Source organism: Glycine soja, chromosome 18 (genome assembly GCF_004193775.1).
Source record: "Glycine soja cultivar W05 chromosome 18, ASM419377v2, whole genome shotgun sequence".
Taxonomy (NCBI): Eukaryota; Viridiplantae; Streptophyta; class Magnoliopsida; order Fabales; family Fabaceae; genus Glycine; species Glycine soja.
Window position 1 is genome coordinate 50,359,431 of NC_041019.1, and position 72,089 is coordinate 50,431,519.

General features: G+C 29.5%; 6 protein-coding genes, 1 long non-coding RNA gene and 1 other non-coding gene across 16 annotated transcripts in view; 3 read left to right on the forward strand and 5 right to left on the reverse strand.

Annotated features, from left to right (window-relative positions):
- Positions 1–1,388, forward strand: part of LOC114394465 (vestitone reductase-like) — a 2,756-nt gene extending 1,368 nt beyond the window's left edge. The window contains exons 3-4 of the mRNA XM_028356047.1: positions 414–606; positions 1,039–1,388. Coding sequence (XP_028211848.1) covers positions 414–606; positions 1,039–1,180 — 335 coding nt within the window. The 3' untranslated portion in view covers positions 1,181–1,388. The remainder of the gene's footprint in view (positions 1–413; positions 607–1,038) is intronic.
- A 5,408-nt stretch (positions 1,389–6,796) lies between these two features.
- Positions 6,797–17,079, forward strand: LOC114396791 (transducin beta-like protein 2). The gene is made up of 10 exons (XM_028358958.1): positions 6,797–7,118; positions 7,235–7,340; positions 7,576–7,636; positions 7,753–8,045; positions 13,614–13,753; positions 14,900–14,974; positions 15,451–15,541; positions 15,901–16,104; positions 16,213–16,257; positions 16,527–17,079. Exons 1-10 carry the CDS (start codon positions 6,930–6,932, stop codon positions 16,610–16,612), a joined length of 1,290 nt encoding a protein of 429 aa, XP_028214759.1. The 5' UTR covers positions 6,797–6,929; the 3' UTR covers positions 16,613–17,079.
- A 670-nt stretch (positions 17,080–17,749) lies between these two features.
- On the reverse strand, positions 17,750–17,822 carry TRNAK-CUU. The gene has a single exon. It is a non-coding gene; the product is annotated as a tRNA-Lys (tRNA).
- A 1,166-nt stretch (positions 17,823–18,988) lies between these two features.
- Positions 18,989–27,617, reverse strand: LOC114396051 (methylsterol monooxygenase 1-1-like). Its single transcript, XM_028357944.1, has 4 exons — positions 27,234–27,617; positions 20,399–20,721; positions 19,505–19,652; positions 18,989–19,332 (listed from the first exon to the last, which is right to left on the reverse strand). The coding sequence occupies exons 1-4, from the start codon at positions 27,561–27,563 to the stop codon at positions 19,300–19,302; spliced, it is 834 nt and encodes a 277-aa protein (XP_028213745.1). The 5' UTR covers positions 27,564–27,617; the 3' UTR covers positions 18,989–19,299.
- Positions 27,618–29,039: 1,422 nt separating this feature from the next.
- On the forward strand, positions 29,040–31,922 carry LOC114395672 (protein cornichon homolog 4-like). Its single transcript, XM_028357504.1, has 4 exons — positions 29,040–29,229; positions 29,989–30,170; positions 31,126–31,248; positions 31,342–31,922. The coding sequence occupies exons 1-4, from the start codon at positions 29,158–29,160 to the stop codon at positions 31,373–31,375; spliced, it is 411 nt and encodes a 136-aa protein (XP_028213305.1). The 5' UTR covers positions 29,040–29,157; the 3' UTR covers positions 31,376–31,922.
- A 2,998-nt stretch (positions 31,923–34,920) lies between these two features.
- LOC114397566 (AT-hook motif nuclear-localized protein 7-like) lies at positions 34,921–40,292 on the reverse strand. 7 transcript variants are annotated; one of them, XM_028359659.1, is made up of 7 exons: positions 40,178–40,292; positions 39,905–40,038; positions 38,654–39,063; positions 37,881–37,936; positions 36,814–36,945; positions 35,921–36,082; positions 34,921–35,577 (listed from the first exon to the last, which is right to left on the reverse strand). In XM_028359659.1, exons 3-7 carry the CDS (start codon positions 39,015–39,017, stop codon positions 35,275–35,277), a joined length of 1,017 nt encoding a protein of 338 aa, XP_028215460.1. In that variant the 5' UTR covers positions 39,018–39,063; positions 39,905–40,038; positions 40,178–40,292; the 3' UTR covers positions 34,921–35,274. The 7 variants fall into 7 exon arrangements, with proteins under 7 accessions (XP_028215460.1, XP_028215461.1, XP_028215459.1 ...); XM_028359660.1 differs by having other exon boundaries at positions 39,949–40,046; positions 40,178–40,268; XM_028359658.1 differs by having other exon boundaries at positions 39,905–40,046; positions 40,178–40,267.
- Positions 40,293–50,638: 10,346 nt separating this feature from the next.
- On the reverse strand, positions 50,639–54,422 carry LOC114396030. 3 transcript variants are annotated; one of them, XR_003663194.1, is made up of 8 exons: positions 54,317–54,422; positions 53,586–53,886; positions 53,240–53,485; positions 52,397–52,998; positions 52,222–52,309; positions 51,568–51,603; positions 51,298–51,372; positions 50,639–51,177 (listed from the first exon to the last, which is right to left on the reverse strand). It is a non-coding gene; the product is annotated as an uncharacterized LOC114396030 (long non-coding RNA). The 3 variants fall into 3 exon arrangements; XR_003663193.1 differs by lacking the exon at positions 54,317–54,422 and having other exon boundaries at positions 50,640–51,177; positions 53,586–54,074; XR_003663195.1 differs by lacking the exons at positions 51,568–51,603; positions 54,317–54,422 and having other exon boundaries at positions 53,586–54,074.
- Positions 54,423–68,018: 13,596 nt separating this feature from the next.
- LOC114395454 overlaps positions 68,019–72,089 on the reverse strand; it is an 11,097-nt gene continuing 7,026 nt past the window's right edge. Inside the window, exons 6-9 of the mRNA XM_028357240.1 lie at positions 72,024–72,075; positions 71,919–71,939; positions 71,780–71,833; positions 68,019–68,320 (exon numbers count right to left, since the gene is read on the reverse strand). Coding sequence (XP_028213041.1) covers positions 68,273–68,320; positions 71,780–71,833; positions 71,919–71,939; positions 72,024–72,075 — 175 coding nt within the window. The 3' untranslated portion in view covers positions 68,019–68,272. The remainder of the gene's footprint in view (positions 68,321–71,779; positions 71,834–71,918; positions 71,940–72,023; positions 72,076–72,089) is intronic.

The window sequence follows — 72,089 nt, forward strand, 5'->3', positions numbered from 1 at the left end:
TGATGGTCTACTATGACACTTTTGAAAAAGTTCAACCCCTTTTAAAAGAGTCAAGACATCAATCTCAGGAACTAAATAAAAGTTTTGTAAAGTTGAGAATTACAGCGAGTGACAGTTTATAAAGACTAATGGTGTGTTTGGATTACAATTGCATTCAACTGTACTCATGTTAAACTCAATGCATCACTCACATAGTTTTTTTATTTGTGCATTGGACTATGTAATTTTGTGTCCTGGATTACATTAGTGATTGATCGTTATAGCAGTTTTGCACTAGAAAATCAGCTTCAACAGAGGGAGCAGTTTATATGTCTTCTGATTATGTGGACTGCATGGAATTACTTTATCAATATATACTTTATCAATATAAACAGTTTATAAATCCTTGGTAAAATGAAATTGATGTTGTGCAGGCAAAAAGGAAGAAATTGGTGTCATTCGTTACCATATGGTACATGTGGATGATGTGGCTAGAGCACATATCTTCCTGCTTGAGCATCCTAACCCAAAAGGGAGATATAATTGCTCACCATTCATTGTGCCTATTGAAGAGATTGCTGAAATTATTTCAGCCAAATACCCAGAATATCAAATACCAGCACTAGAGTGAGTTCTATTCTCCTCCTTCCTGTAAAATGCTTTGTTAAATATACATCATCAAGATTTTAAATTGCAGTCACAATTATGATTTAGTTACCGACTTGGCTTCTCTATTATCCCTTTTGAAGTTGTCCCTGTGTTGTTCCTTCAAAACGATTATGGATGGTCACGATTAAATATTACCACAACTGTTATGCGACGTAACCTTAAATGAACAGCATAGGAATAACTTGAAAAGGGACAACAGAGAAACCAAATCGATTCGTTACCATGTTTAACATTGCAAACAAATTGGCTGCAATTGTGGTCACAGGAACCCAAAAATCTTAAGGTTGTGGTCCCAATTATTACAGTTGTAGATAATTTTGTAAAACCTTATGTAGTATCTCATTTTGATCTCATTGTATAACTAATATTTAATTTGTTTTGTTCCTTTAGAGAGGTGAAGGAAATTAAAGGTGCCAAGTTACCACATTTAACCTCCCAGAAACTTGTGGATGCTGGTTTTGAGTTCAAGTATAGCGTTGAGGACATATTTACGGATGCAATTGAATGCTGCAAGGAAAAGGGTTACCTTTAATCGATTTTAGCCACGAAGTTGAAAAAATAAAATTGTCGAAGATGATTGTTAGTTCGTACTATTTTCAGATCCCTGGCAATGATGCCTCTTGACATGTACTCCATTTAATGCATGATGTTTTCTTAATAAATTGACCAGGGAAATAATTCTTTTGGTTTGTCTGAATAAAAAACAATGCAATTTTCACCTTTTCCCCTTTTCTCCCTAACCTCGGTGAGTATTTATTAATTTTGTCTTTTGTTAATCGTTAATCTTCTGTGAGAGAGTTTAACTTATTATTCACAGAGTTTAACTTATTATTTTTTTTAGTAAATCTTTCTTTCAAATAATTTTTTTTATACACAAAAGACTCAATCCTAATATCTTATTATTTTATGCATGATTATTTAAAAAAATAAAATCCAATTTTACTCCAATAAACATGTCGGTAATCTTCACGTTTTTATGTTCATTATAAATTATTTGCTGCATTATCTTAAATTAAGAATAAGAAAGTCTTCATTGGAAATTATGATAAAGATACATTGAAAATTACAAATGCATCAATAACATTTTAATAAAAATAAGTTAAATTAAACTTTTGGCCAATGGTTAAGTGTTAGATCCTTAAAATTGTAATGTCGATTATGTCTTGACATTAAATAGATGATCTCATAATTAATAGTAAATAATATTTAGGTTATATTGTACTTTTGATGTTTCAATAATATCTACAATTTTTTATTTAAATGTAAAATACAGTAATATTAGAAAAATTATATTTTCATCAAAATTACAAATAACACATAAATTTGCTTTATCACTTAACAAATAAAAAACCTGAACCCAGGGCCGTGCAAGATGCAAGGCAAATTAGGCATGAGTCTAAGGCTCTAAAAAAAAATTTTAGGCTCCTAAATTTTTTTTATTACTAACTATTAATAAATTTTAATTGATCAAAATAAAATAACTTAGAATCTCTCTCTTTTCTAAAAATTAGTCAATCAATATCATTTTTTAAAAAAATTAACCAATATCACAATTAATGTCATTTAAAGTATTTTATTTATCCCAAAAAAGTAAATCCCTATTAGCTTTCCTTTAACCCACCCCAATTCTCTAACTAACGTATCTCACTCTCTAGACTTCATTCTTCACGTTTTTTCATCTCCTCATCCTCTATTCATAAAAAAAATCTATTATTCTCCTTCCCTTGAATGAAACCTATTGTCTATTGATCAAACTTTGTCTACGTGGCTCAACCTCTCTAGATTTGACATCGTCTGGATTTTGAATGCCTATAAATCGTATACATCCCGACGTCCCGCGTACGGAGCCTTTCATCTCCATCCCAGTGGATTGGTGGAACGATTCATTTCACGGGCATGACTCTGGGCACGCAGCAATACAACACGTATCACGTAACACCCTTGCGTCTGACACAACATCTAAACAAACAAAATCTCTGTCTGTTTCCAATTTCAGGTTCTATCGTTTTGTTCATCGATCATCATTTTTTATATTTATTTTAGAGTTTAGTTTATTTTAGATTTTAGTTTATTTAGATTTCTTTAATATTTAGTTAATTTTTTTTATTTATATTTCTTTAATATTTAGTTAATTTTTTTAGTTAATTTTTCTATTGAGACACGATTTGAACAATTTTTACAATATGAGACTATTTTTGGTTTTTTATTTGATTCCAAAAAAATTAAAGCTTTAGATGAGGACGAATTAAAAAAATATTGTATTAATCTTGAAAAGTTTTTAAGGTTTAATGAATACTCTGATATTGATGGTCTTGATTTATTTTCAGACTTGAAAGTGCTAAGAGAAGTGCTAAGAGAAGAAATTAGCACACCAATAGAAGTATTAAGTTATATTAAAACTTTAGATTATTTTCCAAATGTTTACATTGCATATAGAATTTTATTGATAATTTTTGTAATAGTTGCTACTGCTGAAAGAAGTTTTTCAAAATTAAAATTGTTTAAATCATATCTAAAATCAACAATGTTACAAGATAGATTGAATGGGTTAGCTATTTTATCTATTGAAAATGAAGCGTTAGAATTGCTTGATTATAAAACTCTTATAAATAATTTTGCAGCTAAAAAAGCTAGAAGATTAATATAAAAATTGATATTTTATATAATATATTAAGTCTCTTTAAAATTCTCATAAAAAAAAAACCCCTTTAACATTTTTGTCTTAGGCCCCAAAATGTTTGTACACCGCCTTGCCTGAACCACAATGATAATTTCTTTTACTAATTGCTTAAACCATATTGGTAGAAAAGATTTATTTCTTCTAAAACATTTCGAAAACCAATGTCACAAAGCAAATGAATTTTACTTTTTCAAACATATACAGGGAAGGCAAACATGCGTAGATAAAATTGCCTTCCTAGGTCTCCATGTACATGATTTTTGTTGTGAGATTCTATCCCTCGCACTATTATTGAAAATGTTTTTAGAAATAGGAATAACCTCTCTAGCTATAGATTCAAATGATAGTTAAAATTTTTTTCCCATGAGTTTGGTTTTATAACCCCATGTTTTAATTTCCTCTCTTCCCTCTTTTCTAATAAATCAGGGGTATAATTTAGATGATAGATAGAACTAAAGGTGTTAATCTTGTTGTTGGGATGTTTGATTCTTTTGTAATGCCTTTGCATACCTCCGCTTTTGCTTGAAAAAAAATGTATGAACCAGAATTTCAATTTGAGTAAAAAATATATATTATTTCCTTGATTGATTAATTTAGCCAATACTTGAAGGTATACATATAGAATTTATTATAAATATAACTTCATGCATTTGTCTACGTCCTATTTACTACTAAACAAAAATTAATTATCAACATAAACCAAATCAATGATAAATAAACATGAATAATTAAAATAGTTAAAATCATACCTATTACACGCGTAGCAATCAAATCAGAATCAAGTTTGTCATGGTCTTGTGTTATACTTGTATTCAAACACGTGTGCGGCCCCCCCATTGCGTAACTTTTCATGTATCAATTTTTTTAGATACAATTGCCCTCATATAAAAAGGGCATGAGATGTCATCATTTCAATTTGCGCAGCAAACAACATTTTTTTGTGATTTTGATTCAACAACTTTAAAAATTTGGTGTACCTTCATAACATACTGTTGCAGTGCATTCTTTTACTGCATTTTTGCTTTCAAATTTCATGCCAACAAATAATTCTTGACCAATATTGAAGGTTGATCCCATATCGAAACCACGGATGTCTTCTTCATCCAGATGACTCCAATTAATGTTACTATAATAAGAAACAGATTTTCAAAATGCAGTCCCACTTCCACCTACAAATAAATCTTAATATACAGTTTTTTCTCAAAAGTATTTATGAATTAGATATAAGATTAAAATATTATAAGATTACAATATTATTTAATTAAATATACCTTCTTCATCTGTATCAGATATATCATCAATATCTTCCTCCTCATCCAAAGAGTATTCAACATATGAATTAGATATCATGTAATCATCATTGTCAGAATCATTATCTAAATTTATTGCAAATCTTTAAACTTTTGATTCATTGCCAGTTATATTATTCTCACATGATAATAGTGAATTTGCCATATTCAACGCAGAAGCACTGACAACATCTACTTCAACGCACAATTCAATGACACTCATTTCTTGTTGTTGTTGAAAACTTTCAATCATTGTTTCGACATCTTCATCGTCACAAATTTGCAATGCAATATATTTACCTGCAACTAAAAATTGACAAGTCGTAGTAGATATACTTTCATTTTTATCTAATTTTACCTTATCACGAATTCTTTTTTTTAACCCATCAAAAGTTACACCACGTTTAATTTGAATAGCCTTTTTAGGACCTTTAAATCTGATGTCATCGTCACTTTAAAATATTCTTTCATTCAAATAAATCAGAACAATAATCGAAGAACTCATTTTTTTAATAAAACCTACAAAATAAATCAATAATGTCATCAATAATTTTCATTAACTATAATTACATAAAAAAATAATACAAATTAATAAAAAAATTAATAAATATATTACCGATTTTCACCTCACAAAAGAAATATCAATAAAGTTGTAATATAGAGAGAAAGAAAATTGGAGAGATGCAGAAATATAGCAAAAAGTGTGTCTCGTTTATATAGGCATGTATTGCGTTGGTAGTAATGGCGCAATACATTGTACTTAGGTAATTTGAGCAAAGGGTTGCTCCAACTGACATGTCACAACACCTTTTCAACTGGTCACGCGTTGTCCAAAGCAGTCAACACTGTCATAGCCTGTCTAAAAGTGGTTGTGTCACTGCATGTGTAGCAACCCATTGCGCAAAGTTTTTGACACAACAAATTCATGTCACTTGTCAGCTCCCGGTTGAATTGCGCCCCTGCCTTTGGCACAATATAAATAAAAACAGACTCCCCCGGTAGATAGTTTCAAAAAAATCCTCTTTTGGTAAATAGTTTCTAAAAAGACCTCAAACTAGTGCTTTTGCCTTCTAATGGTTGAAAACCAAAGCGTCAACTAATAATGTCACAAAGAAACACTCCTTCTGCAATACAAGAAAATGACCCATATGATAATACGGAATCATCCACCAACTCAAGTAGCTTTTAGGAACCCTCGAAATATAAAGGGTGTTGCTAGGTGCACCCAGTACTTAAGGAGAAAAGATTGAAATACCCTTGATCCGTAAGTCTTTTAAGTTGATTCGTAAAAGGCTTACAGATTAAGTTGATCCATAAGCCTTTTACGGATCAACTTAATCCGTAGAAGTCTTACGGATCAATTTGATCCGTAAGTCGTTTATGATCAAGTTAATCCGTAAGTCGTTTATGGATCAAGTTAATCCGTATGTGTTTGATATCAACATACAAATCAAGTTGATCCGTAAGGATTCTATGGATCAAGTTGATTCGTATGTACTTAATATCAACATATGGATCAACTTGATTCGTAGAAACCTTACGGATCAATTTGATCCATAAGACTTTTACGAATCAAGTTGATCTGTATGCGGTTAATATCATCATATGGATCAACTTGATCCGTAAGACTTTTACGAATCAAGTTGATCCGTATGCGCTTAATATCAACATATGGATCAACTTGATCCGTAAAAGGGTTACGGATCAATTTGATCCGTACGATTTACGGACCACCCTCACGCATACCTATCACAAATGCGAAGAAAGCGCAAAGATAGTTTTGACATTTTTAAAAAATGTTGGGTGCATTGGTAATAATGCTGGGTGCACCTAGTAACACTCAAATATAAAATATACTTTGAATGCTTTGATCATAAGTCACCTTCACGTCGTCTTGATTTATGACAAAAAAAAGTGTTATTTACGAAAAAAGTTCTGATTAATTAATAATGTACAAACTTTAATAAAGACAGTAAATACACATAAATATTAAACTCGTTTTTATATTCTTATAAATGAATTAATTAATTTTCGAATGTGGAAGTAAAAGGGTATGTCATAGCATATGTGCAAGTTAGCATGAAGATGGGTTTGAAGCTGTCTCAATATTTAATTGAGATTTCATTTCATGTATAATTTGGAAGGGACAACAACTTAAAAAGGAGTGATAGAGAAGTCCGTCCAGTTGGGGAAAGGAACGCGTGACATGCAAATTAAGAATCCACGTGTGCAAGTGCAACAGAAGAGCAGCAGCACCCAAGTACCAAACCATAATAAAACCAAACCCTTATTTCTTCGTCTTCACTTTGACAATGGATCCAGCGTTACCCATTGTAGCGTTATCGCTTCTCTTGGGTGCCATCATCGCATTTCTCTTTTTCAGCACCTACTACCGGAAGCGGCAATCCGAAATCCAATCTATCGCCGATCCCAATCCCAAACCCTTATCCTCTAAAGCCCCTCCCAAGAAGCCTCTCTCCAAACCCCATTCCTCCGACAAGGTCTGTTCCAATTCTTACCCACTTGTCAGTCTTAGGTTGCTGCTGTGGTTTTACGAATGTGATTTTTTTTAAAGTTTGATTTTTTAGCCTGGCTTGACCTTTTTCTTTTTGTTTAGGATCAAAACAAGCGACATCATCCGTTGGATTTGAATACCTTGAAGGGTCATGGTGATGCAGTGACAGGGATATGCTTCTCCCCCGATGGACGAAATTTGGCAACAGGTATTTCACCATATATTCGTTTGCAACCTGTATATATATATATATATATATATATATAAAATTGTATTTTTAGATCACAATAACATTTATTTTGCATGATCATTGTTGTTCCTAATTCCTTTCACCTAAGATTCCTACCTGTTCTATTTTTTATATTTTTTTCACTTGTACAAGCAATTGAGCATTATATGAAACTTGTTTCTTACTTCCTACTTTATATTGTCTGTGCTAACAGCTTGTGCTGATGGAGTTGTGAGAGTATTTAAGTTGGATGATGCTTCAAGTAAAAGTTTCAAGTATGTGAATTTCAAGAGCCTCTTGATAGTTGATACATATGCATGTCATCTCAATCGATGTCAATCATATTAGGTAATTCATATGCATAAACTTTATTCTATCAACTCTTTTGCAGGTTTCTGAGGATTAATTTGCCAGCCGGTGGTCATCCAACAGCAGTTGCATTTTCTGATGATGCATCCTCCATTGTTGTGGCGTCTTATACTCTGTCCGGCTGTTCATTATACATGTATGGAGAAGAGAAACCTAAAACCTCTGAAGATAAACCACAAACAAAGCTTCCTCTCCCAGAAATTAAGTGGGAGCATCACAAAGTTCATGATAAGAAATCAATAATTACTATGTTTGGAGCCTCCGCAACTTATGGCACTGCGGATGGAAGTACAATTGTTGCCTCATGTTCAGAAGGTATCTTTACGACATCATTGCCCATTAGAATCTATGCAGAAATTGTTCTATCATAATTTATTTATATATTCAGGGTCTTCTCATCTAATAGTATGTGGCAATTATGAAAGGAATTTCAATTTTAATTAGAATTAGGTTGTGGAAAAAGAAATGCTTGTATGGATAAAGGTCCACAAAGTTAAATAGAGTATACATTTCTGTTTGTGTTGCCTTTGCTTCTCTAAAACCTACATATTTATTTGACCACTAAAAACTGCAAAGGTCTCAGTGGCCAATGCTGTCTTACCTCACCTAATGAGGTGCTTCTGAGTAAGAAAAATTAGATTGTTAAATAAAATTTGGATCTGGCATTTTGAGAGAAAGTAAAATAGTGTTTATCATTGCTCTGAAAAAGATTAGACAAAATTACAACCAACAATGTTATCTCTTTATATAGAGAGACTCAACCGTAACTAATTGCAAACTAACCCTGAAAGTTACTAACTAACTACAGTTAGTAACTGTAACTACCTTGCAGTTGGTGACAGCTCACTAAAAGTTAGTAAAAGTCAATACAATGGAGTAAGAATACTCTAATACCCCCCCCCCCCCTCCAAAAGCTCATGGTGGGTACCGAGAAGAATTGGAGGGATCACACAGTGTGAGTTTGGCCCTGAACACTTCAAAATTACTTCAAGACAGAGCTTTGGTAAGAATATTTGCATACTGACTAGTAGCAGGAACATAAACTACCTGACGTAGTTTATTTAGAACCTTTTTTCTCACAAAAAATAGGTCTAGCTCCATGTGCTTTGTACGAGCATGAAGGACTGGATTATGAGCCAGAGCCACGGTGCTTGTGTGGTCACAATGAAAAACAGGAAGTTTGTGAGGAACAAGTTCATAAAGAAGAGATTGAAGCTAGGATACTTCAGCAGTAACTAAGGCCAAGCTTCTGTATTCAGCCTCTGTGCTCAAGCGGGCAACAACTGACTGTTTCTTTGACCACCAGGATATTAAATTAGGACCAAAGTAGACACAAGCACCAGAAGTGGACCTTCTGTCATCAGGATCAGAGGCCCAACCTGCATCACAGAATGCATTGATGGAGAAAGGTGCAGAAGCTGGCTTTAGATCAAGACCCCATGTATGAGTACCCTTAAGATACCTTAGTATCCTTTTAAATGCAACCCAGTGATCTTCAAGAGGCTCCTTCATGAACTGACAGACTTTATTCACAGGAAAGCTAATTTCTGGTCTGGTTATAGTTACATACTGAAGTGCATCTACAACAGATCTGTATGTGTAGGGATCAGTGAGTGGATCAAATCCACTTTTAGTTAGCTTACATCCAGTAACCATAGGTGAAGAAATAGGTTTTGCTTCTGTCAAATTGGTTTTGGCCAGCATGTATCTAATGTATTTTCCTTGAGTGAGAGCAATAGAACCATCAAATTGATGTTTTACCTCTATTCCCTAGAAATAGTCTATAGAATCAAGATCTTTAAGAGAGAAAACAGTATTCAGCTTAGACATCAGATGAGTTGCTTGATTAAGGAAAGATTAATCCCTATTATGATGATATCATCTACATAAACAAGCACGTAGATTGTTGAGGACCCATTGGAGTAGACAAATAAAGAGGGATCACACTTGCTGGACTTAAATTCAAACTTCAGAAGTGTCTCCTTGAGTTTATCAAACCAGGCTGTAGGGGCCTGTTTAAGACCATAGATTGCCTTATTAAGCTTGCAGAGCATAGATTTGGTGGAAGATTCAAAACCAGGAGGTTGCTGCATGTACACCTCTTCTTCCAAAATCTCATTAAGAAAAGCATTATTTACATCTAACTGTTGTAATGGCCAGCCATAAGTGGTTGCAACAGTGAGAAGCAATCTCACTGTTATTGGCTTTATCACAGGTGAGAATGTCCCTGTATAGTCAGTTCCATACTGCTGATGGAACCCTTTGGCCACTAATCTGGCATTGTATTTACTGACTGTATCATCAGGATTCTCTTTAAATCTGAAAACCCATTTGCAACCAATAGGAACTCTGTTAGGAGGTAGAGAAACTAGGGTCCAAGTACCATTGTAGATGAGGGCGTCATACTCAGCTTTCACGGCAGCTAACCATGTAGGGTCAGTCAATGGATGAATTCGAGGCTGAACAATTCCAGACTTAGACCTAGTTTGCATTGGATGTGTGTTTTGAACAATGGGTTAAATAACAGCTTGTTCTGGTTGAGATACTTGTAGATCAGAATTTGGTGAAGATGAATTTGTAGAAGCAATAGAAGTTGTGTGAGGTACAGGATGAATCTCACTAGGAGAAGTAGGAGAGGATTGATTGGACTGGGAATTAGACATGTGTGAGGAAGAGTTATCAACCGTAGGAATAGGTGCTTGTGGTTGAGGAACAGACACAGTAGGTATAGTAGTGGTGGGAAATTGTGACTCTAAAGAAGATTGTGAGGAAGAAGGAGAGGAAAACAGACTAGGGCAGGGAAATTTGGACTCATTAAACACAACATCCTTAGAGATGTAAATTCTACCTTCTGCTGAAAGACACTTGTACTCTTTGTGAGCAGGTGAATATCCCAGAAAAATACACTCTTGAGATCTAAACTGAAGTTTATTTTGATTCTAAGGTCTTAAGAGTGGAAAACAAGCACACCCAAACCCCCTTAGAAAATGAAAATCAGGTTGCTGTTTATACAGTTTGACAAATGGTATATCAAAATTAAGAGAGGAAGTAGGGAGTCTATTGATAAGAAAAACACTGGTTAGGAAGCATGATCCCAATAGGTAAGAGGAAGAAGAGCTTTGGCCAAGAGAGTAAGTCAAAGCTCAACAATGTGTCTATGTTTTCTCTCAACCACACCATTTTGGCGATGGGTGTGAGGCAAATCACCCTATGAATGATCCCTAACTGCTGTAAAAAGGAAGTAAAAGGTCTAAACTCCCCCCCCCCCCCCCCCAGCTTTAATAGGAAAAACCAAACTGTTTCTCAACCATTGCTTGAATCTCTTTGAAAATAATCAGTGTTTCAGACTTTGCTTTAAGCAGAAAAATCCAGGTATACCTAGTATAGGCATCAGCAAAAGTGACATAATAATTATACCCAGTAGATGAAACAAAGGGAGCTGGTCCCCAAAGGTCATGAAAAATGAGTTCAAGTGGTTGATTGTAAGTTGTGTGAGAAGAGGGAGAATGTAGTTTATGTGCTTTACCAATACAACATGAACAACAGAAATCAAGCTCACTTTTATTGATAAATGGAATCTTACAAAATTGCATTTCAAGTTTTTGAATAGCAGACTAGGATGGCCTAGCCTAGAGTGCCAAGTGCTTGAAGTAATGGAATTTACAGAGGCAGAATTTACAAGAGAATGATGTAAACTAGACCTAGCCCTAAGAGAGCTTGTCTTGACATTGAAAGAAGGACTTGAGAGCAAGCTGGGAAATTTTTACAAACCATCAGAACTGAGATTTCCTTTGAGAAGTATCTTATCGGATCCCTGAGATTTCCTTTAAGAATAACATTAGAATTGAATGGAGATAAAAATGAAGATGAGCCAATAGAATTAATTGGCAAACCTTGACCATTTCCTATTATGACTTGATCAGATCCCTCAAAGGGAACACACCGCTGAATGTTTTGAACATTTGAGGTCACATGATGGGAAGCACCTGAATCTGGAAACCAGCTACTAGAGGGAGTAGTAGTGGATCCAGCAATCATAGCTTGTGGTTGATTAGGAGTAGTAGATGATGGAGGAGCTGACTGTGGCAGTAATGAAATATAGTTAATAGGATAATTGGCAATCATAGGAGCTTGTGAAGAGTTTCCCAAGTAGCCTTGTTTCTGCAGCTGTTGTGGAAAAACAGATTGAGCAGTCCATAAGTAAGCTTGTTGCTGCAACTGCTGTGGAGAGACAGGTTGAGCAGAAAAATTGTTGAGCATGGGAGCATTTTGCACTGGAGCTTTGTGCATACTGTTGCTGTGTGCCAAAAGGAACTTGCATAGGTTGAAGCATAGCTTGTATAGGCTGCATTTGTTGAGTCATAATAAGATTAGTTGTGCGATAGAAAGAGGAAGATGGTCTATGCCAACAATTGCCAGCATCATGTCCGTACTTAAAACAGATGGAACTTCAAACAGATGGAGCATTGAATAGAGCTGTGACCACCATGTCGACCAAACGACCTCCACATCCACCAAAGTGGCCACCACGACCACCATTGAATTTAGACTGCTGATATTGATTCTGATCATTTTGGGAATAATTTGACTACTAATTCTGATTAGGGTTTTGAGGCTGATTTTGATTCTGTTGCACAAGAGTAGCTTGAATAGAATCTGAATTGGAATTCAAGGGAGCAGCAGAAGTGGACACAATGTTGATAGAAGCAACATTTTTCTTATGAAATTTCTCAATGCAAGATTCATGTGCAAGAAGCACTGTTTCAATCTCATCAATAGAAAGAAGCTCAGATTTATTCGTGATGAAAGCAATAGAAGAATCATAATTCTCTGGTGGACCTTCAATAATGATGTCTATGTGTTCTTTCACAGAAATCGGATCACCAATAGCAACAAGAGAGCCAACAATGTTTGTATTGCAGAAAGAAAATCAGAAACAGATTGGCCTTCAAGGGAGATTTGGCGAAGATCAGTATGCAGCTGCCTTGCTCTTGCATTTGTATGAGCATGAAAATAATTGTGACTGTTGTCCCATGAACTTGCGAAGCATTGAAGCAGAAATGGTGGATGGAAGCCACAAGAGCAACAATTGATCCTGTTGCTCCTAGGCACGGTAAGCTTCAGTTACGCAACCAGCATCACGATCAGTAATCGTCGCAAACATAATCTGCACATTTTGAATGAAATGGAGAAGACGATGGCTGCGAATCACAGGTTCAACCTGTGATTTCCAGAAGAGATAACTCACAGCATCAAGCTTCTTGTAATGACGTGATTGAAGTTCGTGTTCGCCGATGGAGGTTAATCAGCTGCGCATGGTCATCGTTTGGTGGAATATCACCACTGTCACCACCGGTGTTAACTGGAGTAGTCATCACGATTGCGAGCACAGCGGAGATAGGTGGAGGAGGAGGGGAAAAACAGAGATTGAAACCGAAGAAGAGATAAAAAAGATGAGGAAATCCCCAAAAAAATTGTTGCAGATCGCAACGTAGCTGTGATACTATGTTAGAATTCAATTGAAAGTAAAATAGTGTTTATCATTGATCTGAAAAAGATTAGACAGAGTTACAACCAGCAGTGTCATCTCTTTATATAGAGAGACTCAACTGTAACTAACTCTCAACTGTAAACTAACCCTGACAGTTTCTAACTAACTACAGTTAGTAACTGTAACTACCTTACAGATGGTGACAGCTCACTAACAGTAAGTAAAAGTCAATACAATGGGGTAAGAATACTCTAATACTCACTAAATCAAATGCACTGTATTATACTCTTATTTTAATTTGCTGATGAAATTACTGTCGCTGTCTTTATGCTGAGATCTAATGCTTGATGATGGCTTTCTACAACCTGTTCTAAATTTGATTTCTAATTCAGGGACTGACATCATTCTTTGGCATGGAAAAACTGGGAAGAGTGTTGGGCATGTTGATACAAATCAATTGAAAAATAACATGGCTACTATATCACCCAATGGTCGTTTTATTGCAGCAGCAGCATTTACTGCAGACGTGAAGGTGAGCTTTAATGTGCAAATCTATTTAATTTATTATTAATTACTAATATATCTTATGTATGCACAACACCTTTTACTTTAATTTTATCAACAGTCAATCAACAATTTTTTCGGGCCCAAATGATTTTTAATATTGTGTGGCCACTGGCCAATGATAAAAAAATGGATACAAGGAAGAAACTTGACTTTAGAGACTCAAGTGGTCTGTTTTCATCTATTTAACAAATGTAAAAGTCGGGATTGCAAAGAATATTTTCCATAAAGCAAAAAGGAGAGAAAAGGGGGCATGTGATATATAACACTCTGCATTAGACATGGGCCCTTCCCCATTTAAGCCAATAGACATGGCCCACCAAGTTGAGCTCAACCCACAGACCATCCAACATGCACCCTTGATTGGGTGACTCATCGAGTTGACCCTGACCTACAAACCCAACATGCACCCTTGTGACTCTTTGGTTTTATTAGGATAACTTGCTGACATGTAGCAGTGAGTCTGTTAGATGATGACTGAAGACTAGGGGATGAAGGAAGAATATGGATTCTTTCAGTACTATTCTTGATGTCAGAACACATAATGTTTCAGGCAGTGCATGGATCTCTTTAGACAAAAAAAAAATTGATGTTCCAGTCCAATTGAAAATTTAGAATAATTTCAGATAATAGCCTGTTAAAGTAACACAATTGATCATAGGACTAGCTTGTCTAAGAAAGCTGTGTGTAATGATCAGCAAATTGGTTAATCCTCAATTTTTGTTTGTAATCTTTCAATAAATCTGCCTACTCCAGAACCAAGATAGTGGCACTTGAAACTGCACTGTACAACTGGTGAAAACCAGAATCAATTAAATTAAATATCCTTTGTGTGGTTTGTGACTGAAAATAATGGAGCGTTAACATTGTAAGCTGTATCAAACTGAGGTTAATACTACAACCACTTTTAATTCGTCTTTGACATGAATAGAGATTATTACAGTTGTCTAATAATTTGTTAGATAACCTCAGGGAGCTTCTCAATGCATCATTAGTATAATTAATGTGCCTTTTATTATATTTTCTGATTGACAACTTTTATCAGAATGTTACTGCTTCTTTTTTTAAAGATTACTTAATATCTCCACTTTTTCTTGTTTACAATGTTTGACAGATCTGGGAGATTGTATATGCTAAGGATGGATCTGTGAAGGAAGTTTTAAATGTTATGCAGCTTAAGGGGCATAAGGTTTAATATTAGCATTATTATTTTGGAGTTATTTAAAATTTAGTTTAAGCTCCCAATTTTACATTTATAGACTTTTCAAGCCAAAAAGTTTGAAGATTATATTTTCCTTCAAATGCATTGCATTTTTGTTTATATAAGAGGTATATTATACATTAATTTTCATATATTTTTATGCAGTAGTCTTATATTTTCATGTATTACATTAGAATATCTTGGATTAATGGAAATTTCATGAGCATGATGTGCATGACACAATTTTCATGAATGCATGCCTGCCTGCACACGTGCACGCATGTGTGTGATTTTTAATTTAAACAAAAGAGTAAAGATGATGGTCTGTTTTTAAAAGTAGTCATATTAACTCTCTTCGTGTGTGTGTGAGAGAGAAACTTACAATTTAAATAAAAATAATAAAGATTATGTTCCTATTATCATCTTTTCGACTATGATTAATATGCTTATTACTTGTGTGTCAGAGTGCTGTGACTTGGTTATGCTTTATGCCAAACTCTGAGCAAATAATCACTGCATCCAAGGATGGTTCAATGAGACTATGGAATATCAATGGTAAGCAAGTTTTGAAAGATGATTATTTTTTACTTATCGAATTGGTTTTATTTTTCTAGCAAACACTTGATGTCGAAGTCGGCCTGGAGTTGCAAATAGTCTTAATGGTTCTAGACAAGATATTTGGTCATGTTATTAATGAAGAATTCAAACAGTACTTCGATGAGAATCTTTGGCTGAAAAGGGGCATGTTTTCTTTTGCATGTTATTTTATTTGGCCTGATAAATGGGCTTGTTATTTGATCAATTAAGGGTATTCTTTCCTCTCCGGGGTTCCAAATGTTCATATGTGCTGTCTTAAGGACTAGGTTGTTAATTAATTCAACTCCTCTCACCTTTATTTTCCTTCTATCCTGAAGTTCGTTATCATCTTGATGAGGATCCGAAGACGCTGAAGGTGTTCCTAATTCCTCTTCATGATTCTTCCGGTACTACACTGCACTATGACCGCCTGAGTGTTTCCCCTGATGGAAAAATTTTGGCTGCGACCCATGGCTCCACACTGCAGTGGTTATGTGTTGAGACTGGAAAGGTTCTGGATACAGCTGAAAAAGCCCATGATAGTATGTCCAAGCATCCACCATTTTGATATTTCCTTTAATTGCAACTGAAAAAACAAGTAATTTTCTATCTGTGATCTTCAACTCCTTGATTATTTTCTTCCCTTGCAGGTGACATTTCATGCATTTCATGGGCTCCTAAACCCATTCCAATGGGTAAGCTTCTACTCTGACTCCATTGCTTTTGGTTCTTTACCTAATTTATTGTTCTCAAGAAATTTCCATTATTGCCAAATCTGTTTCTTGTATCTTGTTTGCTAATCAGTGTTAGAAGATATTACAAAATAATTTAGATAACATACAATGAATTTGATTTAAAATGACATTGTTCTTAGTTGTGATTATATATTATGATGCCTATAAGGTATGCTAACCAGCATGTAATTTTGTTGTCTTGCTTATTATTGTTGTGGTGCCTTTTGCAGGAAATGAACAAGTTTTAGTTTTAGCCACAGCCAGTGCTGACAAGAAAGTGAAGTTGTGGGCATCTCCATCTATCCCTTCATCATGAACCACTATGATACTGCACCAACCATATAGCATGCCTATGCATGCGCTGACAACTAATTTATGTTAAAGAGAGATGATTCAAAAGTTCTGGGACCTGGTCTCTTCATAGTTGGTTCAAGCACTTCACAACTTGATTAGAGCTGCATGGTATCATTGGAAAGTTGAATGAGAAACTAGGATGAGCTGAAATGATTCAAGCCCTTCAGTTGCTGCTTAGACTTGTATCTTTCCGAATTTTTGTGACTAATAATTTATATAGGCATAGAGATAATGTTGTTGGTTTTGGTTGTGCTAGTGAGAGGCTGACGTGAAATGATGAAGTGATGCGAGAATAGTGTATTAGTAACTTTGGAAGAGAACATAATGGACATGTTGCTAGTGGCTACAGTTTGTCTTTTAAAGAAGAAAAAAAAACATTTTCATATTTTCAGGACAATTATGAAGGCATTATTCCATCCAATTTTGAAATTTTGGAAGTGGTTGCATTGGAAAATAACTGCAAATTGCAACGAGATTCATTGCACATGTTTTTTTCTTTTTTTTTTTCCCTTAATGATACAGGCCAACAATCCAGCTATCTCTTGTTCAGGTACGGTAAAACTTCAAAGTATTGGATTAAATATATTTTTTATTCTTGATAAATATTTAATTTTTTATTTATTTTTCAATAAATTTTGGTTGTGTTGAGGCTTTAATAAAATAATAATTTTATTTTGTTCTTGATATTTTTTTAGTCAATTTTGTTTTTGTTTTCCAATAATTTTGTCGTTTGTAATTAGTCAGAATTAAAATAAAATTTATTAATTTATCAAGGATTAAAATAAAATAATAAAGATTAAAAATAAATCTATTATTTTATTAAAAATTTAACACAAATTAAAAATTTATTAAAAAATAAATGTAAAAATTAAGTATTTAAGTATTTAGTAGAAATAAAAATGTATTTAAGTCTAATATTTTTATTATGATAAAAGCCAACAACTGATCTAGTAAAGGAAGTTGTTGTTCAGGTCCAATAAAAACGTGATGTTTTAGATTATGCAGTACTTACCAAAAAGTAATCATATGTTTTTGGTGCCAACAGAAAAGTGAATATGAAATGAAAAATTAAGAGTCACAATAAGAATAAAAAGAAAAGCGCCCACCGTGGGGCTCGAACCCACGACCACAAGGTTAAGAGCCTTGCGCTCTACCAACTGAGCTAGACGGGCTTTAGGTTAGATTTCGTACTATTTTGTATATCAATTAGTGATAATTTTAGGGTTGTATTTAATCCAAATTAAGTTAAATTTAGTCAATTTTTTAACCCAACTCAAATAAACTTGATTAAATTCATTTACTTTTAGCTCTTATTTAAGCAACTTAACTCAGATCTTAATTTGATTGAATTGAATAATTGAGTTTAGTAATTAAAAAAATAGTCACCTCTTTAACTCTGAAAGAAAAAAAGTATTTCAAAATTCGTAATTCAGCATTATTTCATTGTTTCTTAATTCTTATAAGCTAGTCATTAGTATCCATTGGCTTCATTATTATACAACTCAGTTTATATTCATTAAAAAAAAATCACAGCTCACAACTTTTAGATTGAGTCAATCTACAAAACTAAAATAAACTATTGCGGCTTGTAAGTAAATGAGAGTGAGAGTTTAGATTTTTTTTTTTTATTACTCAATCTCTCACATACAACACGTAGAAAGAATTGGGCAATTGTTATTTTTAATCATATATTTATTATATAGTCATGTTGGGTCGAGTTTAATCAAATATTAAAAAAGTAAAAAAATGTTTAATGAGATAATTATTGCTCAACCTCTCAAAATCTGCAGCCCTTTTTTTTGCTTATATAAAAGGTTTAAAATGATTTAATTGAGTTAATTTGTAAAGATTTTGAATAAAAAGAAAATAAATTGAGGCTTCTAAGAAGGATTTAAAAAAAACAAATTTACTTATTTAAAAATAGAAATAATTACTTGGTTGAAAAGAAATTGAAAGACTAAAATTACATATAGTTTAAATCAAAGAAATCAAAAGTACAATAAAACAATTTTAAAATTTCTTCTATTTTGTATTTTTTTCAAAACTTTTAATTATTTTAAAAATGGTGCCAACACAAATGAATGTTGACACCCATATAGTTCCCTCTCCTCTCTATGATCGCATATATTAATTTTTAGAAGCAACATAAAAAATGTGGTGTAAGAATCAAACTTCACATAAAGAGTTTAAGCCGAAATGTAGAAAATCTGAACCATACAATTTAATTTTCTGCGGTGTTGAATATAAATCTAGTTAAATAAAAAAAGTTGCAATATATAAGGCCAATAAATGTATGGATAGATATATGATTATAGAATCAGAGGCTAAGCAGCACGAAACATATATAAATAGATAGTGATATATAGATGCACAAAAATAAAATATATAAAGCAGTTTATACCTAAATTACTCTGAATTTTAAGATGTTAGACACTTGGACGTGAACATAGAAGTAGTATCAAAATCACCTAATCCTTCCATCTTGTAATATAAGGCCATTTTTAAATGCTCATCTTTCATATGGTAGGAATTAAATGTTTATCTCAACTTTTTTATTTATTTATTTAACATATAGCCATTATTAAAGTTGAAAGCTTAGCACAGCTACTCCATCTTGTAATTTTGGGCAATGAAGGTATTAGTAGAATTTTATTTGCGCATCTGCTTTCTGTATTGGTATCCCTGCAAAGTAGGGTATAGTAGCCTCGTTATAGTGAGCCATCTTTTTGCAGAAACATTGAATAATTCCTATGAATTATTTTTAATTATTTATTAAAAGTAGAATAGCAGATATTAATATCATAATTTGTAACTAATAATGTTTAAACCAATTATTTAAAAAGATGAAGCTTACCTTATGGGTCCCGTAAATGTAGTCACAATAGGTAAATACTGAGGCAAAGTTGCTTTGACTTTTTCCACCAACGTAGTGATGGTAGTCATGGTATGCAGGCCCTCCATAAAATGGTATATATTTTGTGGGACTCCAAGGAAAATCATACCTTTAACATGTAACAAGATCGATAACATTTGAAAAGAAAACGCGTGTGTAGAAATATGTGATATGTTAAGGAAAATTTAGGTCAGAAACAAGAAATATGCAACATATAAAGATATGCAAATTGTTCATATGCACTATATATTTTCCAATATTTCTCAGCTTAATTATGAATAGAAGTTTTCTCACTCCATTGTATTGTATTTACATCGAAACTTTCTGTACATACCACCAAATCATCATGTCAAAATAATAGTACAAGACTTACATGTGTTAAGAATTTTAGTGCCATGGTAGTATTAAAAATGTTTTCAAATTCTTTGACAAAAAGGTAGTCTTTTTTATACAAAGAAAAATGTATTTCACTCATTATATATCTCCAACCGAATGTTCAATTAAACATAAATGTCTATTACCAAAACCAATAATCATAGATTTCAAATATTACCAATTGTTAGTCTAAGACATTTTAAATATTTTTAAAATGAATATCATATGTTATAATAATTGAAATTTGATATTTTTAAACATTAAATAAAAAATAAATAATATATGCACAAAAATTATAAGATTTTTTACCTTGTTAATAAATGATGATATATGATAACTTTATTAACTTTATAATAATACCTTAAAAATCATATAAGAATGATTTTTAATTGCCCAATAGTTTTAAAAACTTTTACACTGAAGATTCAAGAAAAAGATTTAATCATGAGTATACTTGTAGTTAAAAATCAAAAGTTTTACCCGCTATGAGTTTCGATGGCTTCTAGCTGTCGCAAAATGAACCATAGCCTATAGGTTGTTATGTGCCCTGGAACCAGGACTGGGCCTAGAAACGAGGGGATACCCAATATGATTATCTCGGCCCAATGGGCATAAGGTGCTGAGAGCCCAAATGGTGCTTCATATTCATGATGAACCTTGTGGATCTTCTCAAATGCCCATTTGCAATGGAGCATCCTATGAATCCAATAATTCGAAAAATCTTCTATGACAAAGTAAATTAATAATTGCCAAAATAATTCCCAGCCTGATGGCAGTGACAAACCAGTTCTGATCCCAATCCACTGAAAAAAATAATATTCAGTCATTACTATAGAGCAAATAAAAGAAAACGAAAACATGAAAAATAGCAAAACATATATGATAAACTATGCATAACTCAAAGGAAAAATAGAAACCTAAAATTAAGAAGAAGAAAAATCATAAAAGATAATGCATAAAACAAACAAATTGCGCTAGGGAGTCAAATGATGAACTTCTATAACGGAACTATTTATTTACCAGTGTTAAAAATAAAGTTTTTTTTTTATCAGTGACTTAAAAATAAATATTAGATATATATTTGTAGCTCAACCACAATAAGAAACTAAAACTTGAATGTTTATACTAATGATAGAGTAAGAATTATTGACCTAGTCAATGTTACATAATTTGTGTTAAAATAGTAACTTGAAACATATTAAAAAAGATAGTCTCACAGTAAAAAAATGTCTCTAAAATTTTTAATAAAATATATTTAGAAATAATTCCATAGATATTTCTTATTTCATTTAAAATATTTATAAAATTGTATGAGAAATTTATGTTAGAAAATTAGAAAGGATTTAACTCATGTTTAATTAAAATAATTTTGTAATTTTGAAATGTGAAATGATAAAATAATTCAATTATTTTATAACTATGTTGTGAATAAAAAATTATTAATTTTATAATATTTATACATTGTTTATAAAAAATGTTTTGAATAATTTAAATTCTAATATTTAATTAACTTAAATGAATTTTTTAAAATCAAATATTACTTATCGACAAGTTGATTTTGGAATTTAGATCGAATCCCTTAATATAAGTCTTATGGTTGAAAGAAATCCTGCAAAAGTCAATGGATATGCTGACACATTGTTATTTCATTATATAATGGATAATTTATATTTCATTAATAAATATTTGTGTAAGATTGGTTGTTATAGATTTTTAATATTATCTTTGAGGTATTATAAGAAAATGTATTGAGTTAAAAAGTAATAATATTTTTGTTTAAATATTTCAATAATTTTTTCACGTAGGATTTATAACAATGTTATATACCATAAGCATGTTAAAATCTACTGTCAAAAAAATATTTGCATTTAATTAAACATATTATTGATGAAGTAATTTAATTTTTTAAATAAAAATATATTCAATAAATTAACTTTAATACATTTATTATATATATATATACATATAAATTTAACATTATTAAACATAGAGTCAAAATATTATTTGTAAAAAAATATATTAACTAAATAATTTTATAAATATTATTCAAAAAAAAATATTTATAAAATTATTTTATACAAGTTTTAAATAAAAATAATTTTACCGGATTGAAAAATAAAAAGAAAAAAATGGTTGAATATTTGGTATGAAATTTTGTTAAATACTCGGAAATTTTGATTTTTCACGTATAATGATCCTATTTAAGTATGTTTATTGTGAATAATACTTGTGATCTCTTTCATTAAAAAATAAAACTACTTTAGTTTATGATATTATTAATTAAGTAATTTAAAATTGTTTTGTGATGAAAATATAGTTAATAAATTTACTATAATATATTTATGTAAAAAAATTAACATTATTGTAATAATTATTTATGATATTATTGGTAAAGTTATTTAAAACTATTTTGTATTAAAAATTTGTTTAATAATTAAATTTTACAATTTTTATTATATACGTATGCATAAAAAATTAACATTATTGTATCATGATTAGTTAACAAAATTTTTGTATATGAAAATATTAAACATAGTCGAAATTTTAAATCAATTTTTAATACAAAAGTTTCATCATCATAATATAAATATTCGTTTCTATAATATTATAAACAAATAAACTCATGTATCATTTAATATAAGAAATAAAATTGATATTAAATTCAGAAAATCTAAATATAATTATTACACATCAATAGTCATATAAGTTTCTAGGAAAACATAAAATAAAAAAGAAAATAAAATAGCCTAAAAAGAAGAAGGAAATAAAAAATGAAAAATTAAAAGAAAAAACTGAAAAAGAAGAAAGAAAAAATCGAGTAAGATAAATAATAAAAGAAAATTTATTTATATTTTAAGAGGATAGATATACAGTAGAAATGAAAAATAAAAAACAAAGAAGAAGGAAACAAGAGGGAGCAATAGAGAGGGAAAAGGAAAAAAGAAAACAGAAGGGAGAAGGGAGGGGGGAAATGGGAAAATGGGAGACTGAGGGAGTGACACTGGATGTAAGGGTGTAATTTTCTCTAGGTAGATAGAGGACATACTTTATTAAAATAAATTATTTAATATTAAAGAAGATAGAGAACACAAAATTTTATTTAAGTATGGGATAGATGGATTTTGTGATCTAGTTGGTATTATTGTTAAAGCAGTGCACTGGATTTTCTTGTTATTTATTACTGGTATTGTTGTTTTCAGAGATGGGATGGATTCATTATATGTAGACTGCAACTTTTTAAGTGGATGGGCATTTTCTTTGTGTAGACATTTAGATTTTTTTTTTCTTTCTTGCATTTATTTATTCCTTGAAATTCTAAATCTCTGCACATCTCTCTAAAAAAAATCTCTGCACATCTTGTGTTCTGGTCTCATTTTAATAAAATATTTTGTTCATAAAAAATACTAAATAAAAAAAATAAGCTGTGAGTTCAAATGTACTTCAACCAACATTTATAAAATGGTTATAAATTTTATTTTTCTCAATATCTCTATATTTTTCAAACAAACTTATAAGTTGGTCATATAAAAAAAAGTTAACTAAAATTATATGCTAAAATATTTTTCAAATAAACTAAAATAAATCATATTAAAATAGATAAAATTATAAACATGATTCGCAGGTACAATGCCTGACCCCACCCTCCCACCCTCAAGAGTCAAGAATTCACAAGGCAAAGAGCAAGAATTTTCATTGAATCATTTAGGATATGTTTGGTTTTTATTTCTATTTTTTGTTTTTATTTTCTGAAAATTATTTTTATTTTTAAAATATTAGAATTATAAAAATATGTTTCGTTTAATTTATTATTTTCTGCTTTCAAGAAATAAAAATATTGAAAATACATTTTCAAAAAGAAATGTATTTTTAGATTTGTTTAAAATTACATTTTTTTCACCATGTTTTCATTTTATCCAAAATGAGGTTCTTAGTTTCAAACAAGATTTTGTTGTTTCTAATTTTTGGTTCGTTTAAGGGAAAATATTTCCATTGATTCAAAAATCCAACCAAACGCATTTTCATCATATTTTTTATGTCTAATAAAAATGAAAACAAAAAATAATCGAATCAAACACCCCCTCATGATTTCATATTTAGTTTTTAGTCTTGATAACAAGTCATGCTAAAAACAAAATCAGTAGAATAACTCCATGTAATTCCCCGACAACAAATCCTAACTTTGACCATGCTCCCATCTCCAAACCCATCAAATAATAATATAAACTTTAATATACTTTTATCAAGCAATGAAATTTGATTTTAGTCCTCAAACTTTAAGTTAATCAATTTAATTCTTAATTATGTTTAAAAATTATAATTTTTGTCTCTTCCCACGATGAAAATAATCTGTGACGAAAGACATAAATTTTTTTTATAATATTTAGAGACTAAATTAATCAAAATTAAAATACAGAACTAATGTCAGTTATTACAAAAATTACAAAGAGTAAAAATATATGCTATTCATATATTAGTATAACATTTCTAGCCTAGAAAAAGAATTTGTAGGTTTGACCAATTCCATGTGATATATATGAGTTTTATATAAATTCACCATCTTCCATTTCCTATATATCCCGTTAATTGAAAGCATTTCAAAGCATCGGAGAAAGAACAACTGGTATCTTATCCAACTCAGTTTTTGAATCATAAACAATTTCTGGACCTCACTCTCATAAACTGCAACTCAGTTTTTGAATCATGAACATTTATGTCAAGCTTTGTGACAACAACTCCTATGTACTCAAGTGCAACTAGCTTGCTAGTATTGAAATCTAGAATCCACATACAAACTATCATAAATAGTATTGAGTAGAGTCGATAGAGTCAACCTGACTCAATGCATCGACTTCACCCATTCATATCTAGAATCATGTTAGATTTCAAAAATATAAATTATATAAAAATAAGTCTTTTTGACCTGGTCCATATAATTTAACTAGTTAAATAGACAAACTTTCTATCAATTTGAAAGTTATTTTCTTTAATTTTTTTAATATTTTTCTTACATAATTAATTTTTAAAATTATTTTTGTATTAATCTGAATAGGCTCAATAACGTTGAGTTTGACATAAAAATGATCTTAACTGAACCTAAAAAATTTCAATCCACGATAATATGAATCAACCATGTTGTCAAACCTACTATTGAGTAGCATCATTTCTTTCAAAGAAAGCTTTTGTTTTATTTAAATAATTGTAAAAGAAGAAGAAAATTTAGCTCCCTCTTTCCAAAGATTTTTAGATCCTTCCCTGATGATTGGTACATATATTAATATTAAAAGCTTCACAAACCAAAATTAAAGTAAATTGTGAATATATAAAATAAATATTAAGTAAAATTGACATTGATTAACTAATATATATGTGAAAGGCTCCTGAATTACAATATTTTATATTATAAATGTTGGAAAGAAAAATGGTATTTCTCAACCTTTAAAAGGATAACGATGTAAAATAATAATAATAATCCCAATCCCATCGTCATCATCTGTTATCTCTCCCACTGTGGCACTGTCCTTCTGCGGTTGCATTATTGCATATGAAACTGTCATTTAATAACTGCATCATGCATGCAGTATTGTAAGCCAGGTTGAGAGTATTTTTCAAAAGTTATTATTTATTTTTATTATTTTTCTAAAATTGTTAGAATTTATCATCTCATTTTTCTAATTTAATTAATTAAAGTTTCTGCTTTCCTAGACAAAGAAAGAATTTTATCTTTCTAAAATTATTGCAACTTTAACTAGTTATCTTTTCCAATATAAGCGAGATTTATTTTTTTTTATTAATTTATCACATTTATTATTTATTGACTATAAGATATTGTGAACTAATCAAAAGTATTTTAATAAAAAAATGTAACAGACAATTTAGAGATCTTATAAAAAATCAATTTTTTTAAAGAAAAGTTTATATATAAAATATGGAGGTAGTATAACAAAATGTAAATAAATTATCATTACTATTGATAGTGTTTATTAATTAAATTTGATATTTTATATTAATAATTGCTATTTTTATTTTAATAGTTAAATTTACGGGTAGGTACTGAAATAAAACATCAATTCAGTTAAAGACATTACAGAGTAATGTCAAGGATTAAAATTAATTTCATGAATATACTTTTTTATAATCATTAATATACTTTTTTATCTAATGTAAGTTAGGATATGAAATATAAATATTATGAATTTATACATTAAACAAATATTTTACAGTATTAGTACGCAACTTTTTTTTTCTCGTACGAGTAGTAACTTGAATATAAAATGTAGTACAACATTCCATATTTGAGATGGCAAGCACCTATTCCTATTTGTCACTTTCAAATGATTGCTACTTAATTGTTTTACTATGTAGTGTGTTTGGATATTAATGAATACCATCTAAACCCTGTTTGGATACTAATGATCAATGAATACAGATGAATACCATTAAACCCTATACCTTACCGTTGTGTTTGGATATTAATGGATGCCATTAAATCCTCACTTATTTGCATAACTTTTCATGTTTTTAAAAGTTAAATTTTCAAGGAAATTAGAAGAAAAACAATGATTTTATTATTAACTAGAAGGTCTCAATACCACCGAATTCACGATGATATTCATCGTTTGACGATTTTTTTAAGTTGAATTCAACCATGCGAATGCACTTTGGTCTTTAACCAAAAAACCAGGTTTCCTCTCTCTCTGTTTTCTTCATCGTTAGGTACATATTCTTTGCTGTGCTGAAAAATTGCTCATAGGAATTATCTCCGACAAACTTTAATAATATCTTAGTTACAGGTTACAGTAACAATTACCATGATAATAGAACAATAAAAAGTTGACAAATTCCCAATTTCTAGCTAGTCTGGGGTATTCATATATTACATGCTGTATGCATCATTAAGATAATGTCTTAATTTGATGATTAAATTAGTTAAGCATATGTTGTTAAAAAAGTTATTCATCAGTCTTAAGATTACAATATTTATTCATTATACAATGAATGCTCAACAATGCTAAGTTCATGGTGAATAAATGTAAGGATTTAATTACAACACATTGATGGTGGAAAAATTATTTACATTATCATTTAATCATAAATAAATTGGTATGTGTATGATAAGATTGTTAATATTATAATACTATTTTAAAATTATTTTTAAATTAATTAACATCATAAAAAAATTTATATGACAATTAAACCTCGAGGGCATCATAACAAAGTTAGTAAATACTTTTTCACAGTATGTCATGGTGATTGGAAAAAAAAAAAAAAAAAACTCTTACAATAATGCAGGAAAGAAACAAACAAGAGAGAGTACCTTGATGGTGGGATAAGAAATTATCTGTAGTGGGCTAACTGCAATGGCAAAGGTTACTATGACATGTTTGTAGCACTTGAACATTTCCTTGAATGATCTCTTCACCGAGGGCTGAATTTTGTGTATGTTTAGTTTTTCATACCCACCAAGCTCCATTAATAAGAATGGAATTGGGGCTATAGAGTAAAATAAGCACAAGAATAGAGTATTGTGGAAATGAAGAACAAAATCAGGTTTTTTGGCAGAGTATTTGAACCATAGTGTCTCAGCAAGGGTTAGTCCTCTGCCTAGGGCAACTTGTGCTTCTTCAAGGGTATGGTATGGGAGCATTTTGAGAGAGGAAAAAATTATGGAAGAGGGGAAGAAAGAGAAATAGGATTTTATATAAAAGAAAGAATGAAGGTATATTTGAACACTAGTTAGTGTGACCCTTAATTAATTGATAGTGTAAATAATTTGAACACTCCTACCACACGTGTTTGTCCCCTGGCGCAAATGCAATGCACTTGTGGTTTGGTGTACCATTGCAGCGTTTTGTCAATTTGAAGTGTCGCTAGAATGGGATGCTCCCAAAAAAATAATAGTGGTCATGCATTATATAAATTATTTTATATGGATTAAGAAAAAATTTATATATAATTAATCATACATTGTCACTAATTCATTTTTAAATTTTATAATTTATCATTAATATCATAAAAAATATAAACGTGAAAATATAATTAATATTACCTTAAATTAAATTTATATTATTATTAATTTATTTATAAATTTAATTTTTTTTACATAACAATTATAATATGGGACGAAAGAAATACCAGATTTCTTTATGTTAAAACTTAAAATGATATTTTTAAGTTTGACCAAAAAAGTATTTGGATAAGAAAAGAAGCTTGGTCTATAGCAGTTAGCAGTTTTGGATGTAAATACCCAATTCGGTGTCTGATAAAAATATTTAATTCAATTCAGTTTTTTCTTTAAAATATTGAATAGTCTCTCAAAATTTTAAATAAATATTCTAATCCTTTACCCATTTCGATTAGTATTTTTAAAGAGTAATTAATTTGGGTCACTAATAATCTTCCAGGATAAAATCGATACACATTATTAAAGGAATTAATTATAATAAAATAAAAGTCAAAATTTGAAATTTTTAAAAAATTAAAATGAAATAAGCTAAATTGATTCGTTGAACTAAAATTCATCAAAATAGAAAAAAAAATAGAGATAAAGAGTGAAATTTAGCTTAACCAAAAAAAACTTTATATGACAATTTAAATTATTTAATTGTAGATATAAAATATGATTTATATATTTATACATATTTATTTATTATAAATTTTAATTAAACATTTATCGTATGTACATAGCCCAAAATTTAATTTAATATTTTGTGGCCAAAAAACATACTTTTGTTATTATTTAACTTATTATATAACTTGAGTGTTGCTAGGTGCACCTAGCATTATTGCTGGTGTATCCAGCATTTTTTGAAAATGGCAAAATTACCCCTGTTAATTTCTCCTCTTACGTTTTAAGTGATCCGTAAAAGACTTATGAATAAGTTGATCCGTAAGTCTTAAAAATTAACTTACAGATCAACTTGATCCATATTAAAATTTACGGATTAACTTGATTTATAAGAGGTATTTCTGTCTTTTCGTGTTTAGGTTAGTTGCACCTAGTAGCCCTCTATAACTTTCGCCCGGCCCAAATTAATTAAGCAAAATGGACCAGGCAAAATACCTGGGCCCAGAAAAATCAAGCACCCTTTTTCCAAAAAAGAACATACTAAAGGGAAAATTCGAAAGAGTTGAGGTTGAGATTTGATTTCATTTCCCGAAAACAAGGAACTCCGTTTAAGGAAAGGAAAACAGCGTACGAGGAAGAGAGAGATAGAAAACGGCATGCAGTGGTGGGCTTCATGGCGGAGGTGTTATATTGGATCTCAACGTTTGTTCTCATTTTGACTCTTCTTTGTATTCTCGGTTACCAGGTATTATTACTACTATTAATTGGATTATATCATTGTTCTGTTGCTTTTTATTTTTTTAATCACTGTAATTGTGTGCAGTAATAATAATTTAACCAGATTCAACAGTTTCATTTTGTGGGAGGGGGGATAATTTACTTTGAGCGTGCATGCAAGGGCATAAGTTTTCAATTCTGATTGTAAAAATTGTTTGTTTTATTTTCATATTTATATATATTTTTTTTGTATATTGTGTGTATAGATTTTAGAACAATTTCTGGATGTAAGTCATTTATTCGGAAAAATGATTAGATTTTAGAAATGATTGCTTATTTTTAAAATCTGTCTTATAAAAGTTTAATAAAGTGATAATTTTCTTAAGATGAACCAAACACGCATTAAGGACTGCATTGGTGGGAATCTCACTATTTTCATGCTTCATTCCACTTTCTTTCTTTTTTTTTTAGGCTTTTACCTTGCCTTTCTGAAAGAAAATGGCCATCATTTAAAAAGCGTTTTTTTTTTTAAGTTTTTCTCTGTTAGGCTTTGTTCTTTTACCATTGCATTTGGCCATTCCTAATGGATAGGTGAAGCTCTGCTATGTCATCATTGTCATGTGTATTTATTTCCTACAATTTTCCTACTCCAGAAAGATAGTCTAGTGTACTAGTAGGAAAAAAAAAGTTTACCTACAAAACTAATCCAGAAAGAAGAAGTTTTAAGTAAAATTGATGGTTACTATTTATGAAACAAATTTGACATCTTTTGAAATTTTTATTGCAGCTTATATTATTGGTGGACCTGGAGTTTGATTATATCAACCCATATGATTCAACGTCTCAGATAAACCAGGTTGTCTTGCCAGAGTTTATCATCCATGGAATCTTCTGCTTCACCAATCTTATAGCCGGGCATTGGTTTATATTCTTGATATCTCTCCCTTTCCTGTATTACAATCTGCGATTGTAAGTTTTTTTTTTCCTTTCCTTCTCCAAAAGTTTGTGCTTTATTGATTCTGAAGTTGTTAGTTTTAAATTATTGAATGCTGTTTAAGTAGGCTTCTCAATCTTCTTAGGAGCATTTTTGCGTTGATTTAGGGGTTGAAAATGTTGGTTACTTGAAGGAAAACTCAATAGAATGGAATGAATATGTTTCTTTCCTTTTTGGATGCAAAACATTGTTTTAAGGGTGATTTGATGGTTTACAATAGCTAAAATATTAATGATTACAGGATTCGAATGGTATTTTAACTAAAGGGTTTTGTCTAGACTTTCATACTGCCACTTGCAAATCGAAAGAAGAATGAACATCAAGTGGTTGTTCAAACAGTTTCCAATATTGTAATTTGAGGGATAACTTGAAAAGACACTTGTGACCCTGATCATAGTTATGATGAAAACCCCCCAAATACTTCTGAGTTTTGACACACACACACACTCATAATGAATACAAGAAGACTGTCAACTCAGAAGTTAGAAGACTGAAGACATGATTACAAACTTATTTAATCAAGGACTATGAAAATTTGAAGTGTGCAACTTTCATAGTTTTTCCTACTTGAAATTTCATTGTAGTTTTAGATTGTTATAGTCTGAAACTCTTTGGAGATGGAAATTTAACCCTTCTGCCATGAGATTCTGTTTCCTATCTGTATGAAGCTTAGGTTGCATCTACATACAATTAACTTCAAATTACCTGGATAATTAGATTGCAAATTTGAATTCAAAATTTCAAACATCTTTAGCATTAAAATGGACATTTGCAGCATAATGTAATGCTGTATGAGATAATAAATGGAATCCTGAAAACATTGCATTTCAACAACTAATCTGTGTAATTATGTGCTGTTATTCCATATGCACATCATTTCCAGATATATTATATGCCTCATTAGTCATGACATGGAAGCTAATATGTCAGGTACATTAAAAGAGAGCACTTAGCAGATGTTACTGAAATCTACAATAAGCTAAATTGGGAGAAAAAGAAGCGGCTGTTCAAAGTTGCATATCTTGTTTTGGTATTTGCATTTTGTATAGTCAGGTATTACTATTAGAAGTGCATTCTTTTGTAAATTGTCCTGTACTATTTCAAAGGAAAAGTTGGTGACTGTTCTCTCATCTTAATGTGTTTCAGCTTGGTATGGACCCTTACCGAGGATGTGCATTAATTGATGGCTTGCCTTCCATGCCTGCCATATGTTTCGCTTACATTTTTGTTCGAGAATTGTGTTATTCTTTGTATAAATGTACCAGCTAATTAAATTCTTGGTAATATCAAAGAAGTTACAGGCTGATACATTCCCTACATTGAGGGCAAATCCATCTTATGAGCTGAATTCCATTGGCAAGAGCCATGGTGAGAGCAATCCGTGATGAGCCAAGCTCTTTGGAGGGACACGTGACAATCCATATTGGTGCTAAGGCTAGAAAGAGAGAGGCTTGAGAAGTTGTGATTCTTTAAGTTTTGTATTCCTTCTGCAAGGTTAGACTGCTTTAGGCATGAAAAAATTATTTGAGCTCTCAGTGGTTTAACCACAAACATAAAAGGCTTTTTTGCCTAATATGTATATTTTGATTTTGTCATATTTGCCTCCTCTGCATGTAACCCCAAGAGTAGCAGCAGCAACACCACCAAAGACCGATAATATTTTCTGTTGTTTTAAACCCTTTTATAGAGTTGCAAATTCTTTATCCAAGGCATTAATACCTTGATAATTTGATAGTTATTGTTTTTAAATTTATAATATGTAACTAATAGTACATAATTGCTTGACAAACAATCAATTAGCTATGCCTCCGAGATATAAGTTGAGTTGGATGGTTAAAGAATGGAAAAAAAGTTACAGGTTTGATTCCCTGTTAACAAAATTAACATTCTAATAATTGACATTTATCGATAAATAAATAAAAACTAATTATGCCTGGTAAAAAAAGTATGCATATTGCCTAGGTTAGTAAGAGAATTACTTTGTAAACCTAATGTGCTTGAGTTACGTACCCAAGTTTTTATTTAAAGATTATTATGGGCTTGTTGAAGAAAATGAGAAAAAGTCAAATAAACTTCTCTATAGGCTAAAATTAACTTAAGTTTAAGATTGTTTCATTCTTTTAATTTTTTTTCCTCATAGGAAAGTTTATTTAAACAAGCCCTATAACTTGCATACCCAAGTTTCCATCGAGTTATAAGTCACTAATTTACAGTGAAATGGTTACTTCTAAACTCAAATGAATCAATGGTTATTGTCAGTCACACGTATACGCACATTCTTTTTTGCTATATAAATAGCGCTGAATGCATGATAATTTCTTTGGCTTCGGATACACAACAAAATTAATGGCCACCGCAAAAAGAAAAGGAGAAAAGATCAATATACAGAAATATTAAGTTCAGAAATAATTACATTTTTGTGAAGTATCTACAGAAAAAAGTGTTTGTACAACCACTAAGAGTTATCGAACAATAGGTTATTTGTGTTCTTTTATCTTTAATTATTACATTCGATTCCTTCTGCTATTAATTTATTATATAAAATTTTTTAATTCCTTTTTATTTAAATAATTAGCAGTTTATGATGGACTTAAGATGGAAAGATAAAAAAAAAAAGTTTGAGGTGAAGATTTTGAAGATGGAAATGAGGTTTTTAATTCAAGGTAAAATATAATATTTTGATCAGGAAATTTTGAACGAAAGATAATTTAAAATGATTTGATTAATTCAATTTATATAGACTTTTTGAAAAAAGAGAGTTAAAGAATTTTAGAAAAAAGAAAATTTATTGCAATTTTTATAGCAATAAAAATAGAAGATTTTAATTATTATAATAAAAAATTATCCGAGTAACCATATAGAAATAAAATTATACTGTACATGGGTTATAATTGAAAAGCAAAAGTGAAATTAAATCCAGACAATAATGCATTTTGCTCATTAATAAGGCACAGATTTCTTCATAGGGAGTATGTGACAATCAAAGTGTTTGACGTTTGTAACATTTATTCTTGTGAAAGAGTGCACCTTACGCTTTCTTCTTTTCTTAAAAAGTTTACTTCAATAACTAGGTTAACTTCAAGGGGAGATAAAGCAACCTCTATCCTATGCTATGCTATATTCCTATTATTACTGATATTTTAGAACAGAGAGGGTTTGGTAGCATGCTTCTTTCAAGACTAAGTATCAATTTTAACCCAAATCATCTTTTCTTTAATGCTTTTAAGGCACGATGCAACATTTCTATTCAAATGTTAATGCTTTTATTTTTACTTTTTACATATTTTTTAAGTATTATGTATCGAGATATGTAATAAAAAGACAAATATTCCTTTATTACCCTTTATTTATATAAAGGTGTTGCTGTCGACTTTAGTAATTCATGATTAATAATATCTATCCAAACGCTTATTTTATTAAAATATAAACACAAAAACACATGGTTTATATATTTCAAGTAATGAGGATTGAGATTTGAGGAGTACTAGCATGATACTTTCTAACACTATCTTATTATTTGAAATTCATGTAAATTTCATTAATTTGAAAATGAAACCTATCAAATAAATAATGAGACCTACTTCGAAAAATTGAATAAAAAGCTTAGCAACTGGTTGGTTAAAAGATATCAATACTTTCACATGAAATTGAAAGAACTTCCACTAAAACATACTTATTTTAAAACATAATAATGGAAAGTGACTACGTTGAGGATGATTTCGGATTAGGAATCTTTAATTTTTGTGGAATATTCCTTTATTTATTTTAAAAAAAATTCTTGAATTTTCTTACTAAAATTTTGATCTATACTATTTTAAATATAAAAAAAATTGACTCAATCAAACACATAATTTGTTTTTAAATATAGTAGAGTCCCTCCACACTAGAGTTACAGGGCTTCTTCCAACCTACTTTTATATTGTATTTGGTTTAAGATGATAAAAGTAGAGAAGATAAAAATAAAAGAGAAAATTTTAAATTAAAATAGAGTATAATAATTATAAAATTCATATAGAATCCACACAATTTTTTCTTTATTTCTCTCTCCTTTTTCTCAACCAAACTCACCCTTCAATACGAGATTTAAAATAAATCTTTTGATCTTAACAGTGAATTTCAATTATAGTTTTTAATCTTTTAAATATGTATCCTTATATAAATAAAATATAAAGATCAATTATTAATGACACTAAGGTCTAAGGACTAATATCTTACTGATGTAAAACAAAGTCAAAGACCAAATTTATAGAAGCACACCAAAGTCACAGACCAAAATAAATAGAGGGTTTTTTTTTTTTCAAATGATAGTTGTAGAAGTTTGAGATTAAATTATGAACTCTATTAACATTAGGAACCGAAGTGCTTTACCAGTCATCATTTTCAAAAAGACCATTTTTTGGGTAATTTTAGGTACCAATTTAATAATTCATTCAAACGAGTCAAGTAGGAAAGATGGTAAAAGAGAGATTTGTTGAATCTTAGATTTTGCATTTTTCTTTTATTACCTTTATTTCATATTAATTTCTTCCAAACAAGTTGTCCTATCATTAAAATTTTACTATCTAGATTCCTACATTCTTTCCAAATCAAAAAATTTCAAATATTTAAACATTATCAAGAAAGTTTAACTCAATTAATTAAGATACGTAGGTTATTATAAACCGACTGATATTGATACCCATTATAAAAAAATGCTAAAGTCATTAAAGCAAGTTTAAGATGATATAGAGAAAATAACAAGTCTATACTCGTGACATAATAATAAATGGCTAGGTTGAGACAAAAGATCCAACAAATTCAGTTGTGATTACATCCAAATTAGCCTACTCATAATAACACTGCACATTGCAGCATCTACCTAATCAGCCGAGGAATCAGATGCTCTGGTAGGCAAAGAAAATTATAGAAACCTAGCTGCAACTTACACCACTAGTCAGCTACTTCGCCCTACAGTCATAGGCAAAAAAAGATCATAATAGGTTTGAAAAAGAGTGGAAACTACGCCATATAGAACAACACTGGAACCATTAAACAAAGAGTTCAATCATGAATGTTGACAGCGAGACTGCAGGTTGATCATCAACTATCAGGAAGAGATATGTTAATGTCAGTAGCCGACTTCATCGAGTCTGTCATGGAGTGCATGTTAACCCAGTTTTCGCGACGAAAGGCCGAGGGAGGAGTAAGGTTTGAGTTAAGGGTTGTTCCTGAGTTGTTGTGTAGTAGGTGTCCACCAATGACATCCTCCTTTTCACCATTAGTAGGGGGTGGTGCAGAAGACACCGTAATGGAAGGAGTGACATTAGCTGGTGCATAGTCAGACTTTGGCTTCTTTGGTTTCTGATCTTGCTGGTTGTTTGGCAAAAAGCTTCCCACCACCACCTGATAACATAAGGATATCTAAGTGATCCTTCATTTGAGGAAAAAATGTTATGCATAACCTGTTCAAAGTAAATTGCACCAGATGCTACATTATGGTAATTCCCTTGTGTAGTGCCCTTTATTTAGGCATGCAATTCTGCCTCTTTCATTTGAAAACCCTCAATTGCTTGGGGATGCATTTGAGGAAGATTGTTTGGCAAAGTTTTCAACATCACAGATGATATGGGATGTTGCAGACTATTTTGAATCCAACCTTGTAGTCCCTACCACCCAATCCATGCTCACAATCACATACATAATTGAGTTGAGAATAGCTTCTAAGGGTTGAGAGAGGAATGTTTACCTGCACAGGACCGGCAGCTACAAGGAGACCAGCAACTCCACCACCTACAACACGACCATCTGGACTTGACAATGAAACGCTCATCCCACCCGACCTGCTTCTTGATCCTTGGTTGTCAGTAGGCATGAATGATCCAGACAATGAAAGTATCTCAAAACGGCCCTAGAAAATAATCCAAAATGTGAAACATAAGATTTTATAGCGCCCATCATGAACCTCGTACCAATAATCAAACTAAAAACTACAATTTCCAAGTGAATGATGAACGTAAAGTCACATACAATATTACAAATTTCCATCAAGTACCACCGAAGGCATAATTCTACACCCAAGTATTTGTTTCTGTCATTTCCAGCCAAGCGTAGCCCGTTTATTTCAACCATTTGTAGTCTCTACGTAGCAAAACTGAATCCTGGAGTTCTCTCAAACTAATCAATGCTCCCATCCTAACTTTTAAGACCATAAAGAGATACTTCTATTTCTAAGGCCTTACATGCATGATGCATATCAAGAATAGTTTAAGCACTCTTATCATTTATCCTTCCAATTCTATCCTCATTTTGAAATCTTGAGCCTCTTATCTGATTACTTTCACTGCAATCAAAGGCTTTCACAAAAAGCCTCTGTTTATCATCTTTCATGCCTAAACTTAGTGTATTTTCTGCTAGACACAAAATCTAGTATCCCCGTCACTCTGGTCAAGCTTTCAAAAGTCCTTAATATTATATGAGAAGGGTGTCAAAGAGTGCATCAGATCTAATGCCTACTTAATTCCTATTTTCCTAAAACATGACAAGGAAAATTTCAAACAAATTGAAAATGTAACTACAAAAAAGGCAAGTTAAAAAATTATAAAATAAAACATGTACTGATGAGGTAATTTACTGCAGCACCTCATAGGTTAAGGTTCCCCCAGAAGAATCAGGCTGGCGAAGTGTAACATTTGAAATTACACCACTAGCAGATAGGATGCATATTGCACGGGGTCCTTGTTGGGAAAAAGATATAACCTTCATTGTAATGTCCTGAAACAAGCGTTCACAAAAATAACAGTATTTAATTGTCTCTTTTGCAGGAAGAATTAGCATTACAATATATAAATCATGTTAAGGGGATATTGAAGGTTTTTTCTTGTTGAATGGAGAATATAACACAAACACTTGAGCTTTCTCTGAATAACTTTAGCTAAATTTGCAGTGACTTCATATGTGAGACTCAAAGATGAATAGACAATAATCATTTGCAAATCATTCTATATTGCAGATGTAGAACCAAAATGTTGGAACAAATATGATATGCAACAGAAGTTAATAACCACGACAAAGGAAAGGAGCGAATCCAACCATGGAAAGAAACTAGAACTACGTGCTTGGCCCTTCATAAACAAAATGTTTAACCAAAAAAATGAAAAGAAAAAGTAAAAGAGTTAAAAAGATACAGCAAATTCCAGTCTTTTATTTCCGTCCTTGTTGCATAGTGTATATACATTTTAACAAACAAACAAAATAGCATTACATTTTTCTGAAGAAAGCATGTTTCAAGCCAAACACAATAAGCAAAAAATGTTAGTTAATTTGAAAATATCATCAACACATGAACAGAACATTTGTATATAATTGTCCATATATTACACAAAAAAACAATAAAAATCAACAAAAACAAACATAAATTTATTAATACATTCCAGATAAACAGATAGATAAAGGAAACAAATCATACTTCCTTAAACCATAATATCATTATTTGCAAGGTTTACCCTCCAACAGATAACTGAACAAAGCACACCCACTCCACATTATTGATTAAACCAGTTGCACAACATGGCGGATAACAGAAGTTTATACACCCATATATTTCAGATCCACAAGGGTATAATAAGGATAGTTTGACAGTAATTCAAAGCAAACTCATATGTACCAAATAATGTTAAAAGAAATGGTTTCCCCCTCCTCAGGCATACCTCACCAGTATTGACTGTAATGATATGGGGCATAAAGTTTGTACCAACAGAGTCACCTACAGAAGTACCAACAATAGATATTAACAGAAATTAGTAGAAACTTATAGTAATTAATAAATTTCAACAAGTAGTACTCATAATATAATAATATCTACAAAAAGTAGTCATACATTTGTCCCAGGCTACATATATTATGAATTATCTTAGTGTGAGCAAAATTAAACAAAAACCAATTAATATGTTGGTATTTTCCTATGTTAAGTGGAGTTAGTAGAAAAGTTATTACAATAAATCAATAAAATGATATATTTTGAGAACAAATGTTAAATTCAAGGTTTTAATTGTCATCATGGTCGCAGTAGCAAAAACTTCCAAAACCTCTTAAAATTGTGAGAGAGGAAAAATGGCAGACAAAGTGCAGCTGATGTGGTATTGCAACCACAAATTGTGGTTGCAGACCACAATTCAACACTCCCTTGCTAAAATAGAATCAGATTTCTATGCATGGAAACATCATCAAAGTCTAAAATTAAATTGATTCACCTCACTTCAAAAAGTTCTACAGCACAAAAGGATAAATCCTTTTAAGGTATGGGGTAGTCTAAAAGTTTGACCAGAAGCAAACTTTAAGAAGCAAGAAAAGTTATAAAAAATAGAAAGATACTTCTGAATTAACAAAAATGAATATTTGATAAACCATGCTAGTGACACATAATCATGCTGTTTACAAGAAATGCATGTTATTAAGCATTAAAAGTACCAAATTTCATTACCAAAAAGATCCACTCCGACTTTCTTCAGCAGCTTGTACTCCATCCCCCGCGATTTCCCCCGCTTCCCGGATGAGAAGTTATTAGCAAATGGAGCTGAAGATGAGATTGGCATGGGTGACAATGCCATAGAGTTCAACCCATCTGGCCCGTATTTCCTTGGTCTACCCCTTTTCTTCTTAGCTGCTGTTCCATCCAATCCCACACTCACAGGTGAGACACCAATAGCTCCAGCTGTTGCTTCAGGAACAGGAGGAGGAACCTGACTTGGAGCTTCACTCCTTGGTGCCATATGATAGGCTGATGGAGCTTCTGCCCCTATCACTGTAACCCCCGAACTGAAGCCTTCTCTTCCTTCCATGCGCATATATCAAACTATTCTCACTCCTAAGTCCACACAATCAAACCAACATCTACAAGCAAGAGATCAACAAACAATGTACTCAGAAAGCAAAATGATTCATTAGAAAACATGCCATAACAAAAATTTGAGTATTTTAGCAAAACCAAAAATTTGAATCTTCTTAAACATGCAAGGAAACCAAAATGAAAACTCATCAAAGGATTCCCAGAAACTAGGAACAAAGAAAACAAAGACGCAAACTTTGGATTTTTTAAGTTGTTTAGCTGAATTAGCTGATCCATTTAAAACCTTTAATTAAATTGCAAAAATCACTGATCACAGCACTCTAGGGTTTGAGTAGAAAATCATGAGGAAAAAATGCAGTTATCTTCCAACAAAGTTAATTTTTTTTCCTTCTGTTTCCATCTCTGAAAAATGGGTACTTGCTCAGTTATCAAGTTTTCAACTTTCTAGTACTGAAACCAGAAATTTGATTCGTAACAAAAAGGAATAAAAAAAAAGACATTCAAATAAATACAAAAATAGAAAAATGTTTTGCCATATTATTACAACCTCAAAACATACTTTGGTAGGAAAATTTTGAAAAATGCTTAAAAATAGCAAATTCAAACTCAGTATCATAAATTTTGTCAAAAAAAACCACTCATTTACTTCAAATATTTCTTGACCCTGAACTCTGAACAGAGCAAAAGCAACCAAAAATACCAAAGGTTTTTCTAAAGGAGCAAAAAAAAAATAAAAAAATAAAAAATAAAAACACCACCCTTTTGCATAAACCTGCTTCGTATCCAGCATTTACCTAAACTTTTAAAAGACAGGAAGCTGAAACTCAAGGAAAAATTAAGTACACAAAAATATATATATATAAAAAAAACTTGGTTTTTACATACCAACATCAAACTCTGAATACTGCTCAGAATACAAAGATCATGACCTGTCACAAAGATTCCACACACTTCGGCAAGACTCTTCTGAAGGTGTAATCTTGTATAAAGATTTCTTTTCAGTTCCCTCCAGAACTTAACTTGCTCACTCAACCCAGAAAGTGAAAATGAAATTAAAAAAAAAAAACACAGAAAAAAGGAAAAAGAGCAGAAAAAAGTGAAAAACCGTTTGCTCCAGAAATTTAAAACAACTTGGAAATTTCAAGAGTTGAAAAAAACCTGTTGGCTGGTTGGGTTTTCCAAAGCTGCTTGAATTGAAACTTGAAAGTTGAAAATTTTTAATGGGAAAATATGGTAAAGCTCAAAATAAATACTGCAGCAGCAACATTAAAATAATAATTAAAATAAGGGAAATGCTGTATCTTTAATCTTTGATATGTTAAAAAAGTTTTAAAATATATCAAATATATAATTTATTTTTTTATCAGGATCAAATATATAATACTTAATTTTTTTAATAGATTTTTATCGTAATTTTCAACAGCAGTGTTTGTTATTAATTTTTAAATGAACTTCTTAAAAGACAACAAAAAGATAAACGATTTTTTAAAACCCTCGTTATCACGAATCAAATAATAACAATCATAATTGTGAAAAAAAAAAGAGCAATTCAAGGGCAATAAAATAGGTGAATATATTGTGTTTAATAATAAATTATCATATATTTAAAAATAGTTTAATTTTTATAATAATTATTTGAAAATTATATACAAAATAATTCCCATTTATTTAATGATCCAATATAAAAATCTTCCCATTATTATCGAGAAAAAAAAGCTTCCCATTAATAATTAATAATATATAAAAATTAAACTAAAAATACAATCTAGTTAAGAAGAATTTCACCTCTGTAAAGGGTAAACTTTTTTTAAAAAAAGACTAAATATTCTCATTTATATTATAGAGGAAAAAAACATACATAAGTTTTCCATTTTTTAATTTAACAAACTAATATGATTTTCCATATAAGGATGCAAGTCAGTGTTAGATGGCCAACCTTCCTGCGGCCGGTAACCTGCTTTTTGTCTTTTTACTTAAAAAATTATAAATAGTAATACCTTCAATAAAATATGTTGATTTTTTTCTTATATAGGATAAAAATAATATTAAATCACAAGTATTTTTATAAGAAAATAATCATATTTAAATATTTTAAGTATTTAATATAAATGTATATCTAAAATCTAAATTTCAGACATTTGATTAACAACAAGAGTGAATAATTGATTAATGCATATATTTTTTAATTTAAACCACAAGTATCCTCCGTGGAAGACAACTTACTCGGATAAAATAAGTCACGTTAGTTTATCAATGTTCAGTGGTTAATCTATGGGTATTTAGTTTTAGATATATGAGTATTGAATTTTTTGATATTTTGTTTTATATATATATGAGGAAAAGTTATTCCCTAAAATATTTAATATAATTTTATAGGACTTGAACTCAATATAAAGGAACATTTCCATAACATAAAAATCACATTCAAAAAAGTAAACAATTAGGTAGAACAATAGGTGTTATAACGAAAATTAATTACAAAAGAAGAGAAATCGATCACATTAAAATTATTTTCTAGAGAGATTCGTTTGATATCCAAAAATTGAACAAGTAAAAAATATTAGAGTAAATTAGAAAAATTTAAATAGAATTAGATCTAAATATTGGCTAAATAAGCATCGTATAATAAGAGAAGTAGTTATGAATAAATCCGGTAGACCATCCACATGGAAATTGGTCTAAAAGCATATTCATTTAGCACCAAGTCCCTTTTGTGCACATTATGGAATGGACCTTAGTCTTCATGATATTTATTTTGATGGGTTTGGAATACTACAAGGTTGAACACTCGGATCCCGAGTAATTTTTTGGATCTCCTAAGACCAAAATAGGCTCGTTGACTCCATTTATGTGTGACACTTGGATATGGTGTAATTATGGAAATGGAGAATATTCTGCTCGCCCAGGATATCAATGGCTTATCACTAATACTATTCAAAATCAATTGCCACAACATAATTTGAAATGTTATAGCGCCTGCGTCTACCCGAAAAAAAATCAAATTGTTAAGAGTAAATAGTTGTTTTTTAATATGCATGGCGCTGACAATTTTAGCTTTTAAAAAATAGAAATTTAAATTTTAGTTTTTGAAAGTAAAAAAAATATAAATTCATTTATCTACTAATTTTTATTTGTTATTATTAATGAAGGATCTACGTAATATAAAGGGATGGAAATATTACAAAAATAATTACTAACATGATTACTGAATAGATTAGACTAAAATATTAATGAGTTTTCATTAAACTGATTTGTCACACCCTAAATTTCGTTTCATTTAAGAGTAAAATATAATTTAATCTTTATTCTTATCTTCTTTTTTATTTTTACAAAGATAGCATTATAATAAACACTTAAAAAAATAAGGAAGCAAACATAAGTTAGAACAAATATAATAATAAGAATAATATTGATTAATAAGTATAATGTATGTTGCTCTAAAATTTCTATTGTGATAGTATTGGGTAGTGACAAAATCAAGTTGAATCTTATTTTATTTAAAGATTAAATTGTGCATTTTTGTTTGAGTTTTATATTTTAGATAAGATATTTGTCACATTAAAAATTTTATAGCAACAAACATATTATATTTATTATTACGTTTGTTTTAACTTATATTTTTCACCCTATTTTTTTAAGTGTTTACTATAATGATATGATTGTAACGATATAAAAGAAGAAATATCATTAATCATATTAATAATTATTTTTATGATATTTTCGTCCCTCTTTATCATATAGGTTTTTTTACGGTAATAGATAAAAGTTAACGAATAAATAAATTTGACGCATTTTTTTTTTTACTTTTGAAAACTAAAATTTAAATTTTCTTCTTTTTTGAAAATAAATTTATTAATCATGTATATATTAAGAACAAAAATAATTATTTATTTAATTGTTAGTTTGGTTAGTTCTCAGAAATACTCTTCCTACAAATAGTCTTAGTATGCATAGGAATTTATTTGACATATCTAGTGTCAGGCTTGCTTGCATCCATCATAGGGCATTATTCATTGCATGTGTGACTACCCTTAGGCTAAGGAGATTTGACTCCGCCTGGGATTCCATGCTCGTGACAATTTCATTCAAGATAATGCTTGGATATAGGTGAAGAACCAGCTTCGTTCATCACATGGATTCTTATTTGTTGCCACTATTTGGTGGTTGTGGAGATGAAGGAATAACATTATCATTGACTCATAAATATGGTTCATTCATCATTTTCTAAGACAGATCTATACACTCAAAAATATGATTCATTCATTATGATGACATTGTTGCAAATTTTAAGGAATAAGGTAAGTTAACCACTGCACTATTTTATGATTTAGGACCTAGATGGTCTTCGCCGCCTATAAAACACCTATAAATTGAATGTTGATTTAACAAGTTGTTCTAAATTCACCCTTTGAGTCTTTTATGCCTTTTAATTTATTAAATTTGATTTGTTGATTTTTTTAAAAAAAGTTTTAATTTCTCTAAATTATATTTTATATAATAAAATTAATAAGTTTTAACTTTTTAACACAACCTACTTTTTGCTGGAGAAACATGACTACTAAAAAATTATATACATATTATGTCTATATTATTCTCACTTTCATACAAAGACATCTAAAAATTTCAAGTTGTAAGAGCAACACTCACAGATATAAATTTATGGGATTAATATTTATTATAAATTAACTTTTCTTATTGTTTTTTAAATTATGAAAATAATTTGTAATTACATATATGTTATTAAAAAAATTTAAATGTGGAGACAACTTACTTCATAATGATTAAAAAGTAAAATGAAGTGATGTGATATTTATTTTTACATAAATTAAAATTCCAAACTACATTTACACTGATTTATTTTAAAGTTAAAATAACTTCATACTACATACATTTTTTTCTTTAAATATTTTTTTTTATAAAAAATCTTTAGTAACTATTCCCTCCAAACCGAAATATAAGTAAAAAAAAAATAGTCACACTTATAAAAAAAATTAGTTAAAATCATTTAATTATAATTATATTAATAATAAAAGTTAATCCACTTTCTAAAGTACTATTATATTAATTACATAAATAAAAAATCAAAAGATTATTAAAAATAAAACTTCACTTAAATGAAAAATATTATCATTAAAAAAATTAATTAAAATTTATTTATATTTTAATGCAATAGATTGAAAAAAAAAAATCTCCACGGTAGTAATAGATAACATCACATAGGGGTAAGGTTAGGTAATATTGGTTATTTATGATCTAAACAGAAGTTGCATGATCTAATAAAGAAGGAAAACAAAAAAAAGGTATATTTATTGCATGTTACCTGTTATACTTGACTACTTGTGTTGAAATCTGAAAGGATTCATTGGCACGTGACAGTGGACATTTGTCATTGTAGTTGGGAAAGAGCAATTGACTTGCCTAGTCTGTGAAAAAAAGAGAAAAATATTTTTTAACTTTAGGAAAGAGAAATAAAGAAAAAGGATATTTTACCCCAAAGACATTTCATATTATTACTATTATTATTATTTCATAAAATTATAGAATAATCCAGAGTAATTAAAATATCATGAAAAAATACGGCTCACTGGGTCGTATATTTTGAAGACGAAACACATTTGTGAGGAATATTTAACTACAAAATATCTTGGACGTTTTTTATTCTGAATGTGATGTCATATATCTTTAGACCAATAAAAATTAAAATCTTATAAAAATATTTAGACAAACAAAAATTGCATGTTATAAGAAGTCCACATTTTTAAAATGAAAATAATACATTTCCTAAAAAGAATGGAAGTAATTTTTATGTTCTTATAAATTTTTGAGTTAAAGATGAATAAAGATCCATCACTTAGCGTTGGATGATTTTGTTAAAAATGAATAATGTAGAGCAACACTAGAGAGCATAACTTGCAAAAATTGGTGAGAAAGTTTATGAATTTGAAGATGTGAAAATTTGAATGATATTTGTTCTAAAAAGTTAATAATTTTGTTATCTATTGTAAACTAATTTATGGTAACTATTTATCATATGTATTAATAGAAATGATCTTTAATTAAAATATAACATGTAAAATATAATAATATTGAAGACTGAAATGTTAATTTTAGACTATGTTAAATTATGTAAACAGATTGATGTTAGTCAAGCTAAAAAAAAATATTACGTTGAGAGTCTAAATATTTCAAGGTATAACATATTTTAGGTGGTGATGGGAGAGTATTTGGTCTTATTTTTAGTACATTATATTAATCTGATGGTTCAAATTAAATTTTGTCATTTGTTTTGAAAGATATTATTAATTTATTTTTTAGATTTTTATAATTTAAAATAATAATAAATATTACTAAGTGGATAAATAACTAGCACAAAATTATTTTATTTTAATGTATTCTTTAGTGTTGTTCAGATTGTCAAAAATTTCATATAGTTATTAAACTGTTAGAAATTTTTTTAGCAAGAAAAAAATCTACAATTTAAGAATTATCATAAAATATTTGATGATTTTTTTATACACTTCTTTGTTATCTTTCTTCGAAAGTAATCCAACTTTAACTGAATTACGACTGTTATAGGCAGGCTCTAAAATGATTTTTAGAGAACATTGGTTAAACTATAATAATTCTGTACCAGTTAATTTATACATTCAAAAGTATTTTTTATGATTTTAAAGTATAAAAAACATAAAAGCTAAGTTAATTATTAAATTAAAAAATATTTTTTAAACAAATGATAAAATCTAATCTGTTCAAATTAAATTTAATCTAATGGTCTAAAATGAGGGAGACCTTCACAAAGTCACTGAATCCGAATGAATATTATTTAAGACTGATATTTTTCCAACAACAAAGCATAAAATTAAATAAAGCATAGAAGTATAATATTGAATATTAAAGCATAAACAGATATGAAAATATGAAAATGAGTTCATAGAATTCAATTTCCTTACATTCAACCCTAATAATAGGGAGCTTAGCTTTTCCTAGACATGTGTAACATAAAAAAGGTGAAGAAATGAAGAAGGTGTCATAAGAGAGCTCCATTTATATTTCTTTTGTTTCAAACTTTCTCTGATGACAACTTATTAATTTTGCACTAATAGAAATCACGCGCAAAGCACAGAAGCATGAATTAATAAGGGTTATCCCACGCTTATCGCAAAAATGATGACGCTTAGTCGAACATAAATACACAAAACTTTGCCCAGTGAAATTCTCTATGCTAAGCGTGAAAAGCAAAATCACTTCTTTTAGGTGTGTTTGATTTTTACCTTTAAAAAGTGTTCTTAGCTTTTAAAAACTAAAAATTAGGAAAACGTTGTTTGATTGGTGAAAACAGTTTTTCATTACATATTCGACGTTTGGTAGACCATTTTTTTTTTTTTACATTTTGAGAATCTTAAAATGAAAAATTATGATTCTTATGTTTGATATTAATAAAAAAAATTGAAAATTACAATTGAAATTTTAAGAGAAGAGGTTTTCGCGACGACATCTTTAATTTATCCTTGCCTTTTTAGTTTTCAATTCAAAAAATTTCTAAATTACAATTGAAATTATAGAATTATGTCATTAGTTGGTCAGGTCAAACACAAGCAGTAAGCATAAAAAGAAGAACAATAATAATCTTTTTATCTCCTTTTAGACCTCAAGTTTTTTTCAAAATTATATTAACAATGTTTCTTAAATATTGTTAGAAGTCATAGATGAAATCATTTTATATTTTTTAATAAATTTAAAAAGTATTCATAAAGTTTAATAATTTTCTAGTAGATCAAACAATTGCCAACAATGATTAAAAAATTGAGTGAGTTTAATATCTCAGTAAGTTAATTACCATTTTTCAATGCTCTTATCTTTACAATCGAGTGTGGAATCTCTATGCTTCAAAATTCATTTCAAACCTCATGATTTAAGATAGGATTTTACCAATAAAGAATTGAGCCTTTTGCTTTTGTTTACAACAATAGAAATGGGTTGAAATTCAACAAAGTGTGGCTGTGTAGTGTAGGTACATTTCTAGAAAGCTCCAATAAATAAAGTCCAAGGTCGATTGTCCTTGTGCCACGTGTCGAACACCCATGAGACCGATTTGGGATTGTGGATTCAGTCACAAGCTCAAGCAGTTACCCTTGTCTTAGGTTTCTTTGGCATTTAGTCAATAGTCACCTACCCTCACACACTAGGTCACTTTATCTCTTCTCCTCTGGATATTGTTCTGCACATGCTCTGTTGCTTCAAAACCCTACATGATTATATTTTACCCACCAACACATTTTCAAATTTGGACACAAATCAAACACTCTCTGTATTTTGTGAGGGGGAAAAATTTGATGGATTTACTTTATAAAAATAATAATATACATGATTTGTCCTTTAATGAATAATGATAGATAATTTGAAAAATCTTTTAATATTACTAATTTTGACATTGATTTGATCTTTTGAAAATGAGTTTTCAATATTAATTTTTGATGTCCAAACAACATAGAAGGGTTATTTTGAGAAGTAAAATTATTTTATTCTAAAAACAATCTGTTTGCTCTAAATTTGAGTTTAAAATCTAATTTTAGTTTTATAAAAGTGTTTTTTTGGACCAGTGTATCATAACAATTGTATTGTTTTTGGTATATAATAATGGGCTAATTTGCTACACATAAAAAATAATTTTGATATAAAATATTTTAGTGGTTATTTTTTCATATATTTAAAAAAGCAGAAATAATATGTTATAAAAATTATTTTTTTAATTTGTTTATTTTATGAGAAATTATTTAACGTAACTTCTTATTTTAATATGACTTTTTATTCTTTTTAACTTTTGATTATTTTGAAAAGTTGAATCAAAATGTAAAAAAAAAAACTTCTAAAGTGTTTTTTTCTTTCAAAAATGTCTCTTTTTAAAAAATTGAAACAAAGGGGTTCAATATGTATCTTTTTAATCATATTAAGAGATTTAGAGACATTTTTACAAGTTTTAATTTTTGGAGTTGTTCCATAAAATTTAAAGCTATAAAAGTGAATCAACATATCTCAATCCGTTATGAATTGTTCAATCATGGATTGATGGGTTAAATGGATTAGTTTATCTAAAATTAAAAATTAAAAGATGATTTTTTTATAAGAAAAACATTCCAATGACTTTGATTTATTGTTGATCGTAAAAAAAATACAAGAAGAATAATTTAATCAAGAAAAAAGAGTGAGAAAAAAAAGTTTAACCTTGTGTTGTGACAAGAAATTATTTTTAAATAATATTAATATGCATCTTACCAAACTAATTTAGTCCATCAAGAATCAACTCGTGGTAATCGAGTTCTAAGTGAATTGATTAATATTTTATGCATAATTAAAATAGGTAAATTTTTTCCAATCCAACTTACTTAAATTTGTGGTAGACTGAATTATCATGCAAATTTTGATTTATTTTTAATGCCTTTATTTTAATTAATTATGAGATTAATTCTCAATTTAAATTAGATTGATGCTTAAAATCTTTTATCCCTCCTCTAATATATTACGAGTAAATCAACATTATATACTATATAAAACTCAATAAGTAAAAAAAAAACATATAATAAAATCTAACTTAATAAATTGAAAAGAGTAAATAAAACATATCAGCCGACATTCCCGAAGATTAGAAACGACATTGTACGACAGGAAATCCAAAGCCATGATCATGTCAATAAAGCAATAATATTTGGTCACCTGAGTCACTCACCCATTCATATTAAAATATTTTTAATGTCATATATGCACTATATTCGCGTATATTCGTATAATATCCCCCCTCCTCATACTATATATTTAATTAAATTAAAAATTTCTTAAATTATAAAAACTGACTATTTTATTATATACAATAATGTGAACAAATAATGTAAAAAATTATTTAAAATAATAATAAAAGATTGTCAAACGTGGTTGAAATTATTTTGATAGCATTTATTGGGACTGACTTTAGACCCAAAAGAGAAAACTGGGGACTGACTTCTACGATTAATATTTCTGAAACCAACTAATTATGCTCCAATCGAATTGATTGAAAATGAAGAAAAAGTAAAACAAAATTTACATATCGATTTAAATATTAAAAATAGCAAAAACTTATTTAATAATATTATATTTTTACATTTCTGATATAATAAATATTTTTAATTAAATTTTATTATTTTAATTCTTTAATCAGTATGTTAACATTTTTTCAAAAGTTTATAATTAGAGCTACTTAGTAGCAGAACTAGAAGGCTCGGTTAGGTTCAGCGCAAATAAAAATATAAAAAAAAATTGCTTAACCAATCTATTTCCATGTGGCCCAAAAGAAAAGAGCCCCCATTTTTACACTGTATCTTGGATTAAATAAAAAAAAGTATTAATTGGATGGATCAAGTGGAGACACCGTATGACATTGGTTCATGCATAATATAACTAGGCTTGAATCGTTTATGTTTTCAAATTCAAATTTTATAAATAAAAAAATATGATTAAAAAAAAAGGTTTCATTGATAAAATTGATGAATATTTGATGCCAATATTGAAGTGATCATAAAAGAAAAAAGAAGAAGCCGAAACTCATAACAGTAACCTGCTTTAATTTTGAAAAAGATTCAACCAAAATACACTTATGCTGAATGAAGACCCAAACCAGTATTCCTCAAACACCAAAAAAGTTCACAATGTTGTCATTGCAATTTTCAAAGCAGAAAATTGGTCAGCAAACATACAATCATGTGTTGATTGTTGAATTTCCTCTCCAAACTGTGAATCATTGAGCATAGGTTTTGGATAGCCCCTCCTCAAATGAATATTCAAATGATTGACTAGTCTTTGAAGCAGCAGTAGCACCAGAATACACACTGTCTGGTGTATTGGCAGTCAACATAGGGACCAAAGTCAAAGGAGTGGTAGGCACTGGAAGTGCCATATTCTTTGGTGTCATGTTTTCTTCATCGCCAGCTATATATGGCCTGGAGGGTGGAGTTGCTGTTAGAATTTGGCTTTTTTGCTATGTTGCTACGTTCTGTAATTTTCTATAGTCTTCTTGAAAATTTGATCGACTTGACTTTTTTGTTGTCTTTTTTCAAATTGTCCCTGTGCTACCCTTTTAAAATGATATTATTTTCATGATTTTTAAAATTGAATAACGTATTAAATATTAATTCAACTATTATGGAACGTCGTTTTAAAGAGATTGCATATGAATAATTTGAGAAGAGACATCAGAGAATCATGACCCAAATTTGATATGTTGGCTTTAGATAGGACTGCGGGAGAAACAGGAGAGAGGGGCTTCCTAGTGAATGATGACTGAATTTCAATGCCGTTTTCTGAACTGCTTGCAGTCACTGAATGACCACTAGCTTTAGAGTTATCCTTTCCTGCTTAAAAGTTCCATTGACATCAAGCATTTAAACACAAGAAAAAAGGTTTTGATTTTGAGTACCTTTCTAGTTAAGCCTTTATTGGAAAACAAAACATCTATTGTGTCATAAATACAGTTGATTGAAGGAAGAAGGGGGTGTGAGAGGTCGTGCCGTGATGGGTTTGAATTTATCTCATTAATAAAAATTAACAACTTTTTTGATAAAAATAAATAAACATAATACGGTCTTAAATATAAGAAAAAAATTACTATTTTCTTGATTTCAAATAAGAAAATTTCAATAGAATGCACTAGTACTACTATATTATATGTTTATAATCTTTGCAAATAGAAAAATGTTCATTTTTAGTAGCTAATAAAAATTGTATTTCGTTTTGCTCATTCCTTTCTACTTCATGTAACACCTTAAACAGTGTTACAATCAGGGAATACACTTGACACATTTTACAGATAACAAGGAGATAATTTTTTTAGGAACTAAAAGAGTATTTTTTATTTTATTTGCAGGGACTGCAAATACAGCATTTACTCTTTATGATAAAAAAATTACCACTTTTAAATGCTTTAAAATAGGTTTAAGGGAAAATGTTAAAATCCCCCAAAAAAATTTACTGATAAAACACAGGCTCAGTAATGGAAAATTTTCGGATACTTGGAATTCCCGTTGAACATCTGGAAGCCTTGTACCCACTTTTAGATGCTGGGCTGGGTTTTGAACCGAAAAGTGGTGTTTCATGCTCGGCCATCACTGTCCCTGAAGTTTCTTTTGATCCTAAAATTAATATGACACAAAAACAATTAATGGGTAGAAACAAGAGAATTGTCTAAAAGAAAATTCTACACCATCTACTATGTATTTTATTACAACATTGTGTTGCTTCATAGATCATACCCTCTGCCTTTGCCTTTCATTCTCTTTCTCCTGCCTTGAGGTGCTGTAATCTTCAAGCATGGAAAGTAGCCGGCTCTACACTCACATATCCATGATAACAACAATGCATTTAAAGATATGAGATGCATCCGGTTAAAGATATTGAGTTATATGCCAAATGTGATACTTTGGACAAGTTTTCCAAGAGAAAGTCTACCTAAGCAAAATTTCATAAAATCTAGTAGGCTAATTCATAGAGGTTGCACATATGATTTTGTTAAAAATACTTACTCCATCATACATAAACTCTTCTTGCCTCTACCATCCCTGTTTCAACATACAAATTAAAAGAAAGGAGAAAATGAAGACGAGGCCAACAATTCAGACACTATAAATTTAACTCCTCTTGGTCCATGGTACTCCTTTACATTATCACCACTAGAAGAATAATGCAGCTAACAATAGACAAACAACCAAATACAGTTAATAAGCTGAATTCAGTACTTCACCATGTCACATGGCAATATTTTATCCAAATTTAGCTTATCATAATAATAGAAACTATAGTGTTAGTTTAGTAATAGTCGTAACTAAATCATCCGTGTATTAGTTGACAATAGTTATGTTCTATTGAGTTTGTTAGGTTCCTATCCATTTAGACAGAAAGTGTATGCCTTGCCCCCTTCTTTTCTTGTTATAGATATACAATGGGCTCTTTGTATCCACATCTTATTCAATCAATTACACAATGTTTTTCTATGACAACCCCCTTCTCTACTTTGAGCTTTATGGGGTGTAGCCACATCAAGTTGGTGTTACATACTCGATACTACACCAGTACACCTATCAAAATTTTGATAGGTAAAACTAGATCCAAATTCCAGAGGCCACTGCAAATTGATAGTAAAGTATTTTAGGAACTAATTATGATAAAGGGATACTCACCAGGAATTTTGCTTAACAAAGCACGGGCCTTCTCAGCGCGTTTTAAGGTAAGATGTGCACCTCTTCCAGCATTATAACGATTATCATCCTAAAAAAACCACAGTAATTAAAAAGATAAAGCAAACAAAAATAAAGCAGGAAATATCCAATAATGTCAATAGCAACACTGGATCACCCTATTGTACTCCTCCAACCAGCTTTCTTCTTGACATGCAACCAACCACTTCTCAACCTTTTCAAGGATTTCTTTCCTGCTAAGAGCTTCTTCTTTTGTCTTAGTAATTAGGTGATCAATTTGATCTGCGGAGTGATTATCAAAATGGATGATAGAACAACTAGTGACATGCATGGCACACTTTGTTAAACAACAACAAACTGGTAAAATACTTGAGAAATAAAAAAATTAAAGCAATCCTATGGAAGAAATTTAAATTAATAGCCATATCATTGTTCTTCTGCTCATGATTATTTATCACTAGACGATCTTGTGACTGGCCTATGCCTTGGTTACTTAACATGCATCCTTTAAAGGCTTTAAATTAAGATTGCACATACTGTGGAATCATTATACAATTAATGAAGAATGATATAATCAACAGCAATCTTCGTATTTCAGATGTCAAATTCTTTATTGTATTGTCACTGACATCTTTTGTCACAGTGGAATTAACCATAGTGGGGCAAATCTCACAAATTGTGTCTTTGACATCCAAACCAAGGACTAAACAATGAATTGAGAGTGTTCAGTTGGCCAGACACCTGCTTCAGTCGACTGGCCTGCCGTAATTCAAAAGAAAAATCATAGAGAAATTAACCTATGGAAGTTTTTCTTTCTTAGGGTAAGATTGTAAGATTATGTCTAGAAGAAAGCAAATATGACTGTTTCATCTAAATCTATTCAAGCATTAACAATAAGTCACACAGCATTGCTTAACACATCGTGAACAATATGTGTTTTCTGTCTACCAAAAGTTTAGACAAAAAATAATATATGATTAAAATTAAAGACAGAAATCACCTTCTCATTTTGTAATTGAAGTAACTGCTTCTGTAATTCCTCTAGTCTTTTCAAAGACAAGTTGGTCTCATCTGAATAAGCATTAGCCACCATGGAGCCATAAAGCTCACTAGAAATATTCTTCAACTGATATAAGACCTCTGAAAAGTGTTTCTTCCTATCGGTTTTCAGCTTGCGCATCTCCTCAAGCTGTGAAACAACTGTTTCACGTGCTTTCTTCAAGCTTCCACAAGCCTTTGGATCAAACTGAGGACAGACCAATAAAAGCTAGTCAACTGAAAAATCTCCATGTGGCCAAGAAAAAAATGGCTAATTCACTCAATTGTGGAGTTCCAGCAAGACTTACATGTAATGGTTGTTCACCCATTGCTGCACAGACGCCAGCAATTTCCGCCACATAATCAGCAATTTCTTGCTGAATTTGTGCTCTACATAGTTTGGCTACATCCACTTCTTTTCTATACAAATCCAGACACTTTGTTCTATTTCCCGCAGCATTGCATCCCTTTGAGAATCAGATTCTCCAACTTTATCCCATATTATCTTACATTCCACACACAAGGATTTCTTTTAGCAACAAAAGACATGTTGTTTCTTGTTGACTAAACTGACTGCTACTACGGTTGCTGAACATAGGAACAAGTATGCTGGAAAAAACAAAAAAGCCAAAATGATTATCTGAAAATGTATAACATATATGCTCACTTAAATACAATCAACAATTCAAAATTCCCATTAAATCTAAGCTTAAAACTCTGGGGGCCAACAATAAACAGAACAAAACAACAAGGAAGAGAATTTTTTTTTTTGCGGATAGAATGAGCACAAGTATACTCTGCTCATACAGATACATATACATACATACATGCACACACATGAACAAACACTACACAGTACACACATAAGGAATGATGAATCAATGGTTCCCTCATATGATAGTAGTCGTTTGCTACTGCACAAAGAATGTTGTCTTATCTCTCTTCTGATAAGAAAAAAAAATTCCATATAAAATATTTCAGTAAATTTGAAAATGCTCTAACTCCATTGTTACAAACAAAAAATGCGTTTTTTTTTTACCCTTCTTCGTTTTCTGGAGAACAAAACAGAGCTGATCGTAAAAATTGCCGAGGAAAACAGAGCTTCAGATTCAACACGAAGACGAAGAATTGGAAACCAAAACCGGTTTTGGGAGGGAAACCGGAGAATCTAATCTAGTGCAGTCGGAATTTTTATGTCATGCAAGAAGGAATATGAACCGTTAGATTTAGATCTAACGGCTATGATCTCGAACGCCTGATTTAATTCCAATTTACGATGTGACATATCTGCCGTGGATCAAGATTGAACGGCTATTATTCACCAACTTCGTATAAAAATAAGTCACATATTTTTTAGAACCAAATTAATATTATTTTTTATAATTCTAGAATAATATTCACTTTTTAAGAGCAAAATAATGTCACATATATGTTTCACAATTAAAATATATGAGTTTATTCTTTTTTGGTATGTAACAAGATATGAGTTTAGTATAAGAGTTGATATTCAGCGCACGCATTTCCAACATTAAACGAGTTTTAAATTTATAAACTATTAAAAAATATTGATGAAAAAGGTAAATACACTCTCTATTAGAGTATATATATATATATATATATATCTTTGGATGTTGTTGTTGTTGGTATTTCAAAGAAAATGAGAGGTAGCACCATTGAGAACATAAACTTGAGCTGGGGATTGTTGGTAAAGAAAAATGCTGGTATGAGGTAATAAGACCAATTAGTATGTTCAGAAAAAATGAAGTCACCTCCAGATTATAATGCTCAGGAAAGGATTGTTGCATTTTTATTTTCGGGCATGTTTTTAATGTCTTTTTTTTTTTTCCTATCAAGGAGTTTCTATGTAATGTTAGTAATACTTTCTTTCATATTTCTTTAACATTTTCTGTTTAATCAATTGACCAGTCAAAATTTATTGAAAAGTCATTAATTTTGATAAATCACACTTATCATTTATAATTTTATCTCGTAATTTAAATATGAAATTCATCAAAATGAATAATTTTTAATAAATTTTAATCACTCACAAGAAAAAAATATTTAAAAGAGAATGTTAAAGTGTTTGAATTGTGTTGCACATGTATGTTGAGCTCCAATTCTCACCATAGTTATTAATAGTATACTCTTTTCTCTGGTCTTAAAAAAATGTTCAACTTATTTTGTGCTCTTCACATGGAAAATAGCAATGAAGACGAATGTACAAGTAATTTCATCTAAATTCTGGTTCTCACATTTTTTATTTGGAAAGGTTGTTGTATTTTGTTATTCAACGTCGCATTATGTATCTATATTTATATGATAATTTTAATATGACTTGTTTTATATTTATCAAGTTATTTATGAAAAATATTTTGCAAAACTATTTTAATTCAGTTTCTTTAAAAACAAGATAAATATCAAATTACAAAATTAATTTTTTCTCAATTACACAATAGAAACGTTCCATTATAAATTGAGTGCCTATACACAATATAAACAATATTTTGTTATATAGTAAGGCATGAAAAAAATGTTGCACTACGAAAATAAGTTTTTATTGTGTATTTCGCCTAGATATACAGTGAAAACATAGTTATGTGGTCAGGGGACATTTTCGTCAACATATGCAATACCAAATCTTGTGGCTTTAAATAGAAATTTGGGAAAGCAAATAGCAAGCCCCTCATGATGGACATCGATCAGGGACCTATTTTATTTATTGGGCCAAAATTTGGGTAAATTTTAACACGGACTTGGCATGACCTGCTCCATCATGGTTCATTGAAGAGCTTAAAAATATAGAAGAGCCTAGCATTTAAGGTTAAAAATGTTGTTTTACCCCCCCAAAAAAAAAACAAATCAATAGCCTAGCTAGCATTCAAAAGGAAGAAATCAGTTTCAACTTCTTCATAAAAAGTAAAAGCAGCTTCAACTTCCAAAAGAAAATCAATATTTATGAATTAGCCTTAGCCATTTGTTTTATAATTTAGGATAGGTTAAAATATACAAATGGTTTTTTAATTTATTTTTTGGTTCTAAATTGATTCCGTAACTTTAATTTTTTTTTTAAAATGATCCCCTTACTTGTTTAATTCATGACAAGTTAGTCATTTAGAAAAAAAAATGAGTTTTTTTTATTTTATTTTATTTTTGAACCTTTTTTTTATGAATTCAAGACATGAAACATATTTTATTAAATTCACCTACATGATAATTATAGGAATCAATTATGTTTGAAACAAAAAAGACGATAAATATAATAAAAATCGCATAAAAAATGAGTCTCGTGAATAATAAGAAAAAATGCAATAATATTTTTTTAGATTTTTGGTTGATCACAAGGCTCACTTTTCATACATTTTTCATCTTATTTGTCTCTTTTTAGTTAGAATATTAGGTGATTTTTATAATATATATATATATATATATATATATATATATGAATTTAATGAGATAAATTTTGCATATTGAATAAATAAAAAAATGTTTGAAATTGTGTCCAAAAATTAAAAATAAACATTTTTTTTAAAGGATCAACTTGTCATGAATTGAATTGAATAAGTAGATATTTTATAATTATTTAAAGTTAGAGGATCAATTTAAAAAGAAAAGTAATTTAAGAAATGATTTGTATATTTTAACCTTGAGGTTATGATGAAAGCCTTAATATCCAATAAAAGATATGGGAATAAAGTTTGAATAAGGAGATTCACTAAAAACAAACTCATCACCATCAAGTGGTTGTTAATTTGAAGAAAAAAGTTGGCTGTCATCAAGCTGAAGATTTGGTTTGACTATTTCAATGACATATTGTGTACACATAGTAATTTATTCTACAAAATTGAGATGGTCTGAGTCTGACTAAAAATTATTTTAATCATTTTCCATCAAGCTAAGCTAGCTATAACTATATAATAGTATATGCGATCTATTTGCTTTCTTGTGAAAACATCGTACCAATATAAATACTTTGATGTATCATGGTAAGCATTTTTTTATCATTCACGGTAAGCATACATATTGATTGGTTTAGTTAGACAAAAGACTATGAGTAAAACATTCACATGGGGAAATGGTTGCTATTGCGTTATAGTTAATTATAGAAAACTAGTGGAAGAAGGAGGCTTAATATACAGAATAAAATTTGAATAAAAATGAGAAAAATAAAAACAGTTTTAGTGTATTATTTATTATTCAATACATGTTTGCATTTCCACTACCAGTTTGTGTCTATGATGAGTAGTTCCTTATATTTTCTTTAGTCATGTAAACTTATTTGAGTGTATGTATACTTACTTATTTGGGAAAATGGATTTAAAAAATGTGGAAACTAAATGGGGTTATCATATCTCTTTTATTATAGTTATAGATTTAATTAGATTACATAAAAACTAGATCACAAACCTGTTCACAGCACAAGGTACAAATGAATAACTTTTCTTTCAAATTAAAGCACTATAGTTTAAATGAAAATTAATAAAATGCCATTTGTGCAGGATTTTTTTTAATTGTCACAAGCTGATGCATATAGGAGTACTGGCAGTTTTTATTAATATTACTCAATTGATATTGACGAGGTGGTGGACACAGCAAGTATTACAGTCACAATATGATTTTAAACTCTTTAACATCACAGTCTCAATAACTGTTAGAAAAATAGAAACTATTTGTGTTTAAACAAATCCCCTAAAATTGAAAGAAGAATCAATTTCCTTGCCTGCTTGAAAAGAAGAAGAAAAAATCCCTTTTCTCCTGTTCATGGTGACCTGCTTTTGGCCAAGTCCGTGTTGCCACTTCTATAACTTACAGAAGTATCACTATCAGGAGGAACGGTGCCATATATGTTAATAATAAAATATGTTTTCCATATACTTTGAGTAAAAACTAATAATGAACCCCCTTAAAATAAATATAAAATAATACGGCAAATGTCTATTGCATGCAATAGAAACTTATTCACCAGAGATATCCCAACTTCAGAGAAAGAAAAAAGAAATCAAAACATGCTGGGAGTCACTAGATTTCTGGATATTTGGACTAGGATGAGTTTGAGAAGGAATATTAAAGAGATTTTTTAATGTAATGATTGATCTTGTGAAAATCATTTGATAATATATATATATAAACACTTATAAAACTTTTTATTAACTCTTATAATTTATCTAATTTCTTTTTTTAATTATTATCACACCATATTATATATCTATCTATTGTACATTTTTCTCTCTCTCTACGTGTCAATTAGCATCTAAGTATCATTTGAATGATTTTCTAAATCATTCCTCTCTCCTCTTTAGTTCAAACTCTTAGAAGTTATAATTAATATAATCATATGCACCACATAAATAATTGCACTTTGGCCTAAGCTAGCTAGCAGCTGATTTGCCGCATCTTGAGGTGACATCCTGTAGTTCAAAACACAAATATTCAAACTTAAATTCCGGCAAGTAATGATAATTATTGTGGCATTATATTCTAATCATTCCTAGGTGTTGATCACACGAGTGGGTGATCATGGGGCCCTTCTTAAAGAATAATAGATTACCACACTGTTGGTTCTATATATATTTTTGTACAGTTAGCATAAATTATACTTATAGGCATGCTAGGTCTAATTACAAGACACTAGTGAGACAAGCTTAGAAAGCAATTCAAAGAGTAAATTCATGTATCTTCTACATATCATGTGCTGCATCCACGAAGATCATTTTCCTAATTCATGTATCTTAATTGGGACCATGTTGCTTGAACTACCTACATGATAATGACTCTTTGATATATACTTAATAGTGGTTACATGTTTGGTTAATTTGCAAGTGGTTAAGAGAGCAAATAAGGTCAACTATTTGTGATTTATTTGAATATGGCTCATCATATATATGTTCGATTAAACTCATCATTTGTTTGATTTAAGAAAATATAAATTTGACTATTAATTAAATGAATCAAGTCAAAACTTTATGATAACTCGCTAATAACTTGTGTATATATGTATTATTATAATTTTATTTATTACATTCATTAAAAAATATAATTTATTTATTATTATCACACATTTTAATTTTCAAGAGTTATATACAATATTAAAAAAAAATCTTCCATTTTCGCATCACTAAAATTTCGTTTCCGATTTTGAGTCATCTTATATATATAATATAAAATTATATTTTATTATTATTTTACATTACTTTCTAAAGTTAACATATTAAATACTAAATTAGTAAATATTTTGTTTGAGAAAAATTAAAAAAAAAAACAAACATGAATGAACTAAACAAAATAAGGCTAAGATTTATATATTTATTTAACTAAGCTTAATTAAATCTACAGGGGTGTAGGTAGATCAGACCAAATTTAATTCAATATGCTTAGTCTAATACAATTCAAATAAATTTTTGTGAGTTGAATTGATTCATTAGAGTGGATTTGATTAATTTTTATTTAATTAGCCTAATTAAAATTATATTGAGTGACGGGTTTAAAGTTTTGGATCCTATCAAAATCTAACTCAACCCAATCCAATTCATATACAATCAAATTATTAACAACAACCTTAAATTAAATGCATTTCATTCTTAAGGTAATATATTTTTATCTTAAGGTAATACATTATTTTAGAGTTTATCTTTTTTGTTTATTTTAAGGTAATATATATATTTTTTATGAATGATAATGTGAATATGTATTTATGAGTTATTTTTCTATTTAATGTTTTATGAATATTGCCTTTTAAAATATTCTTACTATTCTGTAAAAAAAAATATCCTTATTGTTTTTGAATTTGAGATTTCTTTTAATTTTTTCAAGAGTTAAAGATGTTATAATTTTTTAATGGTTCAACCTGATAATCAACCTAATCCAATTTAATTAAAATTAGATTTGATTCACAAAGTAAAAAAAAAAAAAAAAACTCAATCCAAACCAATCTACATAAGTTTAATGGAATTGGATTAAAAAAATAGACAAAACTCGCCCATCTTGTAACACCTACACACCTAATTAAATCTTTAAATTTGTAACTGGTACATTTAAATAGTCAAACTTTAATAATATTTTTTTTTTCAATTCCAGCCTGAAACTTGAAACTTATCTACATATCTATAAGTGCACAGTACGTATATGAGATGTTAGTGTATTTGGTACGAAGAAAAGAAATAAGTAAGAAAAATGATAGATGAAAATAGGAATAAACATCGAGAGATATAAAACGAATAAAAATAGATGAACAATAGAGTAAAAATAAGTTGGAACTAAAGCGTATGTTTGTGTACGTAAGAACTAAAATCTATTAAAAAGTGTATATGTATGGACATAAACATGTTATAAATGTAGGAAATAAAAATAAAGATTGTGCAATATGAATTACATAAAGAATTGACATAAGAATATAATATTCAATTCACATAGGTAACCAAAAATAATTTCTCTTTTTGAAGGTACCGAAATCAATTTCTTAATCACATGAGAGAAGAGTACAATACACAAAGTGTTGAAAAAAATCAATAAATATTGTCATGTTCTTTCTTTTTAGTCCCATTTAATAAAGAAAGAACATGGCAATGAGACTTAAAAGAAAAGAGGTCAATACTCCTCAAGATTGATGAAAACATTGGGTGAGATAATGTATGAGACATTATTATGCAACGGGAACAAGAGGGAAAATATTATCTATGGCGACCACCATGCGTGAATGCTCTTGTTATGATCACAAAGGGGGCTGAATTCCTATGCTAGTTTTTCCCTTAAGCTTTTAGCTTTTATGATCTTTCAATGTATTTCATGAGTTATAAGTTCTTTATATCTTTTGATGAACTTTGAGTACCCTTGAGTTCATGTCTTTAAGTAGTTGTGCGTGCGTGCATCTTCATTTAATCTTTGATGACATTTAGCTTGAATTTTTCACTTAGATGTTTCTTTATCTATTTTGATGTTTGATATGCATTTGACATGTGTTTGAATGCATTTTATAGGCTATTGTCGATATTTGCATGTGTTTGTTTGTGTTCATATTTGTTTATATTGTTCATTTTATCATACTCTTTGTGGTATCTTTGTTGGGTATTCTTGATACTCTTGCACTACTACATTTGTTATATTATATTTAACATGTTTGTTTGTACATTGTTTGGTTTGATAATCAATACTCTTTGTAGTTATTTGGATATTTGATTGTATCTTTAGTTAGATACCTTTATAAGACAGTTTGCTTATGATGATTAGATATCATAATTTGATGTATTTCACCTTTTTTTTATTGTTATATCTCTTACTTTGATACCTTACTAGATGGTTTTTATGTTTGAGATTAGTTGGATATTTTGATTGATCTTATATTTGGATGCTTTGTTGTTTCTAAGTGCTCTGATATTTGACATTTTGATTATGTTTTTATTGAGAATCTTTATTATTTATTATGATTAATTATTTCTTATAATTGATGATACACATTATGTTTTGATGCTATATGCACTATGTTCTTACCTCGATTATTGTTTCTTTTTGCTAAAATAAAAGATGTTTTTCTTGCAACAATGCTGCTTTGATACCTTTTGCTCTAATGATAAGTGCTGTTTAAACTTTGAAATTAGATATTTTGATCGTATCTCTTGTTTTTAGCACTTTTATTCGATTTACGTGTATATGGATCCAATATTTTTATAGTGTGGATATTATCTTAGTCTTATTTGCTTGTTATGACCTTTATTTCTTGTGCATTTAGTATTTTATTTGATATCATTTTTTTGATAATGACAAAGGAAGAGAAAGGTCTTGTGTTTTTTTGTCTTGCATGAATGCACACATTAAAGAGGATCGAAAATACATTTTCTAGTTCCTGCAAGCTTTGTCATCAAGCTAGCCTTATCACCCTTGTTGCATTCAAATTGAAAGTGGCTTTTCAATGAATTGTTTGAAAGCTTTGGCATAATAAAAATGCGGGTATATTGTTGACATGTTTGAGGGTGTAGTTTCTTAAACTTCAAAATTGTTACTTGTTTAAGTCTTTAGTTTTGATTATTCCAATTCCATATTCTCTTTCAATATTTCATTTGAGTTGTAATTTGTTTATATCATTTGATAAACATTGAGTGCCCCCTGCTTTGTTTCTTTAAGTAGTTGTACGTGCATCTTCATTTAATCTTTGATGGCATTTAGCATGAGTCTCACTTAAATGTTTCTATGGTTTTGATTTAAATATGCTTTAAAATTACATTTGAGAATACAAAGTATTAGAATACTTGCAGAGTAGTATTATAATACTAAAAAGAGCTGCTTTTTTATTTTCTAAAAAATTATTTGAATACTTGAAAAGGTATTCAAATACTTTGTAGAGAAATTTGTCTCTAATTTCCTAATACAAGTATTCAAATAATTCAGAGTATTCTAATACTCTAAACTGAAAAGTATCAAAATACTCCCAAAAGCATTTGAATACTTTATGCTAGATTAGAAAAATATAAATTACGAATTTGGTTGCAAAAATTAATAATCTTTAAACAGAATTATCATTTTAGCTAGCAAGTATTTTCAAATGTAATTTTAAAACATATAAACAGTATTATTAATAAATATTTTCATTAAAGTTTCATATATTTATTAATTTAAATTATCAAATTTTTTAATTAAACCCCTATTAATATTGTTGGTTTAATCTCAATTAGTCAAATTGTAGTTAATGTTAACGTTTACGGTTAATATATATAATCATATGTATTTCCTTCTATCTTATAATGAACCCTTGCTAAAATGTTTTCAGTAATGGACTATTTTATTGGGTAAGTTAGTTATTCAATAAGAAAATAAATTAAATATGCATTACTTTTTATTTTCTTTTCATGTGTTATTGTTATTCCAAATTTTTAAGAATTAACACATTGTTGATCAAGGTGAAGTTGGACTTGATTTTTTTAAATAAGATATTAAATTTAAATTTTATAGATAAAAAAAAATTGATTGATAAAAATTATATTAAGTTTGAGCTTTGTAGATAGGTGGCTTCTTGCATGGGAAAGTGGAATAGATCCTCCACCATAAATCATAAGAAACTTTTTTTCCCTTAGATACATTTGTAAGTCAATAGATGTTCAAGATACTGCTATCTCAATTATAGAGAATTGTTTTTTTTATATCAACAAAAAAATATTTTTTCCTTCAAAAATCATTATCGAAACATTTTCTCACAAAAACGAAATTAATATCACTCTATCAACATAAAACCAAGAACATAAGAATTCAAAATATACAATGAAGGTCTCGCCACTCCAACACTATTGAACATTTCTGCGATTTTATTTGCATACAATTACATTTTCATTGGCATCGATTTTTGTTTTTTCTTATTTTCTTTCTATTCTATTTTACCCTTCCATCTTCATCACTTACACCCTCCCCCTTCCATTTTCTTGCTTCGTTGAAACTTGAAAATCAAAGTAATGTCAAATCTAAATATAAAGCAAACACCATAAAATCTTGAACCATATATAATGTAAAAATCCAGTTTGATCCGGTCGGGTTGGATCGGTCTAACCGAGATTTGGTGACATAACCAAATCAGTTTGATTATTAGACCGGTCATGCATCTGGTCTAAAATGACCCGGCCAGACCCGATCGATTTGGGGTAAATCGGTGACTCAAACCAGTTTTTAAAACCCGTTTTGCGTAAAAAAAACAAAAAAAATACTCCAAAAAAATAACAAGACTTATGTAATTATGTTATTGAATTATTATTTATTGATTTGTGTTATCAATTTTAATATTTCAATTGTTATTTTGAATTTTGATATATGAATGAACTTTCTTAATTAAATAATATTAGTTATATATTTATATATAATAGATACATATTTAATTTTAAATTTTTAATATATAATGAATCAAATCGAACCAACTACTGATCCACTGGATCAATGACCCACTACCTCAACCGGATCAAGATCGAATTTCATAATTTTTTCTTTGATCCCAATGTCTTGCTGGTTCGCAGTGTGAATCAAAGGGGAAAAAAAAGGTTCGTGAGAGAGAAACCTATAAAAAAAAAAACAATTGTATGGTATTTTATTTTTCCATCCAACTCTCCATTTTAATTGTACTACTGGAAAATGTTTTTGCATTGCGTGAGACTTAAGGGGTAGAAATTAACCAACTTGTAGATAAACATGTGACTCAAAAGAAAGAATGTACTAAAGTTGATTAGTCGTTAAATTATCCGTTATAAATTTAATTATTGATAAAATTGATAAATATTATATATTATTAATATTATGATGATAAAAAATTATCTTTTAACATTTTTTTATATTGAAATTTCCAACGAGGAATCGAAGTGGTTTAAGTATCTTGCATACTGATAGACTTCTAATCGACTTTTTTTTTAAGATTTATTTATTTTTTTAGTTGCTGGCCTGCCGGAAATCTTCCTCGCCCAATGATAAAAAAATTTCAGTTTTAATTATCAGAGTTTTCTTTAACGAAAATATGAAAGAGTCTCACTAATTAGCAAGTTACCTAATTTGTTAAGAAAGTTAAAAAAATATAGATATTTAATAAATATTAAAATTAACGAAATTAATTGTATTTTTATTAAACTATTTAAAGTTTATACTACATATTTTCTTTTTTTTATTTATCTTTTAAGTTGTTATGTATAAATCAAGAAATAGAATAAATTTTCTTGATTCTTCTAAAATAATTGTAAAAAGTTTTATTTTATATTTTTTTACACTTCACAATAAATAAATGTATAAATTAATTAAAGATTATGAGACAAATGAAGATATAATTGATAAAATAGTAATTGATGTCATGTTAAAATTTATAAACAGAAATATATAAATAGAAATCAAAACTTTCTTAAAATTCGACAATTAAGAAACGGAGGCAACTATACGCTGCATAACATGTACAAAAATAATTAATATCCGTGACGAGCGATCATTTCAGGAATAAATAAATAGTATTTCATTCATAAAAAAAATTATTTGACATTGATTACGCTACTTCATTAATTTCGAAATGTAAGTTTATGGTTTATTTCATTTATAATTTATTCCTTAACTTTTTTTTTTCCGCCAGATTTAACGAGTCTCATTTAATTTTTTTTCTTTTTTAAAATAATTAATTTAATTCTTGTAATATTTTTTTTTTCTTTTCCATGTTATTCTCCGGTAGCAAGGATACATATGATTTAAAGCATTTTGCCGGCTCTGACAATTTCATTCCTATATTATAAAAATAATCAATTTAATCCACAAATATTATGTAAATGTAAAGATAATTTAGTGTGCTAACTGAATTATTCCCATTTTTATTAACGCTTTTGGTGACGTAACACATGAAAGACGATGGAGCAAATTCAAGTGACAAAAGTGATCTCTAAGCGTTGGTGTAGATATTTATATGGATCTATAGGGATCAAATTGTTAATTCTGTCTTTTTGTTTTTAGGATAACCAATGACAAGTGTCCATTGATTGACTATCCATTTTTTCTTTTTGTTGTATTAATTTGTTTGTTTTGCTGATTAATGCCATTAATTTGTTTGATTTTTTTATTGTTGTTTTCTTGAATCTGAGTTATTTTCAAGTGCATAAATTGATTTGGACTTCGGAGGATTTGAAATTTAAAATTAATTGGTTAAGAGATTTCTTAATTTTCAGTTAATACTCCTAATTTCTAAATTTGGGGTTTTGAGGTTTAAAATTTATAATTAATTCGTATGTGCATTTAGAATAAAATTGAAGAATAATTAATTCCTATAATTAACATGAATTATTTTATCATTAAGTTATATTTATTAGATACCATTTTGTCATTGGATAAAAACGTATTGACACAAAATTTGGAAGAATAACCTTCTTAAAATATCTATTATCTTCTTAAATTTAAAAATCAATAATGAAATATTTTTTTATTGACAATCTAGTAAAGAAATTGTTAGCTAACATGAAACGTCTCTTGCACTCATCATGGATTTGTCAAGTTAGCATCAATATGACACATATGTACTTATAATTTGACAATCAGATCAAATTGTCACAAATTTGTGTGTTTGTAAATTAAAGTAATCATTTTTATAGTATAGGAACAAAATAGTTAATGCTTGCAAAATGTAAGGACTACAATGGGCATTTACCCAAAAAAATGTTGTTATTCATCTCTTAGTTTCCTATTCATTTTGTTTATTAAGTACCTATTTAATTAATTCAAAAAATTAGGATCAAATAATAAATTTATAGATTATATCAAATTCAAATTATGATATAGTTAAAATATAAAGAGAAAAATGACACTTAAACCTTCAAAATAGGAGACTAACAAAAAAGACTAATACACATAAAATTTTGAAAATATCAACTTGAAAAACACGAACCAAATAAAGAGCACACGATATTTAATTTAGAGGAATGAATAATATATTTAATTCACAAATTAATTTATAACTGAATAATTTTGGCAGATATTAGTTTGAAATTATATAGAATTCAAGTTTATTCGTTTCTATCAAAATGGAAATCAACATATCAATTTTATTCATTCACGTACGGTAATTCACAATCTCGACCAGTTAAGTAGAAAAGACCAGTATTTTATTGTAAAAAACGAGAGTAGAAAAAGACATTTGTTTTTTTAAAACCAATCGAACATTCATAGCTTCTTCACTTCCCTTTTTGTAACTTGCATATTCAATTCATATTCACAACCCAACATATCTTAACACCAAATTAAGAGAACCAACACACAAGCATTCATATATCATAACTCCCAGTCTAAGCATTTTGCATTTTGCATTTTGAAACAAGGGTTTGTCTAATTAATTTATCCTAAATAAAAATAGGATTAAATAATAGATGCTTAATGCAATTCTTCATGTACTGAAAGATAATTAATACATTTTCTTAACTACATCAATCATTCACGATGGGATTATTTAACCCTATTTTTACTGAGATAAATTGACAACCCCTTTCAAGTTTCAGCAATATGTAATTGTGTGATTGAAATTAATAAGAAACCGATCATAAAAGGAGAGTTCGCTCCTTTGCCCTCACGCAGCTTAAAAGTTAAAACAAGCAATGGCCAAAATACATATCCATTCTCCTTGACTCTCTCTCTCTCTCTTCTCTCTCTATACATACATATAATAATGGTTCTTCACTTTGGTTTTGGCTCAGTTACAAAAACCTCTATTATGATTACATCATCTCTTGGTCCAAATTCAAAGCTTCCCCTCCCAATACATACCTTGCACTCACATGATACCAACTGGGAGAAGTGTTAAGTGTGCGTGTTTTGGAGAGAGAAAGGGGGAAAAAGGGCATGCGTTTTTGTTGAATGAATTCACTATCACGAGAGGAATGAGGACAAAAGAGGAAAAGTGAAGCAGTTTTGAGGAAAATAGTAAGCTACATTAGGTTATATCTCATGTTTTTCTTCACGCAAACAGCTAAATGTGGAGGTTAAGCTTTTGCTCCTTCGCGTGGCTTTTAAGACTTCTTCGTTCCCTATTAAATCCTCTCATTAAATTACCATAGCCCCACAAAAAACGTATCCTAGTTAAATTCATTCCTACAAACACCACCGTCCGTTCTTGTTCTTCCTTTTCCTTCTTCTCTCCCTCTTTCCATAAGGCTATGAGTCTAACAAAATCCTAACTCTATAACCTAATCATTTCATACCTTTCAATTCAACACCTTTCTTAAGGTATAGCCATTAAAACAAAATTGTATAATAATTCTCATTAATCATGAGTAGTGGTAACGGAGGTGGTGGTGGTGGTAGTAGTAGTGGTACTGGTAGCCCTTGTGGAGCTTGCAAGTTCTTAAGGAGAAAGTGTGTTTCGGGTTGTATCTTTGCTCCGTACTTTGATTCGGAGCAAGGTACAAGCCATTTTGCTGCGGTGCACAAGGTTTTTGGGGCCAGCAATGTGTCCAAGCTCCTTCTTAGCATTCCAGTGCATAGGAGGCTTGATACGGTCATCACCATTTGTTATGAAGCACAATCAAGGATCAGAGATCCTGTTTATGGCTGTGTTGCCCACATCTTTGCCCTTCAGCAACAGGTAATCATAGATTAATTAATTATTGGTTTTGATAATAACTTCTGATAGAATTATGATTAAACATGTTTTTGTAACATAAAGATGAAGATGTTTTCCTAGCTAGCATATGCATTATATATTTGTTGTTTAATTGTTTGCTTTTAATTTGGCTATCTTAATTATCAGTTTTTCTTTTCCCCGCACACTAAGCTAACCAAGTTAACCAGGGGAATCATAGAACTGGTATGCGTTTTCAAGACTTATTTATACTCCATTTTTTTTAGACAAATAAGCTTATTCGCAACAAAAGGAAAAATACAATTTGATCGAAATAAGATCAAACTGGTGAATGCGAGTATAAAACCTAGAAGCCTCAGCAAGAGAAGACTTATTTTTACTCCATTTTTCTTATTGACTACAGAATGATCAGTATCATAATTAGATTATTTTTAGACTATTTAATTTATATGAAATTACTGGAAACCGCTAATTAAACAATGATACATGCATGACTCATATGTAACGTCCCAAATTTATTTTGTTTTGTTTGCTAGCCAATAAAGTGAAACCAGTAAAGTGAAAACTGATCTAGATAAGCCTCGTTTTGTGTTCACATAAGACTTGGATGGTTTTGAATCTCATTTTGAAACCACAAAACAATGGAAAAGAAAGAAATGAGTTATTATTATTATTTTATTGAAGTCAGTGTAGCTTGTGAGTTTCTAAATGAAACTGCAAGGAGATGGAACTCATCAATATATAAAATATTAGTGAATTTATTTTTTGTTTTATTTTTTATCATAAGGAGAGTGCCTCCCAATCTTTCAACAAAGATTTTGCAATTTGCATATTTGTTGTAGTAGCAAGTGGTTTGTTACCTCTGAAAGAGGAACAAAAGTGAGGTTTAGGGAAGAGGAAAATAAGGGTAGGGTTCGCCAAGCCATGGAAATAAGGAAGACAGTCTTTATGCATTTCAATGAAATCCATAACTCTTATTTATTTAACAAATGATGTGGTCGGCTGTTACATAAATGGGTAGTCTATGGCATGGGCCATTACTTCCTTGGTTCTTGCAGGTTTTGGGGAGATGGTCGGTTAGTTCAGGGGTTAAATTAAGCAATTTGATAAAGAAAATTAAAATAAATATTTTTGTCCCTAGCTATCTTTTTGTAAAATTAAATGACCATGACAAAACAAGGTTTTTAGAAACTCACATCCATTCTCAATATAATATATTTCTATTATAGAAGTTATATTTAGACAATAAACGGTTAAATCTTAACACATGACTATCTCAATTTTTTCTCCCACCTGAGTGGATCTTCCAGATACATAATCTGTGTAAATGAGCTATGCTGTGATCTCTAAAAATGTATAAGGCGTGTTTTAGGATAACCGATCGATGATCCTTCATCCATTACAGTTAGATGTATAATAATACATTTTTTATAAAATATATATATATATATATATATATATATATATATATATATATATTAAAATAATAAACTAACTTGTTATATTCATAGTGGATCATAAGTTGTCTAACACTCCAATTAATGGACTACCCTATATATAACCATCTTTGATTCACACATAGAAGTTATTTGTCTAGCTCCATATAGGTGGGAAAAAATCTCCCTTTTTACCTCATTTTCTTTAGAATAGTGTTATAAGATTGGGACTGTAGCTTGATAACTAGTGAAAGGAAGAAAACACATACATAATACATATATTGTCCAACATATATTGTCCACCATATAAGCTCGTAGAGTGTTTCAAAAGATGATTTACTAAATTGTGAATAATAAGATCTTAGTAATTTTTTTTATATTTTCTCATAATTTTTTATTATTTTTGAAGTCACACATATTAATCCGTTATCTCTGACTATTTATAAGAATCTAGGGCCTTAAAATATGGTTTCGTAGAAGGAAGTTTTTCTTAATTCCTTTTGCAGTAATCTACTTTGGTTTGTAGTTTTTTTTTATCTCACTTATGCTGTAACACAGTAGGGAAAGAAACGAGTTATAAATAATTTGGGTTGACTTTCTAGTGAGACTAATTTAGAATTTTATCATATAATAAAAAAATGTTAAAAAGAAAATACTGTTAGCATTTCAGAATAAATTTTTGTCTCTAGTATATATATGTACTTGACTATCATGCAAGTACTCTCTATCTCTATCTTAGAAATCAAAGATTTGATTGTTATATTATAAGTAGCTAATCTTTGTCCTCTAATACATATTAGTCATTGTTAGAAATGTATTAGTATTGAAATTATTTCGTGAAAAATGCTAATTTTTTAAAAGAACTATATTGTTTTCTTCCTTCAAGCTTAATCATGTTAATTTGTTTATTTTCCGAAGCCACTTCGTTTGTACAAAACTCTTGCTTATATATCCTCTAGAAGTTTGTTTAAAGTTACGCTTTCATACTTACATTATTATTATGGAGAGAGAAATATTGTTTCATTTATAATTAATTTTGTCTTTCTCTATTTTTCTATTTGAAGAAAAAATTTCGTGAAAGGAAATTATTATTATTATTATTCATGTAAAGGGGAAATTTTAGCATAAAACGGTTAGAGAGAAAGATGCGTGTTGACACAATAAAATAAAAAAACACAAATATACAATGAGTGTCTGATCTAGAAAAAGAGTGATGATATAGGAATCTTTATGTATCAAATACTTTATCATTAACATTTATTAGTTTTTAATTTTATTTTCATATTACATCATATTTTTATCTTACATATAGGTGTTAAATAACATTGTGTACACCAATATTTTTTCCGAAAATAAAATAATGTCGTAGAAATTTATTGTAATTGATTTCTAAAATATAAAAAACAAGTTAGTACACCATCAAATAAAGGACCAAAATAAATCTTTTAAAAGATAAATGACCAAAACAAGTTTTAGTTAAAAAAAAATAAAGGACAAAAAATATTATTTTATCTATAATTTATTTGTATCTCTTTTCTTTATGTATCAAATAAATATTCCTTATTTTATTTGAATGTAGCCAGTTTTGTGCAGATAAAATGAAAGGCATGGTCATCACACCTTTCCTAATGGAAGTTCTTCATTGCCTAAGGTTAGATCGCAACAGGTTTTCATGGCTCATCTTCCTTTCCATCTTTGCCATATATTTCAAAATACTAATTATGTATAAAAACAAATACCCGAAAGAATCTGGAATTTCTACATATAGAAACATAAATATATACGTAGATCTGTCAATTTAACCCCTGTAAATATTAGATTCTTGCAAGCTTTCACTGTTCCCCGAAAAAAGCATATGTAATATAGCATCGTTGTATTTTACAAAGTTCACAGAAAAAATGGCATTGGTTACAGAAACATCAAAGGGTAAATCAACATCATCACAATCACAACACCAATTGCAAGAAAAATGTCTAAATTAAAATAAAATTACTATTGCATAGTATTTACTTACCTGAGAAAGTCCCACAATGTTGTAACCCTGACCTAGATCACTCATCTTCTTTACCTATAGAATAAGATGGAAACAAAAACTCATGCAAAAGCAAATTATGATTAAACTACTGGAACAGAAAATTACCAAAGTTCACCACCTTCTCACAGGCAATAGATGTCTGCATGGACAGAGTAAATAGATGGTTACTAAATTGTCAAACACCAAACATCAGCATCATGGAAACACAACATTCAAGAATCACCTGTTTTAATAGAGGCTTAGTCCAAGAATCCCAGGATCCATTTCCAATTTCTCTACAGATAGATCA

Bases quoted from the DNA above. Each gene is read 5' to 3' on its own strand.
- LOC114396791 (XM_028358958.1), top strand. From the start codon at position 6,930: ATGGATCCAGCGTTACCCATTGTAGCGTTATCGCTTCTCTTGGGTGCC. The intron at 7,119-7,234 runs GTCTGTTCCAAT...CTTTTTGTTTAG, and splicing joins AACCCCATTCCTCCGACAAG to GATCAAAACAAGCGACATCA. The intron at 16,258-16,526 runs GTAAGCTTCTAC...TGCCTTTTGCAG, and splicing joins TCCTAAACCCATTCCAATGG to GAAATGAACAAGTTTTAGTT.
- LOC114396051 (XM_028357944.1), bottom strand. From the start codon at position 27,563: ATGCTCCCATACCATACCCTTGAAGAAGCACAAGTTGCCCTAGGCAGA. The intron at 19,653-20,398 runs GTAAAACTTTTG...TACATGTTAAAG, and splicing joins GCCATCGAAACTCATAGCGG to GTATGATTTTCCTTGGAGTC. The intron at 19,333-19,504 runs GTAAGCTTCATC...CCTACTTTGCAG, and splicing joins ACATTTACGGGACCCATAAG to GGATACCAATACAGAAAGCA.
- LOC114395672 (XM_028357504.1), top strand. From the start codon at position 29,158: ATGGCGGAGGTGTTATATTGGATCTCAACGTTTGTTCTCATTTTGACT. The intron at 29,230-29,988 runs GTATTATTACTA...TTTTTATTGCAG, and splicing joins TTTGTATTCTCGGTTACCAG to CTTATATTATTGGTGGACCT. The intron at 31,249-31,341 runs GTATTACTATTA...AATGTGTTTCAG, and splicing joins TTTGCATTTTGTATAGTCAG to CTTGGTATGGACCCTTACCG.
- LOC114397566 (XM_028359659.1), bottom strand. From the start codon at position 39,017: ATGCGCATGGAAGGAAGAGAAGGCTTCAGTTCGGGGGTTACAGTGATA. The intron at 37,937-38,653 runs GTAATGAAATTT...GTACTTCTGTAG, and splicing joins AGTCGGAGTGGATCTTTTTG to GTGACTCTGTTGGTACAAAC. The intron at 35,578-35,920 runs GTAAACATTCCT...TTATGTTATCAG, and splicing joins TAGCTGCCGGTCCTGTGCAG to GTGGTGGTGGGAAGCTTTTT.